The following is a 72,089-nucleotide window of genomic DNA, read 5'->3' on the forward strand; positions in this document are numbered from 1 at the left end:
TCACAAGAACCATCTGCTGACGTCGACCATACCTCACAAAAAAAGAGATCTGAGAAGGCATATGATCAAGAATTGTTACTTTGCATAAAGCTGGAAAGAGTTACACATTGATCTGGAAGAGCTTAGATATTCATCTGTCCACAGTTAGACAATTTATCTATAAATGGAGATGATTTAGTACAGAGACTACTCTACCTAGAAGTGGCTGTCCAGCCAAGATGACTCAAGGGCACACCGCAGAATGCTCAGTGAGGTAAAAAAGAACCCTAGAGTGACAGCTAAAGACTTGAAGGAATCATAGGAACTGGTTAACATCTCCGTTCATGGGTTTACTATATGGAAAACATTAAACAGGCATTGTGTCCATGGCAGGACAGCACGATGGAAGTCTCTGCTTTCCAACAAAAGCATTGCTGCGCACCTGAAGTTTGCCAAAGACCTCCTTGACACTCCACAATGCTACTGGGAAAATATTTTGTTGACTGATGAAACTAAGGTTGAATTGTTTGGGAAGAACTTGCAGCACTATGTATGGTGTAAAAAGGGCACTGCATACCAATATGAAAACATCATCTCAATGGTGAAGTATGGTGGAGGGATCATGATTTGGGGCTGCTTTGCTGCTTTGGGGCCTGGGCCCCTTGCTATCATTGAGGGAAAAATTAATTACCAAGCTTATCAAGATATCCTACAAAATAATATCAGGGTAGCCTTGTTCTAGCTGAAGCTGGGTGATGCAGCAGGGCAATGACCCTAAACATTGAAGTAAATCCACTACAAAATGGCTTCAAAAAAAGAAAATCCTCCTTTTGGAGTGCCCCAGTCAGTGCCCAGACCTTAACCCAATAGAGATGCTACGGAATGACCTCAAGAGAGCCGTTCACACCAGAAATCCTAAGAATATGGCTGAGCTGAAGCAGTTCTGTAAGGAAGAATGGTTCAAAATTCCATTTGAATGTTGTGCAAGTCTAATCCGCAGCTACCGAAATGCTTGGTTGAAGTTATTGCTGCCAAAGGAGGATCGACCTATTATATCTAAGGGTTCGTTTACTTTTTTCCACAGCACTGTGAATGTTTAATGGGATGTGTTCAATAAAGGTATGAAAGATTAGAATTGTTTGTGTTGTTAACTTAAGCATATTGTGTTTGTTTATACTTGTGAAGACGAGATCACATTTTACAACCAATTAATGCAGAAAACCAGCTAAGTCCAAATGGTTCACGTACTGTATTTTCTGTTAATTTTCTGTGAGATCTGCTATATTTTCAACCCTAAATATAGTTTAAAACTCTGATTTTTGTGAATTTAATATGTTCTAGCATTAGCATAAAATAAAATAGCCAGCAGTGTTGGGTGTAATCTGATTACAAAGTAATTAGTTATCTAATTACTTTTTTAGTCTAAAAGTAGTGTAAAACATTACATTTTAAATCCTTCTGATCAGATTACAGTTACTGATTTTCAAGATAATTCCTTTTAAGTCCAATACTTGGGTTACTCCTTTTTAAAATAGTTTTATTTATGTAGAATTTAAAACATAAATTATGTTCATATGTGGTTTAAGGCACACTTTCAGGAAAATGTGCCTTTTTGCTGGTCAAAAATGTATGAAGATTGAAAAAAACATTTTGTTTTGTTGAATATTGATGGAACAACATAATTTGTGTGAAAATAAATAATTACAGAAAGTTGTTTTGATTAAAATTCATGTATTTAAGAAAAGGTGGCGAGTGAGCCTTTTATCCCACACTTGGGATCAAAGGCCCCCACATTTAGGGAAAAAGACCCAGTGGGGTTATAGTACAGGGTATACAGTATGTTGTAAATATAGGGATCAATATAGGGCAAAATTTGTCAACTTAAGCAGATACTTTTGAGACAGCAAAATGCTTTTTTTATAGTAACAAATTGTGGTAATGGTTATTCAATATAACAAGGTGTGACGAGAAGGAGGGCGTCATCAGCTGATCAGCAGGAGGGCGAGATAAGGGGCAGCTGGAGGCGCCGGTTCGAGAGAGAGAGAGAAATCGGGTGAATGTAAAAGCGGTCTGCCACAAAGTGCATCTTTCACCTGCGTAAATGCCTGTTGATGCTGCTCCATCCACTGGAGGGTCTGGAGCTCCCTTTTTAGTGAGATCAGTCAGCGTGCTGGTGACATCCGAATAATTAGGCACAAACCTTCTATAATGGCCAGCCAGCTTCAGGAACTGTCTCACCTCCTTTTTGGTCTTGGGTCTCGGGCAGGTTGCAATCACTGCAGTTTTATCAATTTGGGGACGCACCTGCCCATGGCCCAAGTGGAACCCCAGATACCATACCTCCACCCATCCAACTGTGCACTTCTTGGCGTTTGCCGTGAGTCCCGCCCGTCGCAGCGACCTCAGAACAGCCCTCAGATGCTGCATGTGCCGCTGCCAATCATTACTGTATATAGTGATGTCATCCAGATAGGCAGCGGCATAAGCAGAGTGTGGTCTGAGGACTCGGTCCATGAGGTGCTGAAACGTAGCCGGGGCCCCAAACAAACCGAACGGAAGTGTCACAAATTGGTGTAAGCCAAACGGTGTGGAGAAGGCCATTTTTTTTCGCGGGATATTGCATTAAGGGGATCTGCCAATACCCCTTTGTCAAATCCAGTGTCGAATAAAAGCAAGCTGTGCCCAACCAATTTAGCAACTCATCAATATGAGGCACTGGGTATGCGTCAAATTTAGACACCGCATTGACTTTACTTTAATCCACACAGAACCGTACAGACCGGTTGCTCTTAGGAACTAGAACAACCGGGCTGGACCAATTGCTGTGGGATTCCTCTATTACTCCCATATTAAGCATTGCATCTAATTCTTCCCGAACTATTTTCTATTTGTGCTCGGGCAGTCGGTAGGGAAGGCTACGTACCACTACCCCAAGTGCTGTCTCAGTGTAATGCTGGATGAGGTTTGTATGACCTGGCAGAGGAGAAAACACATCTGCAAATTCTGCAACTTGGCAACCTCTGTGACTTGATACGGTGAGAGGTGGTCTCCACAAGTGACCGGGGCGACATGATTGGATTTTATGTTGACCTCCTACCATTGCCAACATCACCGCCTCCCTCCATAATTACAGAAGGTTGAGATGGTATATTTGATGTGCGTCACCTCTATCTGTTCGTTTTACCTCAAAATCGAGATCTCCCACTCGTCGTGTGACCTCAAAGAGCCCTTGCCAATTGGTGAGTAATTTAGAGCTCGATGTGGGGAGTAATACGAGCACTTTATCTCCCAGTGCAAATTCCTGTAGCCGAGTACCCCTGTTATATAGTCAGCTTTGACGTTCCTGAGCTTGGAGCAAATACTCCTGTGTTATTTGACCCAAAGTGTGGAGTTTCAAGAAGATCAAGAACATATTGAATTTCATTTTTACTGTTAGAAGGTCCCTCCAAACAAGTTTCCCATATGACGTCTAGCACGCCGCGTGGCTGCCACCCATACAGCAGCTCGAACAGGGAATACCCTGTGGAGGCTTGTGGGACCTCTCGAACTGCAAATACCAGGGGTCTGAGCCATTTATCCCGATTTCTCTCTTCCTTTCATTTTACAGACGTATACTTAAGACAGGGGGCTGGGGGCTGCCAGCTCCGGGATTGCGGCCAGGGCTTTCTCCTGGTGTAATAGGCTCCAGATCGCGTGCCGGTCCTCTGCTTGAGCTTGGAGCACCTCCTGGAATCTGCAATCTTGGTCGTGGCATAGCTCAAACAGGGCCTGATGTTGCGCATGGTGCATACTGGCGAGGGACTTGATGACTTCCGCCAACTGCGAGGACTCCATGGCGGTGTATTTCCTCCAGTTCTCCCGGGTTTCAGCACCACTGTAACAGTTCATGGATGGGCAAGGAGGAGGCGGGAACCGGCTGAACAGTAAACGTAAGGTTTAATGTAAAACTCGACTTAAAACAACATAAAACATAAGAGAGACACACAGACAACGCGCCACGTGTGTCTCTCTCTCTCTCGAACCGGCGTCTCCGGCTGCCCCTTATCTCGCTCTCCCGCTGATCAGCTGATTCAGCGCTGGCTGTGCTCCATCACGGTCCGGCCATGTCCTTGTCACACAAGGGTTAACCATTTCTTGTTAATTTCTGTCACGTTTTGCATTTCATAACATCTCAAGTATTCAATAAACAAATTGATATCCATTTTGATTGAATTAGTCATTGTGAGCCTACTTTGAAAATTATTTATAACAAATCTATTCACCCCACTTAAGAAAAGTCATTAAAACTGACTTGGACACAAAAGCAAAAAAGCTCCATAAATTTGCGACATTTTAAAAATTATTAAATATGACATCAAATTACCTCAAAATCAAACTTTAGAAATTGCACACAATAATTTCATGGATCAGATATATTTTTGCAGTGTATAGTGACAAACAGGTGTTAAGGAAAGTACGATTGTAGTTTTTGTTGCTGTTTAGTGTTTTGGGAGAAAATAAAATGACAAGTGCCTTTTACCACTTTGGTACCTTTAGCTCCATTGTTGTACCCTGTATCTGCATTTCTGTGACAGCTCAAGGGTATACCCCTCTTTTCGAGTCATTGTAAGAGAGAATCGAGTGTATGACTTGTACGCGACAAGGAACAAGGAGAAAATATAGACATCATTTCTAATTTTTTAAGCAAAAAATTAATTTTGTTTTAGAAAGTAACTTAACTAATTAGTAGTGTGATTACTTGGCTATGAAGTAACCAGTAAAGTAATCTTATCACAATTTTAGAGAAGTAATTAGTAATTTGTAGTGGATTACTTTTTTTGAGTAACTTACCCAACACTGGTTTCCAGTAACATGCTTGACACTTTATCCTGTGTAAATACATTGTTGAACTGACAAGAATTTTTAAAGGATGAGTTTTAGTCTCATCATTATGGACACTGCTGGGCAAGACATCATCATGCATTAGTTTCCTGAGATGTCTTTCCATGGACTCTTTTTATGGCTGATGAGGAACAGATACACTCAGCTCTGAGTAAACCAGAGCACATTATTATTACACGAGCTAAATGGGGAAACATTTTTCTTAGCCAGTATTTTCTCAGTGGTTCCAAAAGCTTTCTTTATTACTACAACATATTTGCTTGTGTCACAACACTTAACATTACCTATTCAGATGTTTTTAGAGAGACATTTAAATATAACATGACTTTAAGATATAAGAAATTCAGTATACACATGCCTATTTGTAAAGTGCGACAATAACTCTACTCTGAATGCACACACAGATTCACATTCTTATGTTTCTCCCAGTAGTGGCAGTCTTCAGGAAAACTCGACACAGCAAAGCTTTCCTTGTGACGACTAATAGCGTGAACCCAAAACCCAGCTAACTGTTTCTCCAGAACCCCAACTACAGCTTTGGCATCTCCCTTCTTTGCAGGACCCTCCATAATCTGTTTTATGTTCTCATTGGGCACAGGTTGAGGGTTGCTGCAGTAGGACACCACCAGGATGGTTTCAGTTCCTTGCGATACTTCAAAGTATTTCTGGCCGGCCATAGACTGAAAGTTTTCTCCAGCTCTCCAGTTACGAATTTTGCCCAAGTTAGTAATGACACGGATGGACCAGCTCACCCAGTCGTACTTCTTGACTAGGAAGTCCAGCAGTTCATTGCCCATTTCCTGGAGGTTCCTATCCTCTCTTTCCTTCATAAGCCTCTTGATGTCCAATTCAGCTTGCTCTTGAAATGAATTCACACATTTCTCAATGGTTTCCTTCATTTTCATCTCAATTTCTTGGATCTTGGTGCTCCACTCTTGCATCTTCTCCTGCTCTGCCTCTTCGCCCAGATTAAGGAAACAATATCCCAGTAGAGCGATTATTCCCAAGCAGAGAAGCTCCTTCAATCTTACACAGAAGTCTTCCAGGACCCTCCTGTTTCTGGCCTCGTACTGTTCCACAACATCTAGAATTGGCTCCCCAAATGTGCTGTTCCCAATCAAAGCATCATAAAGCACACATAGATTTTTCTCTCCTCCTGTTATAAAAAAATGCTCCAAGAACAAGCGTTTCTTGACCTCCTTGTACTCAGGTTTGGCCTCCAGAATGTCTATGTATTTTCTGAACTGGTTGCGCAGATTCTCTTCCACAGAGAAGAACTGAGAATCCAAACGTCTCCTCCTGATCTCAACATCAATGTCCTGCAGTTGAGATGAGAGGACATCTAATTTGCGCCTCACCACTAGAAACTGATCTTTGACATATATCACTTCCTTGCTTTCCACGTTATTAAGGACTAGCTTGAGGACTGGAGCAGCAGCCTCAAAAAGAGGTGATAACTCTCCAACAGTGCTGGCCAGCACCTCAGCACCCTTCTCAAACATCTCCATTACAGCTTCAATGGCCTCCTTCTTCTGGGCTACCACCCGCTCTAGTGGATTGGACATTTCTTTACTAGCAAAATTTAAAAACAGAGACATGAAAAACCACAGAAATTAGATTGATAATATTGTAAGGGACATTTTAATTTGTTCACTTGTGTTTAATCTTCATGCAATTACAGAGGCATATTGCAAAATACAACTATTGCAATGCTAATATAATGTTGAATATACACTGATGAGCCAAAACATTATGACCACTCACAGGTGAAGCGAATAATGTTGATCATCTCCTAACAAGGCCACATGTCATGGTCTTGCTAGATTAGACTGGGTCAGAGCATCTCTGAAAAGGCAAGGCTTGTGGTGTGCTCCCGATCAGCAGTGGTGAGTACCTACCGGCAGTGGTCCGAGGAGGGACAAATCACAATCCGCCGACAGAGTGTTAGGCACCCAAGTCTCATCGATAAGCAAGGGCAATGAAGGCTATCCCATCTGGTCCGAACCGACAGAAGGTCTACTGTGGCACAAGTCACAGAAAATTTTAATGATGGTTATGGGAGGAATGTGTCACAACACATAGTGCATCACACCCTGCTGCGTATGGGGCTGCATAGCCGCAGACCGGTCAGAGTGTCCATGATGACCCCTGTCCACCGTCAAAGGTGCCAACAATGGGCACACGAGCGTCGGAACTGGACCTTGGATCAGTGGAAGAAGGCTGCCTGGTCTGATGAGTCCTATTTTCTTTTACATCACGTGGATGGCCATGTACGTGTGCGCTGTTTACCTGGGGAAGTGATGGCACCTGGATGTACTGTGGGAAGACAAGGGAGTTTTTTCCTCTGGGCAATGTTCTGCTCGGATACCCTGGGTCCGGCCATTCATTTGGACGTCAATTTGACACGTGCTACATACCTAAACATTGTTGCAGACCAGGTACAGCCCTTCCTGGCAAAGGTATTCCCTGATGGCAATGGCCTCAGCAGGATAATGCATCCTGCCACACTGCACACATTGTTTGGGAATGGTTTGAGGAATATGATGAAGAGATCGAGGTGTTGCCCTGGCCTCCAAATTCCCCAGATCTCAAGCCGATTGAATATCTGTGGGATTTGCTGGACCAACATATCCAATCCATTGCAGATCCACTTCGCAACTTGAAGGATCTGCTGCTAATGTCTTGGTGCCAGATAGCACAGGACACCTTCAGGGGTCTTATAGAGTCCATGCCTCGGCGAGTCGGTGCTGTTTTGGTGGTACGCGGAAGACCAGCAGCATATTAGGCAGGTGAAAATAATGTTTTGCCTCATCGTGTATTTAGTGGATAGTTCACCCAAAAATACAATTTTGTCATCATTACTCACCCTAATGTTGTTCGAAACCCGTATTATTTTCTTTCACCCTTTGATATACAAAAGGAAGGCAGAATGTTACCCTCAGTCACCATTTACTTTATGAATCAAACATGCACTGAAAATGAATGGGGACTGGGGCGATCATTCTGATAAACATATGTTGTTTTGTTCCATAGAAGAAAAAAAAGTCATATGAGGTTGCAACAACATTTGGGTGAGTAAATGATGACAGAATTTTCATTTTTGGGTGAACTATCCCTTTAAAAATATGACCAAATCACAAAAAGTTTTTTTTGTTGTTGTTGCTTTTGGCTTATTTCTAATACAGCCTATTAGCTTATATAGTTTTCATTATGCATGCAAATTTTGCTTGTTTTGATTTAATCATTTTTACAACATAATTCATAATACATAGTTATTCATAATACATAATTTTTATCACAAGATTTGAAACGCATTCACATAAATCCATGTTGGAAAAATGAATGTGTTTTAATACAGGTGGATTTCTATACTGTTCTGCACAGCAAAAAGACAAATAACTGTTTTACTCAGTTTTCTTCTACCAGATCATGCCATCATCATACTGTAAGTAATTACGTAAGGTTCTATAAAATAATTTTCCAGTTGATATAATGACATATGACTTATAGGCTACATGCAGGGCACACCACGAAAATCTTTCTAAAGCTCTAATACAGTCTGCCTCATATGGATGTCTTAATGCGCATCCCTGACATCACAGCTGCATTATCCCTACCACAAATATTTTTAAACAGGTTTCTCACGCCTGGCAAGACGAACAGCTGTTGAAAAGACCTCCAAGACCTTCAAGGACCTCCAAATTTCCAAATTATTCCCACAGTGTCTGGTTTGACTTCGAGGAAGCTTGTCGTGATCATATGCTCACTGAGGAAAGATGTGATTAGAGAGAGAAAGAGAGAGAGAGAGAGAGAGAGAGAGAGAGAGAGAGAGAGAGAGAGAGAGAGTTGCGCGCACAGAGGACAGGTTTTGGAAAGCCCTTGGAAACTGTCAGTAAATGTCTACAAATAGAAAGCATTGGCTATCTAGAGTTTGCTTATAGACAGAACTTTGATGTGCGCTTCAGATATGAGATTCTACATGAGATTGTTAAATTACAGATTATTTTGCGTCGTGCGCAACATCTCACTGCTCTGTTGGATTGGCATGAACGTGCGCAGATTTAGGATTTGCATATTCCAGGAGGCTACCCTAAGGTATTTTACAGACTACTTATGTTTTATACCACACATTTTATCATACTACTCTATGCGGTTTTAATGTTGTACTATTACTGTTTGGACACATAACACTATACTCGAGTATTTAAAAGAGTTTGAATGTATGATTGATATTGAACAGCAAATTTCGGCCTGTCGATTTACAATGGAAATTATATTTATTTATTTACAAAGATTTTTGCGTATGCCAGTTATTCGTCACTGCTTAGATCATAGGGTACGTATGATCTAATTATGCTATCATTAAATCAATTTTTGGTCGCTGACTGAGAAACTAATTTAATGGGTCTCCAAGTCATTAAATTATGTAGGTATGCGTGACCATGTTCTAGGATTTTCAGTCAGATATTTTGCATTTGAACACATTTGTGTCTGTCTTGGAAAGATTGCACTATGATGTCACACTAAATGGGGTAAGTTGTCACAATGGGAACCTGCTGTTTATTGACATTGATTTGAGAATACTCCTTTGAATTATGGAACTGAAATATAAATACGTTTGAAATATGCAATTCTAACTAAAGTAAAATAAATAAATAAATAAAAGCCCAATACTCCACACATTTAAAATAGGGTTCCATTGTTTTCACTTTTGTAATAGTTGTTGGGTAAACAAAAAATGTCACCTTAGCACAATGTTAGAATTATTATTTAGTGCATTACAATAAACAATTATTATATTATTCATAATAATGCCATGTATTCAACTGGAAGATTCTAATATGTTAGAGATCCTCTCTCAGATATCACAATGGCCAGTTATGGATCAACATTTGGCTAATGTATTTTCCAGTGGAGAGTCATATGGGGTAAATTGAACCTTTATTAACTTATGATTGTCTTTTTTTAAAAGTCCTATCTGATTTGCATTAATATTTTAATTTATTAATTTTTTATGTTATTGATTTTTGTTCTTTGATTTTCATTGATCTAGCAATAATTCATACTGCCATACAAAGCCGAAACGCAGTAATTACGCCAACACTAAAACTGAGAAAAAATTATAAAAATTATAAAATAGTCGCATTCTGTTTTCTCTAAACCTGTGCATAGTTAAGCCAAACCTGTCGGTCACAGGACAGATTAAGTCTAAGACTCCAACAGACTTAATTTCAGTCATAACTAAATTTTGTGTTGTTAATATGTGTAGTTATTGCATTTTGCCTTTGCTAGCAAGCGGTTAATATTATTAGCTCTGCTATAATGCATCACCGCAATTTGGGTGGACAATAGGTAAAACCATCAACAATGCAAACTGTAACCAACAAACTGTAAGTGTAATTAGATCCCAATTTGTGTCAAAATGCCACAAAAATCCTCAATGTATGTTTCACCTAAACAAACTTTACACACATTTTATGAAACCTTATTGGCAAATTTGTTGCACTGAGTAGCTGGAATATTCAGCTGTTTGTTGTGTGTGCAGTCTGGGATATCTAGTGTTACTATAAGAAAATGCAAAAGAAAAAAAGAAACTATATAGATACATTAAGTTTCAACAGTACCCACACAAACATAGCTTAACCAACTTGTTTTGCCTTTTATTTTGCTTTGATTGTAATAGGAATGCACAGTAAAATGCAAAGCTCATCTCAGTGGCAGTTTCTGTCACTTTACCATAACACTATTTCTCACTACAGCTGGCTTACAAAAGAGAAAAGTGTGTGCATTTATAATATCTTTATTTATAATACTGGACAGATAGATAGATATATAGATAGATAGACAGATTCATACATACATACATGGATACATACAGTAGATAGTGTTTGAATGGGGTTAACAACTGCAAAGAAAAATATGGATATTACAGATAAATATTTTTATATTGAGAAAAGTTCAATCAGTCATAATCAGCGCCCTTCAGTACCTCTGACATTCTTTTGGCCACGTCTTTCATTTTATCTTCCCACTCGATGCGCAGAGCTTCTTCATCATCCCCGACGATAGCAGCATAACTCATCAGAGAAATGAGACCAATGCAAAACAGGTATGTGAGTCGGGTGCAGAGGTTTTCCATGACACGGCGGTCACCCTGTGAATGCTTTATGTACACCTCTAAAATGGGCTGGCAGAAGACCTTCGATTCACCCATCACTCCATCATAAAGTGTGTGCAGGTTCTGGTCACCTTGACTGATCATAAAGCTCATTTCAAAGTCCTTCTTGCGCTGTTGGTGCGCCGGCCATGCCTCAACAGTGTCCATGAATTTGTAGAATTGATTACGAATGTTTTCTTCCACGCGGCAGTACAGGCCATCCACAGTTTCTTTCCTGATCTGTAGCAACACGTTCTGGTTCTGCTGTGAAATATCATCCAGGGCTCGATTCATGCTCCCAAACTCGCGTTTGAGTTTCTGAAGATCTTCATCGTCCACATGGTGCAGCACCACACGGATGAGAGATCCAGCCACACCGAAGATGGGATTGACCACTGCTGCTGCGGATGAGATGGTGGCCACACATTCGAGAACTTTCACAAGGCCTCTCTTCAGAGTGTCTTGGTGTTCTAAGATCTCATTTTCAGCCATTTTGCCTGGAGGAAGATCTTCTTAATGATGATGCGCACCTGAAGAAGCAAGCAGATAACAGGATCACAATTATTTCTTTGCAGTAACATTTGCATTTAAAGGAATAGTTCGCCCAAACATGAAAATTCTGTGTAAATGAGATTTGGGAGTTTTGGAGGAACAGATGGATTTTAAGTTGTTATTCACTGAAAATCTACCCCTCTGCCAAAGCTTTGAAATGTCATTCGCATACGCATTCAGCATGCCGAGGTGTCACACCAGGTTTCATGTTTCCATCCATGTTGCGAATTTAATTTAAGTGCAATATCGGAATAACGCAAAAACAATTTGTGAATAAAGCAACGTTTCCATCCCATGGGTTTAAAATTACAAAATCATCACTTCTGGGGATATTGGCGCAATATAGAAACAAAATTGGAAGTTGAAGCCCAATGTGGCTCTTTTATAAAATGTAATGAATTACTTGGCTAGCGTTCAGTGGCAGATTCATTATGTCTGGGAGTGAAAGCGTGTCAGACAGTGACATGAATTATGTATTTGCATGGCTTGTTGAGGCAAAGTCACATGACTTTATTGATGCACTATCTATATTCCTATATAAATTCTACAGGACTATGTTCGGTAAGTGTGTTTCCATTATAGTTTCTGCACGTCTTCTTATATAATAAAAAAAATGTATTCACTCCAAGCGAGCTTATACATTTTTGAAACTTTATTTGCATTTTGATGATTTCATCAAGCATTTTTTATGCAGTAATATATATATATACACTGGTGGCCAAAAGTTTGGAATAATGTACAGATTTTACTTTTATGGAAAAAAAATTGGTACTTTTATTCACCAAAGTGGCATTCAACTGATCACAATGTATAGTCAAGACATTAATAACTTGAAAAATTACTATTACAATTAAAAAAAAAAAATTCAGAACTTATCATCAAAAAATCCTCCACATGCAGCAATGACAGCTTTGCAGATCCTTGACATTCTAGCTGTCAGTTTGTCCAGATACTCAGGTGACATTTCACCCCACGTTTCCTGTAGCACTTGCCATAGATGTGGCGGTCTTGTCAGGCACTTCTCAATGGGGTTAAGATCCATAACACTCTTTTCCAATTATCTGTTGTCCAATGTCTGTGTTTCTTTGCCCACTCTAACCATTTCTTTTTGATTTTCTGTTTCAAAAGTGGCTTTTTCTTTGCAATTCTTCCCATAAGGCCTGCACCCCTGAGTCTTCTCTTTACTGTTGTACGTGAAACTGGTGTTGAGCGGGTAGAATTCAATGAAGCTGTCAGCTGAGGACATGTGAGGCGTCTATTTCTCAAACTAGAGACTCTGATGTACTTATCCTCTTGTTTAGTTGTACATCTGGGCCTTCCACATCTCTTTCTGTCCTTGTTAGAGACAGTTGTCCTTTGTCTTTGAAGACTGTAGTGTACACCTTTGTATGAAATCTTCAGTTTTTTGGCAATTTCAAGCATTGTATAGCCTTCATTCCTCAAAACAATGATTGACTGATGAGTTTCTAGAGAAAGCTGTTTCTTTTTTGCCATTTTTGACCTAATATTGACCTTAAGACATGCCAGTCTATTGCATACTGTGGCAACTCAAAAACAAACACAAAGACAATGTTAAGCTTCATTTAACGAACCAAATAGCTTTCAACTGTGTTTGATATAATGGCAAGTGATTTTCTAGTACCAAATTAGCAATTTAGCATGATTACTCAAGGATAAGGTGTTGGAGTGATGGCTGCTGGAAATGGGGCCTGTCTAGATTAGATCAAAAATTACTTTTTTCAAATAGTGATGGTGCTGTTTTTTTACATCTGTAATGTCCTGACTATACTTTGTGATCATTTGAATGCCACTTTGGTGAATTAAAGTACCAATTTCCTTCTGAAACAGCACAATCTGTACATTATTCCAAACTTTTGGCCACCAGTGTATATATATATATATATATTAATAAAAAATATATGTTTATGGAAACCCAGCTATTGACAACAGACCATTGGTTCTTGCATGTATTGTAACCAAATTTGATGCGCCAGCTTGACTATGTTGTAATGGAGACTAGCATTTGAAAGTTGCAGCGGAGGGGAAGATTATTAGTGAATAATGACTTAAATTTTGGTCTGTTCCTTACACAAAGCTACTTTTATGGTGCTTTTATGCTGTTTGTTCTTTTTGGAGATTGACAGGCCCTGGTCACTATGAACTGTCAATGTATGGAAAGAGTTGCGTGAAGATTTTTCACAAATTCTCCTTTTGTGTTCCACTGAAAAAAAATAACTGGATATGAATGTGGAATGACATGAAGGTAAGTAAAAATGACAGAATGAACTGTTCCTTTAATGAACTGTTCCTTTAATGAACTGTTCCTTTAAAATTATGTTCATTTTTTAAATTGTAAAATGAACTCTTACGTTGAAGTGTCCTCTGGGATGAAAGGATTTTTCTGATATCATAAATGGATGTATTTCTTTTCAAATACCTGGCAGAACTGAGACAAAGCACAATTCAAAATAGTCATATAGTCTATTAGTCTAAATCTGAACCATCAAAAGAACACGTATGACAACATAATATGTGACATATCAAAATTGTAAGTATGCATAGAAATTATTTAGAAAATATTTAAGAAATTATTTAATACTGAGAAATTATTGTTTTAAACTTTTCATAAACTTCAAACCTCAAACTTGAACAGTAAATGTGCTACAGAACTAAAGTCTAAACACTAGCCAGGGCTAGCACTGAAGTTAATAATTGCATTTGTTTGGGTCATTGTTTCTCTAACAGATTGTTTTGGTTTGTTTTCATTTTACAGTCCACTATATCAAGCCAAAACACCACACCACCATCTGAAGTAAATCACTTTCAGCTATCTCCTCTCTAGCTCCCCCTAGCAGCTTCCTCCATATGTCCTTGTTTATGTTATGCATGATATCATCTCCCTGCCATTTTCAAGCTTTAACAAACAACACCTGAAAAAAATAAATAAAAAAATGTTCCTGTTGGCATGTTTCTCAATAACACTATCTGTATTGTTACTCTTACCTCTTCTGTTTATTACCTCCCTCTCGACTGCACCTCTTTCCAGCAATCACTGCAGAATGGGTGATTTCATAAAAGCTCAGTATGGAGGGGTGTACTGAACAGATTGGACTATACCATTAAATGAACTGAAAGATTGAACTGATGTTATTTACATATTGTTATGTGAAACCTCTGATGAGCTCCATGTGCTCTTTCAATGACCTACAAATATTTTAGATGCAATTAGTTAGTCTGTACAACCAATATAATGTCACAATTATAAAATTGTAGACATGGTATCCCTATTATTAATAAATGTTAGTATCTATCTGTTTGTCGGTCAGTCCGTCCGTCTGTCTGGAGTGGAATAATTTAAAATGTAATAATAAAATCTGAAGTATATCACAGTATCATCAAGGTGTATGTGATGTAAAGAGACTTTGGTTTGAAAATTATAGGTGCTGTCCATGGTGCTGCAAGACTCCAGATGTGCCTTGGATTCTCGGCCTGTCATGCTTCCCTGAGATCATTTACACTGTTGATACATACATTACATGTATGGTAATGTATGTACTTAAATATGTTCAAAGTAAAAGTGAGCATAATATATCTATGTAATATTAAGTAGCCAGTTCCTACATTGTACAGTTCCTGTTTCTTTATTTGTGCACTAAAGTTCAGACATTATGAGGAAGTGGGTAACAGCACTTTGGCACAGACTGCTCAGTCAATGTACTGTTCTTACCGGCCTATTCTTTTTCTGTTAGCTTAAGAGCAACAATGTGTATAAGAACAATTTGTACCGCAGTTTGTCACTGCTGCTTTGCTGTTATTGTTAGAGGATGATTCTCTTCACACATCTCAAATTAAGGTATTTTGAGGGTACTCAGAAAAAGGAAGACATCAAATGAAAATGGGCTTTGCAAAAGTGGAGACAGTTCCTGTGAACAGATGTCAGCAAAGACAGTGGAGCCAACAACACAAACACAGATTGAAGAAGTAAGTGTTTTTTTTTTTTTACACTTAGTCATGTTAGTTAATTTAAGAAGCACCTATGATGTTGAAGACAATAAATGTAATTTAATAAACCCATACCAGTGGGAAATGTCCCAGCTTTAAATATTATCCTCTGTAAGAAGGAGCATAGTATGCCATTACTACTGTATTGTCAGAATCTATGCTAGTGCACTTTGGTGTGTCTACTCTAGTTTATCACTGTGGCTATGTGGTTATACAGTATATGCTCATAGCCACAAGATGTCACTTTAGCTCATAATTAATGCTGGTATCTGTAGTGCTAGAATTAAATCTTGTAGGATTAAGCCTTAGGACGCATATACATCAGACAAACACTGCGAATAGGAATGGATAATATTAATTTTAAGGGTGTGGAAAGAGCCGGGTCTGTTTGAATTGTAATACTGCTGTGCAATTAATTGAGAGTTTTTTCCTACATAGATTAAGTGTTGTGCTATCAACTGTTTAAGTTAAACATGCCTTATATGGCACTTTAAAACAAATCAGACTGTGATTAGCCTCTTTATGTGTTGATCAAAGAGACTCAAGACTACAGTATAAGCTGCTATGTGGACCAGATTTTATGTCGACAGTCAAAAGTGTGGCTACGCAATAAAGATACGACCACTGGGACAAAAAAGAGCCAGCCATAAACATACAATTTTCTTTGTGTGTTTCTTTTTTTTTAAAGTACACCTTTAACCGATCATTTCACAAGCTGACAAATAAACACAGTGATCAAACCAGAGATCTGAGCATCATTGAGAGCTCAGATTTACCACTAAATATAAACTGGAATGGTAAGACTTTACACAGTAACAATGAACAATCTATTTTTACAGCATTTATTAGTCTTGGTAAAAGTTCATTTAGAAAAATACAAATGTTCATGGTGCATTAACTAATGTTACCATATACAACTTTTAATTTTAACATGTATTTATATATGTTATATTTATGCATTTGGCTGATGCTTTCATCCAAAGCAACTTACAGTGTCCTGATTACAGGGACAATCCCCCTGGAGCAACATGCCTTGCTCAAGGACACAATGAGAGTGGTGGCTGTGGGGATTGAACCAACAACCTTCCACTTACCAGTTCAGTGCTTTAGTCCACTGCACCACCACCACTCCAGTAATATTCATGTTGAAATTAACATTAATCAAGATTAATAAATGCTGTAAAAGTATTGTTCATTGTTCGCTCATGTTAACTAATGTAGTTAATTAATTTTAACAAATGGAACCTTATTGTAAAGAGTTACTATTGGAATAAATATGTATTATATTTTAAATATATTAGAATAAATACATAAAATATTTCTTTTATGAACACAAGTGTTCTCTTGTGCCATGGTACAGCTATTTTTTGTCCCAGTGAATGCATCCTGATTATCTAAGAGTCAAGACACGGTTTACAGGCAACACACACACACACACACACACACACACATTAAGTCTATCCTTCAGAGACAAGAGATCGATAGACGTCTAGATCACAGGAAGCAGGCAAATGTTCAGTGGCTTGTTGAAGGCTCTATATGGATCGCTGTCCATTTCACCTAAGCGTGTCTTTCGATGCTCTTAAAAACGACTGATGAAACCTCAATCCCCAAACCCTGTTCCACAAGAAGAGTCTGATTAACGAATAGAGCAAAGCTTTCCAGTTCTTAAAAACCTCAGCTTTATTTGTTCTATGAGTGTCTTTGGACTTATTGTATGATTCAGACTTTTATCCGTAATGTGTCATGCAATATATATATATATATATATATATATGGGGTATACTTGGTGCTTTTTACTTTTGTTGTGAATTCACTGGAACTACACTCAAGAATAATTTTAAGATTTACATGTTTCTATTTTATAACAAAATTCCATAAATCTTTAACAAAATAAAATAAAAACTAAATATTTTAAGTTTTATTAATTTAAACTTGTAAATGTGTAAATCCTAAAAATAGGCTTAAAATATATTTTGGAGTATGTTCATGGTCGAGATGGAACTAATCCGGGGTCTGGATCTGGATTGCAGTCCATTAATTGGTGACTTTTGCTATAGAGTAAAGGCTGTTTGTTTACAAATGACTTTTAGGATTTGTCAGAAAACAAGCAATAAACATAAACTGTATATTTGTGAATATTGGTGATTATTAGTCATTAAAACAAGGGATATGTTGAAATCATTACTTTCAAAGTAATCAATAACATTAATTCTTTCTCTGAATAGAAGAAAATACTTTTGGCCCAAGACAACAATGTGAAACATTCCACAAACTAAATGCAGAGAAAGAAATTACCTTGTAATTCTGCGTGACAAGTAAAAAAAAAAAAAATGACTGTACCTGTCAAACCAGTTTAAACCATGCACTTTTGTGGAGGGGGCCCAAGCTTCGCGTTAAAAAGACGTGTTAGCTTGTTTCTTATGTTATGTTGTTGGGCCTACACAGTTTATGGCCACATTGGAACATACTGGTTTACTTTTGAAGAATAAACAATATTGTTGCTGTGTTAGGTCGCCATTTTGTCAAGTATAAAATTAAAGTCCTAAAACAAGTTTAAAGCCACCGTTATGTAGTACAATCCAACTATTCTGGTTTTGCAAACTCTGCAGGAAAAAACAAAAAGTGAAACAACTACTATTGTCATCACAATCTTAGTGCTGCTGTCACAAGCTTTTATTATTTTCTGGTGACTTCACATACACATACTTGCAGAAGAACACACGGTTGACCTTCAGAAAGGTCAGAAGAGATAGAGAGAAATAAAGAGAAACCGAGGAAACAGCATTATGCTATGAGGCTAGAACACACTGTGTGAAACGAGAGAGAACGCTGATGGAGCCAAGATCAATATACCGATTAGAACTGTAATACGCTAATGGTTTTGTGAACAAGCAGAATGAAATAAGCCCATGAGTATAATCAGAGTGTAATTTACCTCTTGCTTACAAAGAATGACACTGAGACTTTATTTTATTTCTTTAAATAAAATCTTTGCCTGAGCTTGATCATTTTTTGAGCATCTAAACAGGCAAGTTTCCAAAAAATTGCTTTGGTTTGTGCATCTGATCTCAAAATACATGTTGGTTTAGTTCTTGACTTTTCACATCTTTCTGCTTTCTAACCTTATATATAACCAAAAACCTTGTGTATACCCACTAGATTTGGCCAGGTTAGTGAAGTCAAATATTTGAAAGATACTATTTGAGGCACTTGATAGCACGTTAATTAGATATTCACAAGCAGAACTGTTGGACAGGCAGTAATTCTAAAAGTCTATACACTGTACATTTTCCCATATTTTTTCAGTGTTTTATGTACCACTGTTCATAAAGACTGCTAACCGATTTAAATTAGCCTTCGTTTAAATGTATGATCTTTATCAGAGAAACCTGCCCTCAAACAGCACATAAAAAAATAATAATAATAAAAAACCTGTGGTTGGTTATTTTCCATGTCAATCTGACATTGGCCAGAACAAACTGTATTGCATTTAGTCCAAGGTATGGCTGCACAAGACTAGTTTGAGACTGAAATGAAGTCCAAAAAGCATCACCATTTTGTGAATAATAATAAGATGGCATTTGTTTTTGTAAGCTGAAAAATAGTTTTAGAGGCACAATCAGATACATCAGAAGGAAAGGATAAAGGCAGTGCATATGGCTGCTGAAGGTGAGCTGGTGTGTGTCACAGTACAAATGTTTTAATGCTTTTTATCAGATCAGGGCACTTAAAGCCAGCAGGCCGGTCGATGGTGTACTCTGATGAATAGGTAATGTCATTAACTCAGGCTGTGATTGGCAGATTCAGTCGGAGTGAGGCATGATCGACCACCCCTGGCACTACTATAATATTCCGTTTCATAAAATCACTCATTTGTTTATGAAATATTGATATTGACTGATGTCCTTTTCTGGAGATGGTTGTGGTTTCATTTGTCTTTATTTTAAAAAGTTTCAAACATTTCTCTTAAAAAGAACATGATTTATTGTGGTCCAGCAAAACTCAAGTTCGTCATAATGGAATCCTATACATTTGTTTTGGTTTGGTAACAGATAGGTTTAAGGTTCAGCCACATCAGAGATGGAAGCCACATGATCAATAGCTTCAACCAGGACACAAGCCTCAACCTCTAATGAATATACAAGCTGCTATTGGCTGAACCATATTTTCTGTTCAGTCTCTGACACAGGAGCATGAACATCTTGAAAACCCTTGCTTAAAAAATTCCAGGACCCTTCTATAATATGTATAGTTAAACCTTACCATAAAATGGATAGTTATGATATTTGGCATTCAAATTCAAAATGCAGATAAATGCACATCTGTGGCCACACATTCTACTATAAAGGAATTTTGCTGCTTGTTCAGTTTACTTAATTAAAATGAACTTAAGCAACAGACTTCTAGAACATTTTGTCACTACTTGCATTATATCCATTCAGTTTTGTGAAGTAAAATTTTACTTAATCCATTTGAGTTGGGACTACATGAATATTTTTTGTGGTGTTAATGAAGCATTGAACAAACTGGGCAGGGGATTTTCATTTCCCAGAATGCTTTGCATGAGACTCAAAAGGGAGAGTAAACATTGTGAAAGTGAACATTATTTTATGTTTTTGTCCAAGATGAATATAAAGGGGGACACTATTTAGTGTTTAATGTTTTGTTATGTTGAGTTTTAGAAGATCTTCTTTAATGTTGGAGTATTATGGTGAAGAGTGGAGCTTGAGCTAATGATGAGAACAAGTGGGTGTCACGCATGAAATAGATTACTCAATTTGTTAAGCAAATGCTGTGTTAACCATAGCATGGTAACTAAATTACACTTTGTAGTGTATCCAATCAGCATGTATATAGCATGCTAACATCCACTTTCACTAGTTAGTACATACATAAATAAGAGATTTATTTGAGTTACATCGACACGTCTAATTTTGTTAGGTTTACCCAATTCAACTAAGTTCTTTTTATGCAAAGGGTCTGTGTGGAGATTACATATTAATTTTAAGTTAAGAAAACTCATTTCAATCATGTAGAACCACTGTCCACGATTTAGTCAAGTTCAGCCATAGAGCTATTTTTTGGAGTGTACATTAATGCATCATTGCATTGCAAATGTAAACATCCTTCAGTTAAGCTAATCAACATTATTAATTGGTGGATGAATAGACAATTCCAAATAGTGGCAAATTTAACATTGCTTTCTTTTATTATACAGCATTGCCTTTGTTTACATTGTGTTACAGTGATTTGACCATGGTTAAGCTGGTTTTAGATGAACATTCCTTTCCTGTTGTAAAATCACTTTAACACAATGTCTCGATTATGGCTTATTGTTTTAATACGATTTCCACCTTCCACAAAAGGAAGTTCGCTAAGGATAAAATGAGTTCTGTAACAACATGGTATGTTGCTTTCTATATTAATTCCATGTCAGTAATTTTGAGTATAGTTTCAAACAATATCCTTTTTACAACAACAACAACAACAAAAAAAAGAGTATTTTTAGCATTAAAGGAATAGTTCACCAAAAAATGAAAATTCTCTCATTTACTCATCCTCATGCCATCCCAGATGTGTATGACTTTTTTATCTTCTGCAGAACACACTTCTAAAGATTCTGAATGATGAGAGAATTTAAATTTTTGGGTGAACTATCATTTTAACTTACAGTAGAAATCTGCCTGATCTCATTAAAATTATGTGGCTACGTTTATATTACGTGGTTCATTACATGTATTGCTGCAGTTCCGAAGTGAAATATCCATTGTGTGGTGCTAAGAGCGATTTGAATTTCCTCCCAAACAGATGAGGTTTTGAACGTAAATGCTTTGTTGAGTTTTAAATCATCAAATCCAAACCCATCCTAAACCTTTAACCTAATTCTAAATGATAGCGTCATAAAAGCAATTGAAAAACACAATTGCTGAAGCAACCATGTCATTTTGTGGTGAATTTTGAGAAAGACACTATGACACTTTTGGCTGTAGTTTCGACTTACGTGCTCTTCAGGACTCGAACCCTGGTCCTTTGTGTTGTGCAGTTTGATCACGCTGGAATAAGCAGGGTTGGGAGGGTTACTTTTGAAATGTATTCCACTACAGATTACAGAATACATGCTGTAAAATGTAATTTGTAACGTATTTCGTTAGATTACTCAAGGTCAGTAACGTATTCTAAATACTTTGGATTACTTCTTCAGCACTGGTTGATTTTTTCACTTGTTTTGACTATAAAAATTCTGCCAGTACAGTATGACAAAATACACATGTTAAAAATACATTCTCTGAAAAACCAAAATATCTTATGCAGTGTTGTTTCTAAAACAAGATAAATCAAACTGATCTTATTTTAAGGATTTTTAGATATTTTTACAGGAAAACAATAAAATTTTTTTATCAAGAATATGACTTTTGCCCTAATATCAAAGGTCTTACTAGAAAAAAAGAAATTATGATCCAATGTGAATTTTCTTGATAAGAAAATATGATCGTGTCTGGTAACGTGCATGTAAAATGGCTAGAAATAGCATTTTAGCTTAGCGTAAAGCTGACAATTTACACAAGGTTTATTTCTATTTCTTCTGCTCCAAACTTACTTCAAACTTACTTCTCTGTCTGCTCGTATGAATGTAACACATCATAAGAAAGTGTTTCACCGCTGTTCAAATGCACTTTGGATCACATCATTTATATGTATAAATGTTTTCCATCTGAAAGGACTAAATATTAAATGAAACAAATGACAATAAAATGCAAAGTAATCTCTTCAATAATCAAAATACTTTTTGAATGTAACTGTATTCTAATTACCAATGATTTAAATTGTAACTGTAGTGGAATATAGTTACTTATATTTTGTATTTTAAATACGTATTCCCGTTACATGTATTTCGTTACTCCCCAACCCTGCGAATAAGCTTGTATATTTAGTTGGCATATAAAATGCAAATGTTAAAATGTTTCTCCTTACAACTTACAGGTCACTTACAAGTGTTTTGATGTCGTAAGAGTGAATGTTCATGAACTGATAATCTACCGTTGTATTCGTGATGTCTGTGAATGTGAATAAAAGTCGTTGTTGTAGCGCCTCTAGTGTTTATTTCACAAGAAAACAGCTACGATGCGTACAACGAGCCACGAAAAAATTATTTAGCAAAAATGTAGGTATAGTAATGTGATTCTGTTAGACCAGGTTGCTAGAAATGCACCTCAGTAGAAGGTGCAATAGAATGAAAATGGATTCTCCCTTGTGAGTATAAAATGATGGATCGTTCCCTCATTCTGCACCTCAGTGATCTTAACAACTAGTGAGCTGATTGCAGCACTATGGAGCTTGTCAGCAGCCCCTTGACCAGAAGATGCTGACTTGCATAGAAAAGCAGTAATTAAATGTGTCTCTGAGTGGTGTATCATAGAAATGCATGTGAACTATTGACTGTAAAATATTTATTGGAAATAAATAACATTAAAAAAATTCTCGCTTAGCATTTGCAGTTTGTGCTCCTCTGAGAAAAGGCAAACAGACTTGTTTCATGGGAAGTCTTGGCCTGTTTTCATGGTTGATGGGGCACTTTTATTCTGTCAGCACTATAGTATGTAGGTCACTCTCACAAAGGCCACATTCCTAGGCTTGGCATCTTAAAAATATAGTTTTTCTGGTCCAAAAACCATTTACTATTCTTACCTCTACCATTATAACACAAATTCACTGCAACATTCAGATTGATGTGTGATATTGTTTAAAGGGAGGATTTCAGACAGACACATTTATACATTTATTGCATAACATGATACAAGTTTATGAGGAAAACATGATGGTGAGTAAATTATGACATTGTAATTTGTCAGTAAATTATGTTGTAATTTTTTGGTGCAACACAGATGGCCTTTTTACTTTAGACAAACATGATGATGGTTATTTAAGATTAGTCTGAAGAATTAGTGTGTGGTGAATTATTGTACAATAAATTAAGTAACTTCATGTTTGTTAGAGACAGTTGATTGCAAGCTGACAATGAACAATGCCATATAAGCCATAGACCATGGATAAAGTGCAAAAGTAATAGTATATTTGTGGACATCTAGCATGATTTAAAATGATTCAGTACTGCCTATCACAATAATGATCCTCTTTCAGAATCACCTTTCTATGTCTACTCTGAATGCACACACAGATTCACATTCTTATGTTTCTCCCAGTAGTGGCAATCTTCAGGAAAATTCGACACAGCAAAGCTTTCCTTGTGACGACTGACAGCATGAACCAAAAACCCAGCTAACTGCTTCTCCAGAACCTCAACTACAGCTTTGGCATCTCCCTTCTTAGCAGGACCTTCCATTGTTTCTTTTATGTTCTCATTTGGCACAGGTTGAGGGTTGCTGCAGTAGGACACCACCAGGATGGTTTCAGTTCCTTGCGATACTTCAAAGTATTTCTGGCCGGCCATAGACTGAAAGTTTTCTCCAGCTCTCCAGTTACGAATTTTGCCCAAGTTAGTAATGACACGGATGGACCAGCTCACCCAGTCGTACTTCTTGGCCAGGAAGTCCAGCAGTTCATTGGCCATTTCCTGGAGGTTCCCACTCTCTCTTTCCTTCATAAGCCTCTGGATGTCCAGTTCAGCTTGCTCTGGAAAGGAATTCACACATTTCTCGATGGATTCCTTCATTTTCATCTCAATTACTTGGATCTTGGTGCTCCACTCTTGCATCTTCTCCTGCTCTGCCTCTTCACCCAGATTAAGGAAACAATATCCCAGTAGAGCAATTATTCCCAAGCAGAGAAGCTCCTTCAACCTTACACAGAAGTCTTCCAGGACCCTCCTGTTTCTGGCACCATATTGTTCCACTACATCCAGAATTGGCTCTCCAAATGTGCTGTTCCCAATCAAAGCATCATAAAGTATGTAGAGGTTATTCTCTCCTCTCGATCGGGGAAAATGCTGCAAGAACACACGTTTTCTGACCTCTTTGTAATCATGATTGGCCTCCAGAATGTCCATAAATTTTCTAAACTGGTTGCATATATTCTCCTCCACAGAGAAGAACTGAGAATCCAAGCAACCCTTCTTTATCTCACAGTTGATGTCCTCCAGCTGAAATGAGAGAACATCCAATTTGCTCCTCACAACTAGAAACTGATCTTTGACATATGTGACCTCCTTGCTTTCCACGTTGTCCAAGACCAGCCTCAAAACTGGTGCAGCAGCTTCAAAAAGAGGACATAACTCTCCTACAGTGCTGGCCAGAACCTCAGCTCCCTTCTCAAACATCTCCATTACAGCTTCAATGGCCTCCTTCTTCTGGGCTACCACCCGCTCTAGTGGACTGGACATTTTTCTAAAAACAAACACACTTACAATGAAACTAATTTTTTAATTATGTTATATACTTTTATTGATAGATTACAAAACCTTAGTAATTTAAGTTGCATAACATAAAATAAAATGTCTGCAAAAGTTAGTTTCCTACTGTTAATACAGTACAGACCCCTGACAGACAGAAAGATGAATTGTGTTTATTCAAAATGCTTTTAAGATACCCTTTTTTTTATTTTATTTTTTTTTTATTTTATTTATTTATTTATTTTTTTATTGATGGGGCAACATACTTTGTGTGAAATAATTATGAAGGTTGTTTTGATTAGAATGTATTTTCATTGATTACCCCAAGTGGGGGTAAAAGCCCCCTAGCCACCTTTTACAAAAAAATAAAATACAAATAGTTTAATTTTATTATTTAAATGTAATTTATGTATTTTTTTTTATGTTGAATGAACTCACTTCAGCTTTTCTGTCTGGGGTTATAATGACATAGGAACAATAGTAACATAATAATTAATGCAAATACTTTGAGACAACAAAATGCTTTTTTGAGTAACAAATTAAGAAGTAATCTCCACTGTAACTGAATCAGTCAATCTGAGCCCAGTTTGAACATTCTTCATTAAAACAATCTATTCCCTCCACTTAAGAAAAACGTTGTGTTTTATGGGGGGCCTTTAGCGCCTGCTTTTACCCCATCTAATATCCTTTGACTATTGAAACAACTATTGATTTTATCACAATGAACTGAAAATGACAAATAAGTACTTTGTCTCAAAATGTGACAATTTGCAATATTTTAAAATATGTTAAATGTTAGATCAAATGACCTCAAAGTCATCCTTTAGACACTGCATGCCATGACCTCATGGAATCTGGAAGGTACTGTGGTAGATTTTTGTTGCTAGTTAATGTTTTTTCAGAAAGTAAAATAAAAAGTGCCTTTTAACCTGGGCAGGGCCTTTAGCCTTGTTTGACTTTAGCCTTGCTTAATTCATAATGTTTACATTATTTAAAAATTACTCAATTTAGTTTGATAGAAATTTGCCATACAACTGAAATGGATGACCTCATAAAAATCATGAAAACAGACTTAAATATTTTTATGTGTGTATTTTTTTTAAGTTTTATTTTTTTTATTTATTTTTTAGATTTTCTGTAAATCTTTACAATCACAGCAAATCACAACGTTTACAAGATAACAAATTAGCATTTCCATTTTATCTCCATTTTAAACCTTCATGCACGTTTATGACCAAATCACATAAAACCAAGTCTAGGCCTCATCTAAACCACTGATCACATTTAGATTTAAATAATGCGACATGCACTTTAAAATAATGTTGTTTAACAACGACAAATGGCACGACTCAATGTGTCATGTTCTTTCCCCTAAATGACACACCTAGAAATGCGTTATAAAGCTCTATAATGCAGTCCGTCTCTTAAGTGTCCTATATGCGCATCACAGCATTTACTCGACCAGAAAATGTTTAAAACAGGTTTCTCACGCCTTTCAGGATGAACAGCTGCTGGAAAGACCTCAACGTGTGTCCGAAATTCAGAAAATTCCCCCAGGTTTTGGCTCGAGGAAGGTAGTTGTGATGATCTGAGTGAGTGTGGAATGAAGAGAGAGAGTGAGAGAGATAGATAGATATATGAGAGAGAGAGAGAGAGAGAGAGAGAGAGAGAGAGAGAGAGAGAGAGAGAGAGAGAGAGAGACGTGCGCGCATTGAGGATGCGTTAGGTTTTGGAAAGCCATTGGCAACCGTTGGATAAATGGCTCATATTTGACGGTATTGATCCAGCCTTGTGTTTTATTCATAATTTGATAACATATAGAATTGTTTCGTGATGTTTGTAGAGAAAACCGCAGCGTAATGATTGTTTATCAAGAGGAATATTGCGCGCAGTGCGCAACATGGAGCAGCTCCACAAGAAACATGCGCAGATATTTTCCACACAGGGATGGCAGGTATTTTACACATTACTCATGTTTTAAAGTGTTTAACTAGTTTTATTTTGGATTACACAGTATGCAATGTTTTAATATAGCAAAATTGCACATTATGAGCTATTTGCATTCATGCAATTTTTTTTATTAAGGCAGAGCTGTTTATTAATAGCTACTCTGAGCTTTATTGTTTACTTAACTGCCCGTGTGCTGATAAGGAGGATTCGATACATAAATCATAAAATCGTACGAGGGTACTGAGTTTGATTTCTTTCAGTTTGGTTGCGTCCAATATAGTCTACTTCGTCGCGCACATTCAGGCTAATTAATGTAGGCTATATGTATTATATTTGTTTCGTGGTCGTTCTGAAATCACCTGTACATAGCCTATACATGAACATAAAGTGGTCGACACATTTATTTCCAAAGAGTCTACAAACAAACGTTTGGAAATGAGATGCAGAACATAATGAGGTATATCCTCTTGGGACCCACATAAAATGCTTTTGTATGTAGATTTGTATTTATTTATTTACAGAGCAGTCTATTGTTTGATACCAAATATTTTATTCATATAGACCCATTGCATTATATTCTGATCCTTATAATATTATAAGAGAGACTGGGTTGTCACATGGAGAAAAGAGATATATCTCAGTCACTATAAGATTTTCAAAAAAATTTTCAGTAAGTCCAATTGCAAAATTGCTTGTTTTCCCTAGAATGAAATTATAATTGTGAATGTAACTGTTTCCCAAACCAGAAATAGGGCAGGGCAAATGTTAAAACAAGGGTAAACCACATGGATTTTACTGTAAACTAAAGGTTGGACTGAACTGGCCAAAACAATTGATTGATATTTTTGTATATTACCTTTTCCCATTTTTATATATATATATTTTTTATTTAATTTTTTAAATGAACTGTAGAGTGTTTCATATTTTTTTACTGTTTCAATTTAGCTGAAAAGCCACGAAGAAGCCTGTAATTCTTTTCAAACACAGCTCTGTTGTGGGAGATGGCATTTTCACTTTTTTACTTTTACTTACTTTTTACATATCCGCCTGAGACCTGTGCATGACTGCTGTGTGCATTTTCCATTTCACTTTTTGATTTGCAAAGTAGCAGCTGATAAACATGCAAAATAAATAAATAAATTCTAGAGCAAATACTTTTCCTAAAAACCGTTGTCCACATACAGTATGTGGACAGTGGGACTAAGCTGTGCAATGAAATGATAAATAATACCAATTTATTTTTTATCATATTGTTTATTATGTTTCCAGGAGTGTTGGTTATTTTTGTTTTTGAGATGCTACAGACATTACAGCTGAGTTTCTGTAAAGCTGCATTGGAACAATGTGTATTGGGAAAAGCACAAATAAAAAACTATAGCTACAAATCAAAATAATTTGACTTGATTTGCCTTATATTTTACAATGTTTTTTTTTTTCTACTTTTGCCACAAAATCTCAATGTTCTCTCTTTGCACTGTCAAACAAACAAATGACAGCAGGTGCTGAAGCATTTTACCAATCAGAAATGAGCATAATTAATTCTGATACAGGTAATGGCCAGCATCGTCCAATCACTGCCAACCATGTTAAAATAAAATTATACATGATAAATTCAAAATTACCTGATTACCATTCTCCCATGTCTGCCAACCATGTTGAGTGGTTCAAACATCATCTGCAGCCTGAAATGCACTTGGCTGCATAGGAAAGCTCCCTTGCTCCATTGCTCCCTATTTAGTGAATGACTTAACCTTCAGTGTGCTGTCTGTTTGCACTGGTCTCAGAACAGTTCGAAATGCACTGTATTTTTATCCTAAATCCACAGAAAGCCTCTGAAATATTTATTTTTTTTTTTTCTCAAATGTGAAAGTGCACAGTAAATATAGGATTTCTAATGAAAACCTTGTGCTATTGTACACATTAGTGTACATTGTGTTTAGTAGCGTGCTATTTCGTGATAAATCGCTCACATTTTTAAAATAGTATATTGGATGAAAATAGAGACTCTAATCTTTTGACTCAAACAGGTTTCAATGTAAAAACTTAATTAGGTTTCTTACCAGATGTAGTTTTGTTGGAGTCTCTCCCAAAGACAAACTCTGCTATGATTGGCGCCATGTTGTTTGGTCACATGAATCCGTACAACGAAAGTTTAACCCTTTACTGACAGCCCAGATTCTCCTGAACTGAGATCAGTAGGTTTAAATGAAATGAAATTATGCGTTGCATATAGTGAAGCCAAAATACAACGTCTACGCATGTGTATGCTTCTTCTCAAATCAGTGTCAATAAATAGCAAGTTCCCATTGTGACAGTTTACCCAGGGAATGTTATAAAATATCCATGTTGCATTAACAGTGCAAATGTTCAACATCTTTTTTGTGGTCGAGACTTTCAGTTATGTGCGTAAATATAAATTGATTTTCAAAAATAAACCTTCCTTGACAAATATTCCCTGGAGTAAAGTCTTCCCATAATATTAGTTTTAATATCATACTAGATTTGTACATTTTCTGAGGAAAATGAGAGTGGGGCTTGCCCGTGCAGAAGTTGCCACTACAAAGCAAGGGTATTGTGGGTGTTTGCCGGGGCGTTGCTAGGTAGTTGCTGAGGTGTTCTGAGTGTTTTTAGCATGTTGCTGTGAGGTTTCTAGGATATTCTGGATGGTTGCTAGGGTGTTTCTGGGTTGCTTACTCAACTTAATTAAAAGAGCCCACTCACAAGTGTCTATATAATTGTGGTCCCTATGTGGCTCGGGTCCCTGGCAACACTCAGAGCTCCTCAGCAGCACTACAACACCCTTGCTTCATGGTGAAAACTTTTGCACAGGCAAGCACCGCTCTCATTTTACTCAGAAAACGTACAAATCTAGTATGATGTTATAACTAATATAATGAGAATACTGCGAGTAGTTATCAAAATTTTTACTCCAGGGACTATTTCTCAAGGTAGGTTTATTTTTGAAAGTCAATTTCTATATAGGAACATACCTGAAAGTCTTTCGTTGAATATTTGCACCATTATAACCCAATATAGGTCCCTCCTTCAATGTTAGTCTACTGCAGTCAAAGGGTCTTCAAGAAAGTTTTACCATAAGAGAAAAGACTCTTTGTCAAAACTGAATAATATTAGTCTTATATTAATCTCTAAAGCATGCATTGTTTTACTCTGAGTGTGATGTAAAACACATATGCAAATTAGCAAACATATTTAAACATCTTTAAATATTTTTTTCAGATTCCATATAGCCATATGTTCATATGTCCATTTGAATGCCTCTCCGACTTGATGCAAGAATCTTCTGTCAGATGACGTGTAATGGTGCTGAACAAGACTAAAGAGCTTCTGTCTTCCGTGGTGTCACAACTGGTAATGTAACACTCTTATTATCGTTTTTGTACTTTTAAGTTTCCATTTCTGACCAACTTGTGTTTTTCTCTGACAAATCTACTCAGGCTTTAATACTGAACAGCAGAAATATTTTGTAAGGGAAATCTATAAGAATTGTTTAAATGATCATTAGACTACACAATATTAGCTCCTGCTGGTAAATGTTGCAGTTACACACTATGAGCAAAATAGTGTCCCCACTATTTTTTGCAATGGTTAATTTTGTCTCCATATGTCTTACATATGGGATGTGTCTAATTCAAAGGAAACATCTCCATCTTTAGTAGGAGTTTTCATTTCATTCATGTGTGTTATAACAAATGGCAATGCTGCATTAGGTTTTATTTTTAATGTTATGTTGACTGTTTGTTGGAAATAGGGTTGCCACTTTTAAAGTTTTAAAATAAGGGACACTTAAACGGGGGAATCATGGCCCCTAACCACATCCTCCACAGTTTTAGCAATAAATGTGTTGAGTTAATATGCGTTATTAATAAAAATTGTATATCCTTTCTTATATGCTAAAATGAGAACTTTCCTGACCCATGACTTATAAAAAAAAAAAAAAAAAATTTACATTTTTTTTTTTTTAAAAATACATCATTCATATGTTAAAAATATATCTTATTCTTTATCTTATTTGTGTATACATTTTGGATGGTTTATACATATTTTGTAATTTTTTAATCATTTTATTTATTTTATTTTATTTTTTTCCTTCACCTGCACTTGTCTTTATGATTGTACTAATACATTGTTTGATCTTATTGAACATTTATATAGAAAAAACTCCAGTTTTACCACCATTTGTAGACTTTTCAGACGGTCCCTTACCACACCCTCCACAGTATTAGCACGTTTTAGCACAATGTGTGGACTTTTCAGACGGTCCCTTACCCACAGTAGGCAAATTTTCCGACTTACATTAATGTTAAATTCGCGATCTGGAACGATTTCACCGTAAAGCCATCTGACCAGCTTAAATACGGGACAAATCGCGTCCCGTATTGATTCAATACTGTACGCATCATTTTATCTTTAAATATGCGACGATCCCGTATTTTACGGGACGGGTGTCAACCCCAGTTGAAAAATGATAAAATACTCTTCTACAGACCGTATCTCTGGATCGGTACATCAAATAGACTATTTATCGAAACTGGAAACAATTAGAAATTATTTGAGAATCATTATTATTCATGAGCTTCATCATTTTGTTACGTCACAGGTCAATTTTCTTTTCTTTTTTTTTTTTTTTTTTTTTTTTTTTTTGCAAGCAATTTATAGATAAGAAATATTTCATTATGTTATGTATTTATTTTTTTATTTATTTATTTTTTTTTTTGGCTGATGGGCCATTCCTAAGCAGCTAAATCTGACTGGGAATTCTAACAGACAGAACTAGCAGAACACTGAGCTCAGCCTGTGGTCTTTTACTGGCATGTAGTGGCAGATGACAGCACACACAAGTTGGCTAATAGCATCAAGCAGTGGTTCCTAGCTGCCAGGAAGTCTATTCAGTATTTTTAATTATTTATTTTTATTTTATTTTTTGGAATAATATATATATATATATATATATATATATATATATATATATATATATATATATATATACAGGTGCATCTCAATAAATTAGAATGTCATGGAAAAGTTTATTTATTTCAGTAATTCAACTCAAATTGTGAAACTCGTGTATTAAATAAATTCAATGCACACAGACTGAAGTAGTTTAAGTCTTTGGTTCTTTTTATTGTGATGATTTTGGCTCACATTTAACAAAAACCCACCAATTCACTATCTCAACAAATTAGAATATGGTGACATGCCAATCAGCTAATCAACTCAAAACACCTGCAAAGGTTTCCTGAGCCTTCAAAATGGTCTCTCAGTTTGGTTCACTAGGCTACACAATCATGGGGAAGACTGCTGATCTGACAGTTGTCCAGATGACAATCATTGACACCCTTTACAAGGAGGGTAAGCCACAAACATTCATTGCCAAAGAAGCTGGCTGTTCACAGAGTGCTGTATCCAAGCATGTTAACAGAAAGTTGAGTGGAAGGACAAAGTGTGGAAGAAAAAGATGCACAACCAACCGAGAGAACCGCAGCCTTATGATTGTCAAGCAAAATTGATTCAAGAATTTGGCTGAACTTCACAAGGAATGGACTGAGGCTGGGGTCAAGGCATCAAGAGCCACCACACACAGACATGTCAAGGAATTTGGCTACAGTTGTCGTATTCCTCTTGTTAAGCCACTCCTGAACCACAGACAACGTCAGAGGCGTCTTACCTGGGCTAAGGAGAAGAAGTGGACTGTTGCCCAGTGGTCCAAAGTCCTCTTTTTCAGATGAGAGCAAGTTTTGTATTTCATTTGAAAACCAAGGTCCTAGAGTCTGGAGGAAGGGTGGAGAAGCTCATAGCCCAAGTTGCTTGAAGTCCAGTGTTAAGTTTCCACAGTCTGTGATGATTTGGGGTGCAATGTCATCTGCTGGTGTTGGTCCATTGTGTTTTTTGAAAAGCAAAGTCACTGCACCCGTTTACCAAGACATTTTGGAGCACTTCATGCTTCCTTCTGCTGACCAGCTTTTTAAAGATGCTGATTTCATTTTCCAGCAGGATTTGGCACCTGCCCACACTGCCAAAAGCACCAAAAGTTGGTTAAATGACCATGGTGTTGGTGTGCTTGACTGGCCAGCAAACTCACCAGACAATCTATGGGGTATTGTCAAGAGGAAAATGAGAACCAAGAGACCAAAAAATGCAGATGAGCTGAAGGCCACTGTCAAAGAAACCTGGGCTTCCATACCACCTCGGCAGTGCCACAAACTGATCACCTCCATGCCACGCCGAATTGAGGCAGTAATTAAAGCAAAAGGAGCCCCTACCAAGTATTGAGTACATATACAGTAAATGAACATACTTTCCAGAAGGCCAACAATTCACTAAAAATGTTTTTTTTATTGGTCTTATGGTGTATTCTAATATGTTGAGAGTGAATTGGTGGGTTTTTGTTAAATGTGAGCCAAAATCATCACAATAAAAAGAACCAAAGACTTAAACTACTTCAGTCTGTGTGCACTGAATTTATTTAATACACGAGTTTCACAATTTGAGTTGAATTACTGAAATAAATGAACTTTTCCACGACATTCTAATTTATTGAGATGCACCTGTATATAATAACATGAATATTTAAGCCACACTTTGCCTAGATTACAGCTCTGAACACTCAACCAATTTAATAAGGTGCCACCTGGGATGCTTTTCCTTCACTTGCCACTCCAAAGCATCCATTAAATTAATAATAATAATAATACAATTTCACAGCATTTAAGCATGAATATATATGATCAAAATGTCATTAAGATCATAAGACACTTAAATTCAGCCAAGTGTGTCAACATTTGACTAAATATCTATTAAATATATTTGTTATGGATTACTGTATTCAGGTATCTGCTCTTGCTTTAAATGGTGGCTATTTTCTAAGATAGAAAATGACTTTGAAGGTAGTAATTTATTACTGACAGTTACATCAGAATCGCTTCATGAATCCAAAATAAGATCAAAATAATGCTAAAAGAAACCTTACATTGAGATGTCAAATACAAAAATAACAATAAACATGACAACTTCCTTGAAAGAAATTTTGATTTTAATATGCACAGACAGATGGACGTCCAGATAGACAGCTAGATACATTTCAGTCTTTACATTCTCTCTTTATTTTCTAAATATTTATTCAGGATTTCTATTCATGTTCATCATGTAGTGTTAAAGGTGATTATGATCATTTTTATCTGTGACTTTGCTAATGAATGCCTTATATATATATTCACAATTTATGCACTTTTGAGCTGTTTGCATGTATCTTTTTATAAAGTACAGTTTAGCATTTAAAGTGTAACATTTGTTTGTCATGTAGTGTTAAACTAAAGCAAGCCCTAAAGATTTGTGATCCTGTGAGAATATAAAAAAAACCAAAAAAAAAACCTAAATTATAGAACAGGAAGCCATTTTGATTTTTGTGTGTGACTACTTTTGAATGCCTTATATATTCACAATTAGTGCACATTTTTTTTTATATATATAGAGTTTAGCATTTAAACTGTAAAATATGTTTGTCATGTAAAGCAAGCCATAAAAATGTGTGATCCTGGTATGAAAAAAAAAAAAAAAAAAAAACATTACAGGGAGCCATATCATCATATATACATGTCAGCATAACCTGCCGTCATCGGGACGGTAATGCTGCATTAGATAGCTGCAGGTCGATAATGAAACCTAAAGGAAAGCAAAAGCACAAACTTAAGAAGGCAACAAAGAGTATTTTCATGAAGGTTTTGATTGTGCAGAACGCTGAGATAAATCATTTGCACTTCATCAGCATCTCCTGCATCTTCTCCTGCACATTCTTCATATTCTCCTCCCACTCCTCATTCCGAGATTCCAAGTCATCCCCTATGATGCCGTAATAGCCCATAAGAGCGATGAAACCAATGCAGAACAGGTAGGCGAGTCGAGTGCAGAGGTTTTCCATGACGTAGCGGTCACCATGTGAATGCTTCCAGTACACCTCCAGAATGGGCTGACTGAAGAGCTTCCTCTTCCCGATTACACCTTCATAAAGCGTGTACATGTTCTGGTCATCTTTGTCGTTCATGAAACTCTCCACGAAATCATCTTTCTTGCGCTGCAGGGCATCTGGATTCGCCTCCACAATCTCCATGAATTTGCGGAACTGATTCTTAATGTTTTCTTCAACCTCGTGGTACTGTTTGTCTAATGTTTCCTTCCTGATCTGCAGCAGGGCTTGATGGTTCTTCCTCGAAATGTCATCCAGGGCTCGATTGACGCTCCCGAATTCCCGTTTGAGTTTCTGAAGATCTTCATCATCCACATGGTGCAGCACCACCCGGATGAGAGAGCCAGCAACGCCAAAAATGGGATTGACCACCGCTGCTGCGGAGGAGATGGTGGCCACACATTCAAGAACTTTAATAAGGCCTCTCTTCAGCTTTTCGGGGTCTTCAAATATTTCATGATCGGCCATTGCGACTGGAGAAAGTTCTTCTTAATGATGATGTTCACCTGAAGAAGGAATCAGATGACAAGTTCAAAGTAATTCTGCTTTCTTCTAAAAGCACGATATATTTATTTCCCAGATAGGCTTAAGAGTAGACTGACCAACCATGGCAATCCAGTCTCTGAAAACGTCGGGCGAGTTTGCATTTAATGCAAATCAGTGCAATTTCTATATTCACCTGGATCCGTGAGTAAATCACAGCCCTTTGTGCGCTCATGTCATGAAATGACTAGACATAAATCATATTTTATAAGATTGACTAACTGCCACAATTCGAGAGAAAAATATCTACATTTATTGCGCAAAGAAGTCCACAAAACATAATAAAGCAAACAATAATTGTATGTCACGTCAAAGATTCAGATGTTACATACACATTCACATAATAATGACCTGCAACATGCTTAAAAGGAATGGAAAGCAGAACAAAAAGGCTTTGGCTAAGACATGTCTAGAACATTGCACTACAGGGACACTCTAGTATTGCATTTAAAAATGACCCACTTTACGCCCCGTTACCCACAATTTACGCTTCCTGATTCAAACTTTCAGAAATCTAAAATGGATTTGTCAATGCAATCTTTCAGTGCAACATTCCGCCTTCACTTCTCCTCTGTACATTGGTCCAGAGCTTCTTGCATCTTTGCTTGAATATCAATGACCCTTTGGGCCCATTTGTCTCTCACTTCATCCTCGTCATCTTCGGTGACAGAGGTGTAGGCCATTAGTGCCATAAGACCAATGTAGAACAGGTGAGCCAGGTGAGAGCACCTAGCCTCCATCACCTTTCTGTTCTTGTCGCAGTGTTCCAGGTACACCTTCAGCATAGGCCTCCCAAAAAGAGCCCCAGAGCCCATCACACCACGATAAAACACATCTAAGCTCATGTCACTTTTGTCCCTCTCATAGATCTTCACAAACTCCTCCATGTGATGATCCGAGTTGTCAGGATCCTGCTTTACTCTTTCCACCATGGTGTTGAAAGCTCCATACTGGTGCTTGATGAACTCCTCATATTTACCAAACGTCTCGTTGATTTCGTCAATGTGGATCTGTTGAAGTGTCTGCTTGTTCTTCTCCGAGATTTTTTCCAGCTTTTCATGGATCTGCTTGAAGTCCTTGTCCAGTTCTTGATCCTCCTCATCAACTAGGCCTTTCCTAACCACCCCAACTACAGAGGTCACGATCCCAAAGAGAGGATCTATGGAGGCGGCAAAGGACGAGATCTTCTCCACATAGCCCAGCACTTTGACTGCAGTCACTTTGATCTGCTGTTTGTCTGCCATAGATGGGTTTGATCCTTGAGCTTTGGTCCCAAAGTCTTTCAGTCTTGTTTGATTCTGAAATGAGAGGAAAAAATACATTCTTAATGAACCTTTTAAAAAACAGCAAAACCATAATGATACAACTTGGTGTCTGTCCTTAGCGTTCAAGTTTGAACTTGGCATGCTTAGCCTGATCTCATGAAAATTCTGTGAATTTGGCGACATTTTTCCAAAATGCTATTACGTGGTTTCTTACACATATCGTGGCAGTTCTGAGGTGAAATGTCCACTGAGTGTCGCTGAAAGGAAGTACAATTCTCTCCCAAACAGATGAGGTTTGTAAAGTTAACCGTTTTAAATCAACAAAACCTGCCTCCCAACCCTAAACCTAACAAATAGTGCAAAAAGAAGCAAATGCAAGATGGAAAAAAATCAATTGCTGAAGCAAAAATGTCATTTTGTGGTGCTACTATGACATTTTTGGCTCATGTGTCGACTTGCGTGGTCCCCAGGTCCCGGTCCTTTGCAAGCGCAATGCTTTATCAGTTGATCTATCTTGTAATTTGATGACTCAAGAACAAACTTATAAATGCAGTTGGTTATGTGATGCAAATATTAAAATGTGTTTGGATGTCATAAGATAGCATTGTGTGAGTAACAGGGCAAAACATTTGTTTCTGAACTGATAAAATGCCGTTTTATTTGTGATTTGTGTTAAGGGAATAAAAGTAATTGATGTTATAGCACCTCTAGTGTTTATTTCACCCAAAAAAGCCGCGATACGTACAATGAGACACATAAAAATCATTTAGCAAAAATGTAGGTACTGTCACGTGATTCTACGAGACCAGGTTGATTTGTTCTCTTTCTACGAGTGCAATAGGTTGCTGTCCAGTTCTGAAACTACAGTGTCATGGTATTCCATTTATACCCTTTAAAAATATATATATTTTTTAAAATTCACATTAAAGGCAATGCTATATAAAATATATAAACTTTAAACCTAAGATTAAATGGGTAATAATTGACATCCTTTCATTTGGTTTACAGGACTTTGTGCTTTGAGAAAGGAAGTTTTCAGGAATATTATAATTACATAAAAAAGGGATTAATTTATCAGTTCACTAATCAAAACCAATTTGCACAGAAAAACAAAGAAAACTGGTAATTCTACAACAAAAACAGTTCATAAGTACTTCGAGTTTTACATATCTAGTAAACCACATGGAATAATGAATGATGTCATGCTTGTGGTTTTACTCATGTTTTCTTACTTTAACCTAAAGGATTTTTTCCAAATGCAGCAGATTTTTTTCTATAACATGCAGCTGTCTCTGTCGGTACACTGAATGAGGTTTCTCGACTGACTGAATGATGAAAAAGGGCATGGCCCATAAGCAGGCTAACAGAATTAGCTCAAGACAAGGTAGATAAACAAACAGCAAAAGTATTCAATTACACCACAAATTTAGCAGCAAAATTATTAAAAATTCATGTCATAGGATGCACATTTAGTAAATCTGAGAACAAGAAAGAGGGTTAAGCTACCAATCTTACCTGTAATGCGTCTGTAGCTGCTCAGTTCCTAATGGTGCTGCTGCTGTGTTTGTACAAGCAGCCACCATTTCACTGTCCTGACTGAGAAACAGCCCCTCCCTTTTTGCCCTATAAGGGCAGGGTGTTGTAGTGACTCATACCAAAGCGATGCTGATTGGCTTAGGAAGAGGGAAAACCAGTGTGCAGCTTCCAGCAATCTGTCAGTACTGAACACACATGCATTACACACCCCTCTGCATGGAAAATGGCTGCAATGCATTCAGCCAAATTCAGAAATCGATCTTTCGCTTAATGAAGAACTAGGGAGCCGATGAGTAAATAACAGCACGTTTAGTTTGTCTGAGTAAAAATAGATAAGGAAATTCTGATGTTCAGTCCACTAATACTACTGTCTGAGTCTAAAAATACAGTTTATCTGTGGAAAAATTGTTTATGGGCCTCATTCTAGAAACACGTGTAAAATGAATGTGTAAACTGTTTGTAAAACCGTTCTGTCATTTAATACAATGCAACAGTTTTTACACTACAATACTTCCTGTCGTGTTTCATGAATGAGGCCATACAGTGCTGTGGAAAAGTATTTGCCCCCATCCTGCAAATTTTTATGTATTTTCACACTAATTTGTTTTAGATCTTCAAATGAGATAACATAAATCAAAGGCAACCACAAAATACACTTTTAAAATATATACATTTTGTATTGAACCGAAAACATTATCCAACGCCTATATCACCCATGTGAAAAACCAACTGCCCCCTTAAACTTAATAGCTGGCTGTGCCACCTTTAGCAGCAACAATTGCAACCAAATGCTTCTGATAACTGGAGATCAGTCTTTCACAACGCTGTAGTGGAATTTTGGCCCACTCTTCTTTGCAGAACTGCTTTATTCCAGCCACACTGGAGGGTTTTCGAGCATGAACTGCCCATTTAAGGTCATGCCACAGCATCTCATTCGAGTTTAAGTCAGGACTTTGACTAGGCCACTCCAAAACTTTAATTTAGCTTCTTTTGAGTCATTCAGAGGTGGACTTACTCCTATGCTTTGGATCATTGTCTTGCTGCATAATCCAGATGCGCTTGAGCTTCAACTCACAGACTGATGACTGAACGTTCTTCTTTAGGATTTTCTGGAGGACAGCAGAATTCATGTTCCCCTCAATTATTGCAAGTCGCCCTCCATGCTTGACCGTAGGTATAATGTTCTTTTTGTAGAATTCTGTGTTTGATTTACACCAGATGTAACGGGACCCCTGTCTTCCAAACAATCCCACTTTCGACTCATCAGTCCACAGAACATTCTCCCAAAAGATTTGAGGATCATCAAGGTGTGTTTTGGCAAAATTCAGACAAGATTTAATGTTCTTCTGTGTTAGCACTGGTTTTCGCCTCGCCACTCTTCCATGGATGGCATTTTTGCCCAGTGTCTTTCTGATAGTGGAGTCATGAACAGTGACCTTTATTGATACAAGAGAGGCCTGCAGTTCCTTGGATGCTGTCCTTGGCTTTTTTGTGACTTCCTGGATGAGTCCTTGGATGCTGTCCTTGGCTTTTTTGTGACTTCCTGGTTGTGCTCTTGGAGGAATTTTGGAAGGTCGGCCACTTCTGGGAAGGTTCACTGCTGTGTCAAGTGTTCCCCATTCGGAGATAACGGCTCTCACTGTGGTTCTTTGGAGTCCCAGAGCCTTTGAAAAAGCTTTGTAACCCTTCCCAGACTGATGTATTTCAATCACCTTTTTCCTCATTATTTCTGGAATTTCTTTCAACCTTGGCAGTGTGCTAATATGTGAGACCTTTTAGCCAACTTCATGCTGCTGAATTTTTTTTTATTTAGGTGTTGATTTGATTGAACAGGGCTTGCAGTAATCAGGCCTTGGTGTGTCCAGTCCACACCATTATGAATGCAGTTTCATAGATTTGGGGATTTAGTAACAAGTGCAAATACTTTTTCAACTTTTTTGCTTCAATAAATAACATTATCATTTAAAAACTGTATTTTGTGTTTACTCATATTGCCTTTGTTTTTTAATTTTTTAAACAATTTAGTATGAGACAAAAAAACAGAAGAAATCAGAATGGGGGTAAATACTTTTCCACAGCACTGTTTGTGTAAAAATGTAGGAAGCAGGTACAGTATTTCCTGTTGTGGCTTATCTGGTTAAGTGAGAAAATACCACTGACCATAAAACAAAGGATGAACAGATGTATAAGCTGATAGGCTGTCTGGCAACTGTGTGTCAACTGCCATAAAAACAGCTGCAAGGGAGTCAAGTCAAGTTCATGACAGATGAGGCTACATAGCGTGATCCGGGCTTTGTGTGGTTTCATTTTGCAAACACACAAAGTAAATGGTTACATTTTTTGCTTTGTTTAACAGAGAATGGATGCCACCTCTTACCAGTTAAGACAGAAAAATGAACTCTTACGTTGCAGTGGCAAGGAATGGATATCCCAAATGGAGATCTTGGCTTTTCTTTCCAAGTAGTACCTGATAGAACAGAAGTCAAAATACTATCAGTAGCCTGTTGATAATTTGTTTTGTTTTTTGTCCATTTACAAAAATACTCTTTACTCTTCACAGTGCATAATTGTACCCTCAGGACATTTATATTTTTTGTTCCTCTGTTAACATTAAAGGTAAGAATATGTACCCAAAACAAGGGTACAACCCCAGTGACGGCTTTGTACTTTAAACGGTACTTTTCTTTCTGAGTGTACATTTAAATTCAGTCATTTAGCAGATGCTTTTATCCAAAGTGACATACAAATGAGTAACGTAGCAAGCAATTTGTCAACAAAAAGTCAACAATCTCTGCAGTATCGCACTGCCAAGTTCTCAGAGTAGCTGGAGTAGTATAGAAGCTAGTGCAGAAGAAACATATAGACCATTTTTTTTTAAATTATTATTATTATTAAATAGTTAGTGTGGATTGGTTAAGTGCTCATTGAATAGATGTGTTTTCAACTGGCTCTTGAACGTTGAGATAGTTTCAGCAGATCGTAAGGAGGTAAAAACTCATTCCATCAAAGAGGAACAGACAAAGTGAATGATCGTAGACTGCAGAGAGCAAGTGGGGACATTGACATTGAGTGTAGGGGCAAGGCTATATAAAAGATATCAACTTTATGAATTACAGCTTAACTTTGGCTTAATTTAAATTAAGCCAATGTTGCAGTGACTGATGGCTTACTTATAATTGTTCTTGCATATTTAGCTGGGATTGGAGAACTCAATATAACAAAACTTCCATATGTAACAGGAATAGTATGGCATAAAAACCCTGCAAAACTATAAACAGTATGACTCAAAGCTCATTTCAGCTATCTGAAAGTCTACAAACCTAAACTGTAAAGACTTTAGTAGAGTTTTGCCTTGAGATATGATAGTAACTTTAGAATTTCAAATTTCTCTGCCAAGAGACATCTATGAAGCATATGCAAGTTGTATACAGCTGTCTTTAGGGGTCCAAATTAATTTAGTGTCAAATTGTTGACTGTGATTGACAGAATTGAGAGCTTGAGGACCAATACATTATGGATCAAAAGAATGAATGAAAGACAAAATGCATAGGACCATGCTCATCCTTTTCCCATCTACCCACTACTGGAGATACTGCCCTTTTTCTTGATCCATCCACAGGGGGCAGTAATTTACATTTTTGGTTTCTGTCAAAAACACCAGACAGTAGCTCAAAGTAAAAGGGTGCCATTTACTGTAATGCCCCTAAGAGGGCGAAAATTTAACCCTTTAAATGCTGAATGGTTTTAGGCTTTGAACATCAAAGTTGCAACAACTGTTCATCTTCAATCCTACTATTTGTTCTTCATTTAACCTTTTCAATTTATCTTTATCCATTTGATGTTAATTTAAAAAGATTAAAGAATGATTAGGTTTATTTATATTAACTGAATAGCTCACTTATGTACAGTAGGTATAATATATAAACTTTCCTCCATTTCCAAGAAGAAACTGACATAAAATCGAATTATGGATCACTATTGGTTGATATTATCATCACTAAAAGGGTTGATAGGTCAAAATGTGTTTGCAGCACCACCAGTTCAACATCATTTTAGAAAGTTAGTGTCTGTGGACATTGAAAACATAAATGATCAAAAGCGGTGCTGTGCTTTAAACTAGCACTAGTCCATGTCAAACCTTAGAGGGGGGCTCAGAAAAGACTAATCATATACAAATCAATACTTTACACTTAACTAATCCCAAAACAGTTCCCAAATCCCAGAGAGTTAGACTTCTTGACTTAGTAATCACTTAGTTTAGGCCAGAGTCTTGCATCCTAAAGGTTTCTACAAATCAATCATGCTTACTAGTCATAACTTTGATCATTAATTACATAATTGTTGAAGATGATTACTTTTTTCTCGCAGTTTTATTTGAAAAAAGTTTGATATGCTTGAGCAATGATAAACAATGCAGAGTTTTGGCTGATACAGGAAGTAAACTGTCCAAGAGCTTTCACTGCTCTGAGGAGCGGCCATCTTTAAATCTCTAAATAAATTCTCAGAGAAGCTAATCTGTCATACTTTTCTTGTAAAATCACACAAATACACAATAAAGCATATGATTTATATGGTTATATCATGTTTAAATGCCTTTTTCATTATTCAAGTACCATAATTAACAGTTTCCTCTCTTTCTTTTATAGACCATTGCCTGTTTGTCAGTTTGGGCAATTCTCTAGGAAAAGCAGCCAAGGGACCAAGACAGAACAATTGCAAAGCAACGTTATCCAGACAAAACACAACAACACAACACCCTCCTGTGTTTTCTCAAGCAATGTGAGTATTTAAAGAGTCTACATCCCATCTGGAGTGGATCTTTTTCAGTTAGCTGCTGTTTGCCCAGTTATAGCTCCCCCTAGCAGCTCCCTTCATATTTCCTTGCTCAAGCTAAGCATTTTCAGCATTGTACATCATGTTAGACCAGTAAAAATCCATATACAGGCCTACATGGATCCAATGTGCATCTCAATTAGCCCATCCATCCATTAATAGCCTGGCCATTGGGGAACACAGCCACACTCACCTCTTCAGACTGCTCTCTTTCCAAAGTCCCAATCCGACTGCAGTTCTTCTTCCCAGCAAACACTGCAAAAGAGGCTCTTCCATTTAAGCTCAGTATGGAGGGGTGTCCAGATTGGACTATACCATTTTACTGGTGTCTAGAAGGCCCTGGGGACCCAAAAAGGGCCCTTTAGCCACCATATTAATGCAAGTCTCCACTTGCACCATTGCAGAGGCATCTATGAACCCCTATTGACCAGCCCCCTCCTCAAGCTACAGATGGCCTCCCCCAATGACATTCAAATATTCCAGCCTTCCAACAGTCAGATAGTCAGTACAGAGAACCAACTGTGTCTCTGTAGACAGCTGAGGGCGCACAGAGTCTCCAAAGAGGCCAGATGCCAAGCACTGCCATTGGTTATAATGGCTGAATGCTGTTGGTGGGGGGCTTTTTGTTGGAATACATCTTTAAATAAGAAATTTAGGGTTGGAATGAACCAAACTTATGAAAATAGCTTACTGAAATATAAGCCATCCATTGGATATGCAAGAGCAGAGTTAGAAAGTATGGCTCTCCAAAGGTCTGGGTGTGAGCCCAAACAGGACACCTGTTACTAGGATGATAGAAGGGAGCTGTATAAATTAGGGGGATACTGACTAAGAGGGATAGAATCACTCATATGAATCTGACCAGTGCTTTATGAAAAACCTCTTTAACATTAGATGCCTCTTTTTACAGATTGTTTCATGGCACAGAGGTCTCCAAGCTACTGTTCCTCCGGAGACAACAAGCATTCTCCAAAATGGTTCATTTTTTTGATACAGGAGCAGCAAACAATGAAAATAGCTTGATAACAATCAATTAGGAATTTAATTTGGAGAATATCTGGAGAAGTTAGAGTAGTCAAGAAGATGAGATCCTCTTAAATGTGGCCTGAGCAAAGAAGTGTGTGAGAGCTGGATTATATGAAACATAAATGAAACATAAGTGGTTTAGGCTAGTATTTAAATACATGTGATACAATGTATGCATGTTGTCCAACAAAAAGTATGACATTTTAAATAACCCAATGAGTTCATGTGTGATCAATTGTATGATGTCATAATGCAATGTACAGAAAGTGGCCAACATTGCATGCGTTCTAGACATAAAAACAGCATGTTTATCTGCAATGGTGCAAACAGAACGTGTGGTTAAAAAGTGATCACTAGAATGTTTGCATCTCTTAAAATATAACTTCAGCTAAAACCAGCATTAAACATGCTTGGGTAAATATTAAAATAAAAACGCTTACCAGCGTTGCGCAAAAACTGCAAAAAGAATGTCAAGAGCAATAGCTTGCTGGTGGGTTGATATTTAGTGGATACTCGGTTCCATTGTTGCTCTGAGTAAAAGATAAAATTACAATAAATAAAAGTCAAGTCCCAGGGCGAACAAAGTGTCAGTGTCCTTCAACCATGGCGCGCAATATGCTACATACAGAACTCAAAACTATTTTCAGATAGGCATCGGTTAACTGCCCGACGCCATGTGTAATTATTCCAAACAAAAGTGGTAACCGTTTTTCAGCCTGTTAAACATCTGAAACTAAGTCATCTCTAACATGAAATCATGCCAAATTTCTCATGACGGATTGCTGATTATGACATGACACCATGAGAACAAGGTAAGCTACACAACGAAAACACTCTAAATGTTAACCTGACACTTACGGCAGTTCGGCGAGATGGCTTACAGCAAACCTTTCCGCTAATTTAGTAATTAGGATATTTTACATTGGTCCCTTTTTCGAAGTGAACTTGAAATTATTAGATATATATATATATATATATATATATATATATATATATATATATATATATATATATATATATGCTAAGTCGCCTTTAAATTAGTCCAGCTTTATTAAGTTTTTATAAAAAGGCACGTTTTGCACAGCATGTTCCACAACAGATATTTATGATCACAGAGGTAAAATGTTTCTTTATGTAGGCCTACTGTGTTGCATGGTCAAATGTGTTTTTTGAGATCATGTGTGCTTTTTAAAAAAAAACAAAAACAAAAAAAAAAACTAATGTATAGAAATATGATCGAGCAACAAGTATTTCATCATAAATTTACAATAAACTCAAATGCAAAATAAGGCAATTTCCACAATATGTGCAATTTCCTGATAGCACATCCATAACCCAGACGTCTATTTGATGTGTGTTTACATCTGGAAGTATCAAGTCAATTGATTATGATTAAATGTTGACACATGTATGACTCATAAGCATAAAAATGGCATATGTTATTTAAGGCCCTGTGGGGTAAAAGGCTCCTTTAATTTTATTTTCTCCCAAAACACTAAATAGCACTAAAAACTACAACAGCATACACCTGTTTGTCACTACGCACTGCAAAATGTTCCTGATCCATGAGACCTTTGCATGCTGTGTCTAAAGTTTTTTTTAATTTAATTGTTTATTTAAAGGCAATTTGATCTAATTTTTAAAAGTTGCAAATTTGTGTAGCTAATGGAAATACCTGAAATTAACACATTTAGCTTGAGACAAAATGCTTATTTATCATTTTCAGTTTTGTTCAAAGTTATTAAATCAAAAGTTGTTTTAATAACTGTCCAATAAGTGAAAGGATGGTATTTGGGGTAAAAAAGGCCCCTATAAAACACATTGTTTTAGTTTTTAAGTGGGGGAATAGATTTGTTCTGAAAAATGTGGGCTCATATTGACTGATTCAATTACAATGGCAATCAATTTGTTTATAGAATACTAGAGATGTTATAAAATGTCAAATGTGATTGAAATTAACAGGAAATCGTGCACCCTTTAACGCAGTAGTTATTTTGAATAAGCATTATCTTAATTTGTTACTCAAAAGAGCATCTTGCTGTTCTCTGGGGATCAAACCAACAACCTTCTGATTGCCAGTTATGTGCTTTAGCCCACTACACCACCACCACTACAATCACAGCACTATTCTGTTCACTGTTCCCCTCATATCTCATACTGACAAGCCTGCTAAATCTATGCGTTGGACTCTGATATTTACATCTACTACCAGTGGTGATTTTTCAGCAGCGTTTAAGGGGGATTCTCAATTCTATGTTCTCTCTACCCACGACCTGAGTGCCGATGAGCACCTCAGCTGGTTTAACTCGGTGTGTGCTACTATACTAGATGCAGTGGCTCCTCTAAAGCCCAAACATCACAAACCTAAGTCTGAGCCCTGGCTGAATGACACAACCTGTGGTCTTAGACAGGCCTTAAGAAGAGCTGAGAGAAAGTGGAAGAAAGACAAGCTCCAGGTCTCCTATGAAATTCTGAGGGATCCTCTTTCTCAATTCCAGAAAGCTGTGAGATCAGCTAAAGCAAAGTACTTTTCTGACCTCATTGAAAAGAACTGTCACAGTCCTAGAAACCTCTTCACTATTATAAACGCTGTTGTAAATCCTTCTGTCAGTATATATCCAGCTGAGTCTTCAGCTATGTGTGAACACTGCTGTTCTTAACACATTTGAAACTATTTAACTTCCTCTTTTACAAGAAATTGTCAAGAAACCCACTGGTTCCTCTTTCAATGTTATTCCCCAACATCTTTTTAAACAAGTGTTTGATGTGACTGGGCCCAATCTTTAAATTTTGTTAAAACCTTGAAACGGGAATTGTACCCGATTACTTGAAGCGTGCCTCTGTTAACCCCTTCTTAAAAAGCCAAATTCAGATCCTAGTTTTATCTAATTTTAGACCAGTTTCTAATCTCTCCTTCATTTAAAAATGTTGATAGAAAACAGTTCTTCAGTTTCTACATGGTTTCTTAGAAGAAAATAAAATCTTTGAAGTTTTCCAGTCAGGTTTTAGAAAATACTACTCTACTGAGACAGCACTAGTAAAAATTAAATTATGTTTTTTTTTATCTACTGATTCTGGTAATTCTGTAGTGCTTGTGTGTTTAGATTTAAGTGCTGCCTTACAGTTGACCATGCTGTCCTGATCTCCCATTTAGAGCAATGTGTAGATATTCAAGGAAAGGCTCTGAAGTGGTTTCGATCCTATTTTAATAATAGGAGTTTCTCAGTTAATATCGGTGACTTTTCCTCTGGTTCGGCTCCACTTATCTGTGGTGTCCCCCAAGCCTCTATTCTTGCTCCTATTATATTTTCTCTCTATATGCTTCCTTTAGGTTTTATTTTTAAGAAATACAATATCTCTTTTCACTGCTATGCAGATGACACCCAAATCTATCTGCCTTTGAAACATAAGAATTGTACTGAATCACTTCTGGCCTGCCTCTCTGACTTAAAGGCTTTGATGTCTTTAAATGTTTTAAACTTAAATGGAAGCAAGACTGAGATCATTGTGTTTGGGCCCAGTGAAGCCCTTAGAACCTCTGATCTTAATTTCGTCTCTCATAATACATGAAAAATATGGGTGTGTTCTTTGATAATACTCTTAAATTTGACAAACAAGTCAACTCTATAGCTTTTTCCATTTATGAGCATTGGCCAAGGTGATGACTTTTCTTTCTATTAAGAATTTTGAAAGGGCGATTCATGCTTTTATTACTTCACGGCTTGACTATTGCAATGCACTTTATATGGGTATTAGTCAATCATCTCTTTCCCAGATGCAAACTGTACAGCTGCTAGGCTTCTGACTGGTGTCAGGAAACGTGAACATATCACCCCTGTTTTAGTCTCATTACACTGGCTTCCAGTTCACTACAGAATTGATTTCAAAGTCCTACTCCTCATTTATAAATCCTTAAATGGTCTAGCACCATCTTACCTCACTGATCTCCTGTCTGAGCATCACTCAGTGAGATCTCTGTGGTCCTCAAACCAGGGGTTATTAACAGTCCCAAGATATTATTCTACATGTATGGGACATGATTTACTAATGAATACACAGATATATCGCTTGATTCGCTCAACATAAACAGAATCTACAAGACTGCACTGATGTGAATATTCTAGCATGGTGTGGGGTCCATCCTTCTCCAGTTTCTTCCTCATTTTTTATTGCCTTGATGACATCTATTTTGTTTGGTGGACACATACAGTACATTCATTTGTACATGACATTAAACTTTGTTTAATGCTTGTCATCTCATGTTGCTCCTATTAGAAGTCCAATTACTCTCCATACCGAAGTCAGTTTGTCTCAATAATTCCAATTTTCACTGACACCAAAAACAGCCCCTGCAAGGAAGGAAAATGAAAGACATACATTAAAAATCACTGATGTACTACATAGACGCATATAAAAGCATATATACATTTCTGCACTTGTTATTTTTAAATCATGCTGTATTATCAGGACCTGCTAAAAATAAGATAAGCAACTGAACAATAAAGCACTGTAAATTATAGCAGATTACATCACTGGAGATGTGAGATAAAGTTACTTATGGTCAGTGTTGGGTGCAACAGACTACATCTGAATTATACAATCGATTACTGTTTCTTTATTATTACATACTGATTACATTATCATGCACTGCAATAAATTAGTAGCTAATTAATTTGTTTGGTAGGCCTTGTGTGATAGCGTTAAAACATTGAAAGTGGTCTCGTTCCTCATTTACTTAGACTACAGAAATAACAACTTAAAGAAGATACAAGGATAATGTCACAGTGCAATGCAGCGTTATCATAGGAACATTGCTTATCTCGCAGCACTCATGGAAGAAAAGAGGCACACAGAGTAGACACATATGCCTGTGTGGTTTTGATTCACATTCAGCGGGAACAGCAGTTTAAACTTGAACACCCAACGGCCAACGGTCTGGATGTAGAAAAGAAAGTCCCACCTTAAAGGTAAGAGATCCAATCACATTTTAGATTCAGACATCACCTGTCAGTCAACTCGTGTACGCGCATGCGTTGTAGCTGAACCAGTAAATATATATATATATATATATATATATATATATATATATATATATATATATATATATATATATATATATATATATATTATGTTATTTGAGCTAAAGAAGCACAATTTATAACTTTGTAGTCAGATATTATTGCTGAATTAAAATGTGTTCTTTGAATGTAATCTTGACCAACCTTGACCTATTTTTTATAAATATCAAACATTTTCAATATTTAACAAATTTGATGGAAAAAAATATATATATACAAACATGGGTCATGCAGGTGGCTAACAAAAGACTTATAACAATAAACAATGTCTTGATTTTTTGATTATCAATTATTCTAACATTTATTCAAATTATTATTTCTAAGAAGAAGAATAAAATCTAGGGATCCATTTAAAAAATATATAAAATCAATTTAACTTTTCAGATGTGGCCCATGATTCATAAGCCTGATCTGGGCCACACACCTCCCACCAACAATCGGCCCTCATGTTGTTTGCCGTCACGTATGCAGAGTCGCCATTGCCAGACATGGCCCATCTTTGCCCGACAGGACGCATGCCTTTGCCGACATGAGGCCATCAGTGCCAGATTGAGGCCACACTCGGGCCAAGTCCGGCTGCTATGTGGGGGGCTGCCTGGTTGACACTTGCTTTTACTGCAGGCTGGTTCTTTTTATTTGATTTGATTTTATCAATGTTGAAGCACAAACATCAGTAAATGAGAAACTGATCAAACTTTAACCTAAACTTTAGGTAATCAAAAGGAAAAACAAGAAATCCCCAAGATTTCAATCTCCAGAATCCTACAGCACCATGGACAGTACCCACAGGCAGCACTTCCAAAGTCCTTCAGTCTGTCACATGGTCTGTAATGTATTTTAATGCATAAGTGAGTGCATAAGAAGTCTTAAAAAGACTTCCACTCTTTATGAATTATGTTCGTTAAATTCACATTAATAATAATATTAATAAAAATGTCCTTGATGTTTTGCAATAAAACCTTCAGTGATGTAATTAGGAAGTAGGATAGATCCTTTTATTTGCAAACAAAGAAAAAGAAGATATGATTATCCATATACATAGGGTACAATGGGGCTAAAGGCACACCATAAGGAAAATTATTTGCATTAGTTGACAAATTTTGCACTGTAATTATTGCCCCTATATCTACACAATATCAATATACCCCCAACCCCACCCCAAATGTGGGAGCCTTTTACCCCAGGTGTGGGATAAAAGGCTCCCACACCACCGTTTAAAAAAAATATATATTGTTTTTAATCAAAACCACCTTCCGTTATTATTTATTTTAACAAAAATTATGTTGCTACATCAGTATTCAACAAAAAGAACATTTTGTGACCAGAAAAGGGCAAATTTTCCTGCCTGTGGGTACTGTCCATGGTGCTGTAGGATTCTGGAGATTGAAATCTTGGGGATTTCTTGTTTTTCCTTTTGATTACCTAAAGTTTAGGTTAAAGTTTGATTAGTTTCTCATTTACTGATGTTTGTGCTTCAACATTGATAAAATCAAATCAAATAAAAAGAACCAGCCTGCAGTAAAAGCAAGTGTCAACCAGGCAGCCCCCCACATAGCAGCCGGACTTGGCCCGAGTGTGGCCTCAATCTGGCACTGATGGCCTCATGTCGGCAAAGGCATGCGTCCTGTCAGGCAAAGATGGGCCATGTCTGGCAATGGCGACTCTGCACACGTGACGGCAAACAACATGAGGGCCGATTGTTGGTGGGAGGTGTGTGGCCCAGATCAGGCTTATGAATCATGGGCCACATCTGAAAAGTTAAATTGATTTTATATATTTTTTAAATGGATCCTTAGATTTTATTCTTCTTCTTAGAAATAATAATTTGAATAAATGTTAGAATAATTGATAATCAAAAAATCAAGACATTGTTTATTGTTATAAGTCTTTTGTTAGCCACCTGCATGACCCATGTTTGTATATATATATTTTTTTCCATCAAATTTGTTAAATATTGAAAATGTTTGATATTTATAAAAAATAGGTCAAGGTTGGTCAAGATTACATTCAAAGAACACATTTTAATTCAGCAATAATATCTGACTACAAAGTTATAAATTGTGCTTCTTTAGCTCAAATAACATAATATATATATATGTATATATATATATATATATATATATATATATATATATATATATATATATATATATATATATATATATATATATATATATATATATATATATATATACAACGCATGCGCGTACACGAGTTGACTGACAGGTGATGTCTGAATCTAAAATGTGATTGGATCTCTTACCTTTAAGGTGGGACTTTCTTTTCTACATCCAGACCGTTGGCCGTTGGGTGTTCAAGTTTAAACTGCTGTTCCCGCCGAATGAGAATCAAAACCACACAGGCATATGTGTCTACTCTGTGTGCCTCTTTTCTTCCATGAGTGCTGCGAGATAAGCAATGTTCCTATGATAACGCTGCATTGCACTGTGACATTATCCTTGTATCTTCTTTAAGTTGTTATTTCTGTAGTCTAAGTAAATGAGGTCAGAAAAGTACTTTGCTTTAGCTGATCTCACAGCTCTCTGGAATTGAGAAAGAGGATCCCTCAGAATTTCATAGGAGACCTGGAGCTTATCTTTCTTCCACTTTCTCTCAGCTCTTCTTAAGGCCTGTCTAAGACCACAGGTTGTGTCATTCAGCCAGGGCTCAGACTTAGGTTTGTGATGTTTGGGCTTTAGAGGAGCCACTGCATCTAGTATAGTAGCACAGACCGAGTTAAACCAGCTGAGGTGCTCATCGGCACTCAGGTCGTGGGTAGAGAGAACATAGAATTGAGAATCCCCCTTAAATGCTGCTGAAAAATCACCACTGGTAGTAGATGTAAATATCAGAGTCCAACGCATAGATTTAGCAGGCTTGTCAGTATGAGATATGAGGGGAACAGTGAACAGAATAGGGCTGTGATTGTAGTGGTGGTGGCGTAGTGGGCTAAAGCACATAACTGGCAATCAGAAGGTTGTCGGTTTGATCCCCACAGCCACCACCATTGTGTCCTTGAGCAAGGCACTTAACTCCAGGTTGCTCCAGGGGTATTGTCCCTGTAATAAGTGCACTGTAAGTAGCTTTGGATAAAAGCATCTGCCAAATGCATAAATATAAATGATTGTAAATAACATAATCACATAAATCAATGTTACCAATAGATAAGTCATGCGATAATACAAGATCAAGTGTATGGCCATGTGTATGAGTTGGGCCTTTCACCAATTGTGTTAAATCAAAAGAATCAATGAGGCTGATAAACATATTTGACAGTGAGTTTGACGGACAATACACATGAACATTAAAATCCCTGAGAATTAACAGTCTGTCAAAATTTGGAGTGATACCCCCAAGAAAGTCTGCAAACTCACTGATAAAATCTTTGTGAGTTTTTGGTGGTCAATATATCACTGCGATCACCAGCAATTTCGAGTACCAACAGTTGGATTTCCAGTACCAACAGTTGGAGTTCAAAGCTACTACATACCTCAGTCATTAGAGTCTTACATCTAAAATTGTCTTTAAAAATAGAAGCCAGCCCTCCTCCCCGACCCGGAGTACAAGGAGAGTTAAAAAAAAAAAGTACACTCAGGAGGTAAAAGTTCAGAGTAGGGGCTCAAATCCCCAGGCGTAAGCCATGTTTCGGTGACAAATAAAAAATCCAAGCCACGTGAGGCAAAAAAGTAATTTAGGATAAAAGTCTTCTTTACCATCGATCTGGCATTAATCAAGGCAATCCTCAGCCTCACCAAATCCTCAGTCGGCTGTGATACCCGGCACAGCGAGCGGAGATGGTGCACATCCACACCACCGTGGCGAAAGCGAGGCTGGCGATACAGAGGGAGCTGAGGTGTTGAGTCTGGAACAACCGGAATGTTCCAGAAGTGCAATGGTTCCAGAGAACACCACCAAACAAAGCGGCTGCCATAAATTTCCTGAGCAGAAGAGCCCAAGTTGCTGCAACTCCAGTCAGGCCACCAGAAGAGACCTGAGCTTGACAGCAGCACTTCCACATCTTTTCCGGCGCTTCCTCCGGGGTAGAGAGCATGGCAGGTGGCGCAGACATGCAGGTAAGGACGCCAGGAGAGGAGGCGGAGCGTGTTGCGAGCCTCGCTGAGCTCGATTTAAGAATTCCTCAGTGGTGAACTTAATGTTCAAAAGTGATTGCCGGTCATACACTAGAAGCGGTGAAACACTTTGGCTTAAAATAAACATAAAACACAATAAAACAAACAAACTAAGGACCAAGCCAGGTAGCTGACGGCATGCTACACACAACAGCGCCATCTTGAAACCAGATCAATCACTTGCATTGTATAGACCTACAGAGATGAAATATTCTTCCAAAAACCTTCATTTGTGTTCTGCAGAAGAAAGAAAATCATGCACAACTGGGATGGCATGAGGGTGAGTAAATTATGTTTTCATTTTTCTAACCAATTATCCATTTAAACCATTGACAACGTACTGAGTTGTTCATGACCGAAACAAGTGTAATTATACTTTATTAATATTTGCGTAGTTTTTCCCACAAATCAAAACAAAGCATATCTTTCATTTTGTGAACAGCTGTGCATGACTATACAAAAAAGACAACAATATGGCCCAAAAATGATTCAAAGTTCAATTACGTCCTGATGTCATTGTAATGTCATAAGTTACTTTTACTCATTATTTATCCAGCCCCTATCTCTTGTTAAACAAGATTGCCGAACTAAAAGAATGACAAGTCGTCTCCTCTTGTTCAGTCGGTCCCTCGACCCTGCTGAAGCACCCCTAAATAGTTTCTAGCAACGCCTGTGTTTTAATGATTTGTATTTATTTATTTGTTAATTTTGTGTCCTTAGCTGCTGTGAGGGAATAAAAATCACCTGGCATGCAACCCCACCGACCAGGAGACTGAAGTTAATGTAAAGAGATGGCTTCAGTTTGCCCCTGAAAGAGATTGAGGAAGGAGGAAGTGGTTGAGGAGAAAAGAAGAGCAGGACACTTTTAATTGTTTAGGACAATTCTGACTAGACTCTCTCCCTCTCTCTCTCACACACACACACACACACACACAGAAACAAATGCAGCTATTAGGGTGGGCAATAAAATAACTACTGTGATCATAAAAATGTATTGTTTTTTATGTTGTTTGATCCATTTAATTTGTTTAGAAAGTGCATGTATATTGCATTAATGCAAGGCTTTCCTTTTGTCACCTCTGCAAAATGTATAACTGATAATTGAAAACATTGAATTAACTGCATTTTACCTGTTGCAGGTGTTAATTTTATTTATTTTAGTTCAATTTAGTTGGTTTATTTTACTTTTAGTTAAGATCACTGTTAATGTTTTGTGTATGTGCACTGAACAAAAAACACACAAAATTATCAATTGTCTATGAACCTGATTTTTTTTATATACAAAAATAAAACCTTTTCATGCAATAGTTGCTTTGTGGTTTATTCTACATGTATATGATTTGGCTATGGCTGAGAAGTGATTCTGTGCAGAAACTGGTTTAGATGAGGCTTGGGTGTGGCTGCTGGTGTTGATTATGGTATACATAAGGCTGAGATTTGGTACTGATATTATACATGTTTTGGCCCAGTGCAGGGCTGGTTATGGGCTACTGATCGGCTGAGATTTGGGCCAGATATGGCCCATCCGTGGCCCTTGTCTGAAAATCCGGATCTGGGCCACTAGAAGGCCATAATTCATTGCTGTTTGTGGGCCGAGGGAAAGCAAATTATGTGGACTGGAGCTGGGCCAGACAAAAATTTCTATGTGGGCCGTAGTGGTACCAGAGTGTGACACAAATTATTGTTTGATCCACCACGCGAGCGATAGCGAACCACGCTCCTGCATGCCAAATCTTCATCTTGCAGTAATCCTCCCTCATATCTGTGCATCCTGTTTTATTTAGTTATGAACTACATGGAAAGTCAATCTTTGTTAAAGTGTGACAAAACTGCACTAGTCAACAGCGGACAAACCTTTCGTGTGATCACCGCTGAAAGCGTGACGCAGATCAGTTTGAGCAGTGCTGCAGTAGAGAGTCTTGCATATAAACGCGTCTGCTTTGCGTTGGTCGCGCTGTGCGGTTGAGCGGATGACAGCTTACAGTTTCTTGTATTCAGGGATGTAGATTCCAGAGGGGATGGGGGGGGAGGTAACAATAAAAACAAGCAAGTACAACCACCCTCCCCCAACAGTAGCGGTATATCATGACACAGGATCGACTCTGGTCTTGAGAAAATAAATATCAACCATGTGATTGCTGGGCAGATTTGACAAAGTCATTGATGATTTTGCATCAATGAAAACTAGGAGGGGAGGGTTTATGTGTGAGGTATTGTGTGTAATAGCACAAGCAGCACTCTGTAAGTATTCTGCCATTTTCTTTATTTATTGGCTCTATAATTTAATTGTGCACTTTAAATTCTGTATATATAATGTATGTTAATATGTATATATATACTGTATATAGTTACTTCCAGGGTTGCCTCATCAGGCTGATTGGGGTCTGGACATGCATCATTCCGGCCTGACCCCACCCTCCTCCGCGCTACAAATATATTTTTTGTTAAAGCATAATTCTGTAAAAAAAAGTTGTGGATTTTTTGCCACGTCGGACCTTGCCTAGGGCACCAAGTAAGCCAGAACCGCCACTGGTTACACGTTCCTTAATGTTCCACACACACACAAACACGCACACACACACACACACACAAACACACACAAAATCAACAGAATTAAATGTGCACTCATTTATTCCTAAAAAATGAACAGTAATTTTTAAACATATGTATAAAATTGACCACTCACACGAGACGAACACTCCTGTAATATCAGTAACCTTCTCAAAATAAAAAATATATATAATTTTTTTTCTGCATGGAAAATTAAAAATGTCACTTCATGTCAAAAAGTTTTCAGACACCTGCTGTACACGACTTAATGATTATTTTAATGGATTTGCAATGTAAATATTATAAAGTATGTACACGCATTAATATGGCACCATACTCATGTTACTATAGGCATAAAATGAAACACTCAATTTTAATACAACATGGGGTCCCTGCTCTGTCTCCGGGGGTGTAGCCATCATTTCAAAAGTGAGGGGGATGGCCTGGGTAGCTCAGTGGTAAAGATGCTGGCTATCACCACTGGAGTTTGCTAGTTTGAATCCCAGGGCGTGCTGAGTGACTCCAGCCAGGTCTCCTAAGCAACCAAATTGGCCCGGTTGCTAGGGAGGGTAGAGTCACATGGGGTAACCTCCTCGTGGTCGCTATAATGTGGTTCGTTCTCAGTGGGGCGTGTGGTGAGTTGAGCGTGGTTGCCACGGTGGATGGTGTGAAGCCTCCACACGTGCTATGTCTCCGTGGCAACACTCACGTTAATAGGATGCGTGGGTTGACGGTCTCAGACGCAGAGGCAACTGGGATTCGTCCTCCGCCACCTGGACTGAGGCACATCACTATGCGACCATGAGGACTTAAAAGCACATTGGGAATTGGGCATTCCAAATTGGGAGAAAAAGTACATTTTTACCTAACACAAGCTACCAGTATTTTTACATATGCAGTATACAGTATATCAAAGGCAAAACACAATAACACATTTTGTCCAAACTGAGTCTTGGCTCTCTTAAAAATGTGCTTCATGTCCTAATATCATAATTACTGGTAATTGGTTTGAAGTTAAAATTATTATTTAACTTAACTGGATTAACTTAACTACATTAAGATACAACACAAAAAGCTAGCTTTGGGGTTTAGATCATGTAGAAATACTGTAGCTCCTTAAGGTAACAATTGCAGGTTACCTTTTTTTTTTACCATGATCTGTCCTGTGACAGACGAGTTTGGCACAACTAACCAAAGATTCAGAGAAAACGAAGTGTGAAAATTTGACACTGAAAATTTTGTAACCAGTAACTGAGATCCAGCTCGAGGGATTGACATTGCCACCGTGGAAACGACACTACATGATGAGCTTATGTAGGACGTGGTTGAGCAGCTATCGTCTCTTATTCGATTGGCCCAGGGCTGGCCCAGGCTCTTCTGGCACCCTAGGCGAGATTTTAGATTGGCACCACTCAACCACAACAAGGAAATCTACATGCCAATTTACAGTATGAGTCTTACATATTCAATTGAGCAGAGGAGTGCAATTGTTTTGGTACAGGGGCCACATCAGCCATTAAGTCTCTGGAAGAGAGAAGATAAAATGTTTTGCATAGTTGTATCTTTTAAGCCCAGAAGTAGTAGTGCACTCACGCACTCAATGAATGATGCACAATTTTGTGAAGTGCGTACAGACTGATGGGACCATTCTGTGATTAACTGAAGTTTTGCTGCTACTTTTCTATCATGTGTTAGTAAAACTAAATAAAGACTGAATAACATTTTTAATTGTTTATTTTACCATACTTCAATGCAGTTATTATATAGTATTCAATTTAACACTCTACATCAGGAGTCTGGTTTAATAGTAAAATAAAATATTCAGAAATTATAGATTCTAAAAGCTTATTTTAATGTTGTTTTATTCTGAAAACGTTATCAACCTGTTTGCACGCTCATGGGTCATGATGTGGGTCTCGTCAATGGTTTGTTTGGCATTCCATTCAGCACACAACTGAATAAAACAGGCTTCATGACACTGATAAATGATTACTGCCAGAGTAACATTCGCATTCAGGTGTCAGGGACTTCAGCATTTCACAAATAACACAAAGAACAAACATTTTCCTCTCTTGCTTGGTTTTGCTTGTGTGTCCCCTCCATGTGTGAATGATGCGAAGATCTATTGGGGATTTTACTAAAGTTTGTCACTGAAAAGGTTTGCTCGCAGACTTGGCACTAAACAGCACATGCAGCCTCACGAATGGACACAGAGTGGCTACATAACTCTTTTCTTTGAGCACAATATTGCACTATTGAGCGCTAAGTATTTTATTTTAGTTTTTTTTCGAAGAGGAGAGAGAACGCGCGCCCTCGCATTCATGGTTATCAGATTGCATAAATGAAGTATGACATAAGGTGAAATATTTCCCATTTTTGCAAGTATGAACCTCTGATTGGGGTGTTGTATCTATTATCTGGCAACGCTGAGCATAATAAAAGCTTGTGGATGCGCGATAGGCCCCAAAGCCAGATAAATGATAGATCTAATCAAAAACGTTCATGATAAATCGACCTACAGGCAGTAGTTTGGCCTGGTCTGCAATTGAGGGTGCTTAGCATGAACGCTTTAGACTACAGTCCTAATCATGGTCTCTTTTAAATTAAGACACTTAGGAGTTTTTTGGTGAAGTGAAAGCAAGCAGCAATATAACTGTAATTAAAACAACATTATAGAAGCTTAAGTTTATTTTAAAGAAAATACACTACACTTAACTTGCACTAAACTTAAATAAAACAAGCAAAAACGACCCACAGTGTCCATGCCAGTTAAGAGGTTCTAAATAAGCTATTTCAAAATAGTAAATAAACATCAATGGCTCACATGAACAGTCATTAACTTGTGATTCTTACCTTTATATTGATCTTTTTTTCTGCTCGTCTTCTTTGTGCCACTTCCTGCCTTGTGCACCTGATAATTTGGTTCTTTTTTCACTCATTTTGTCCACATATGATATGATAAGTATCCGATTATAATATAATCACCTAGTGCTAGTGCTCAATATATGGGTAGAGCAGTGTACAGTCGTCACGAGAGTGTGCACTTCTGACCAAAAAAATAACAAAACAATTGTGCAGCGCCTCTCTGTCATTTTGCGCCCTAGGCAACAGCCTATGTTGCCTAAGCCACGGGCTGGCCCTGGATTGACCAGTGAATTTAAACATTTGCATTTACACATATACACATTTGCTATATGACACAATGTAAACAAATTTGCTCCAGGAAAAAGTGCGGAGGATGAAGTTTGGTTTTATTAAAAGTGAGGGGGAAACGTCTCCCATGTCCCCATGTATTCTACGCCCTTGTCCGTCTCTGTACCCATCAAGGCGTCCTTGGCTCAAAAAAGTTTGAAGACCCCTGGTAGTCTTCGTCAAACACCATACAACATTCACAAGTGCAGAGACTATTTGTTTAATTACTATATACAGTGTGTACTTTTAGTTTTCTAACATTCACATAGCTCGAGTCTTAAGAGACCCGGGACCTCATTTCACCCCCTGTACAGTACCTCATCCATTTTCTGGAGTTGTGCCCACACCTCTTTAGTACTCCTTAATCTATCTATCTCTTATAAATAGTGTAACACACACACAAACTATAAGGGTTGAAGTATCAAAAGTGTTTAGGGTCATTAGAGACCCAAGGTATGTAATAGTGTCAGGTTTTTGTTTTGTTTGTTTGTTTTTTTTTTTTTGCACATTCATAAATTATATTTTTTATGATTATTTCATATCTATATAAATTTACTATCACAGGATATCTATTTCTTTGTTTATATCAAGAGAAATTAGTACTATATTTGTACAAATAAATACTACTTTTTTTACAAACAAATGCACCGCTCCACCACTTATGTTTTTTTCTTTTTTGGCAGCCCAGAAAAGAGCTGCATTCAATGGCCGCTTCGCACAAATTGAGTTGAAAATGCCCCCAAAATTTTGTTTGTGTGGTTGAAACAACTTATTTTCTACAAATTATTGGAGATTTGGACTTCTTTAAATTTCCACCAGGATCAGCGGATAAGGACAAACTCCAGATTTGACATAAAATATGATATTTCATGCATCACAGTCATTGTTATGGCATCTGTTCTAATAAAACCCACTTTACACTGCAGCTGCTGTGGACTTGAACCTTTTAAGAAGGAATCGCACAAACTCTGAATGCAAACAGTGGTTTTGAATTTCTAAAGTGCAATCACTGTGACGAATATGAGGCCAAATGTGATCTAACGATGATCTTATATAAACAAAACCCATGGAAGGTCTTACAAGAAGAATGGGACCCCATCTCCACCATCGCAGCCCATTGGCTATGGTTAATGTAGTATCGCCCTGAAGAAGCTATTTGACATAACAGGCATTTTGTAGATCTTTTTTTTTTTTTATAGATATATGTGCTGGGTGAAATTATCATGCATTTAACTGTTAATGGCATAGCACAATCATAGGGTTAGGCACACAAAACTTTTTTTTTTTTTTTTTTTGCCATTTCAGCAATACCTATATGAAAAATGACTTTGAACTTGACGTTTGTCAAGAGTTAAGTGTTGGCAGACACTATTTAGGTAATAATTCCATTAAAAGTCACAAGGTTTTTTTAGATATGGTTTCAGATCAGCAGTAGGCAGTTATAAGGAAATGTTTGTGAGAGGACTAAGCTGTCCTCTTTTTACAAAGCTGTCTGGGTAGCCTATATCTTTTTGTTTGTGGGGTTGAAACACCCCGTTTTCCAACAGATTACTTTTTTTTTTACAAACAAATGAACTCACACACACACACACACAATATATATATATAATGGTTGAATACCAAAAGTGTTTAGGGTCATTAGAGACACTAGGTATGTAATAGTGTCAGTTCTTTTTTTTTTTTTTTTGCACGTCCATAAATTTATTTTTTTATGATTATTTCATATCTATATAAATATACTATTACAGGATATCTATTTCTTTATTACAAGATAAATTAGTACTATATTAATACATATAAATATTACACCGATCAGCCTTAACATTAAAACCACCTGCATAATAATGTGTAGGTCCCCCTCGTGCCACCAAAACAGCGCCAACCCGCATCTCAGAATAGTATTCTGAGATGCTATTCTTCTCACCACAATTATACAGAGCGGTTATCTGAGTTGCTGTAGACTTCATCAACAAGGCATTTCTGTCCGCAGAACTGTTGCTCACTGGATGTTTTTTGTTTTTGGCACCATTCGGAGTAAATTCTAGAGACTGTTGTGTGTGAAAATCCCAGGAGATCATTAGTTACAGAAATACTCAAACCAGCCCATCTGGCACCAAAAATCATGCCACGGTCGAAATCACTGAGATCAAATTTTTCCCCCATTCTGATGGTTGATGTGAACATTAACTGAAGCTCCTGACCTGTATCTGCATGATTTTATGCATTGCATTGCTGCCACATGATTGGCTGATTAGATAATCCCATGGATGATTGTTGGTGCCAGACGGGATTGTTTAAGTATTTCTGTAACTGCTGATCTCCTGGGATTTTCACACACAACAGTTTCAAGAATTTACTCCGAATGGTGCCAGAAACAAAAAACATCAGTGAGCGGCAGTTCTGCGGATGGAAATGCCTTGTTGATGAGAGAGGTCAGAGAATGGTCAGACTGGTTCGAACTGACAAAGTCTACAGTAACTCAGATAACCGCTCTGTACAATTGTAGTGAGAAGAATATCATCTCAGAATGCTATTCTGAGATGTGGGTTGGTGCTATTTGGCGGCACAAGGGGGACCTACATGATATTAGGCAGGTGGTTTTAATGTTGTGGCTGATCGGTGTATATCACATTGATTTTCTGTGCAACAATGAATTATAAACAATGGTAAATTATCAGTATTACATATTCGTGTACACATACATATTACACGTTATTTCTTACTCAAGGTGGCGCTGTTTTTTTCAGTAATTTACTTGATTTACATTTGACATTGCTATTTGATTAAGAAACAACCTGGAAGTAAACTATAGCAAGTGTAACACATGAACAGTATGATATGACTTTTGTCATTTGGGTGTACTATTGAAATTATGTAAATGTTAATGTTAAGTTGTGCATCTGTTTAGAATTAATAAGTGCCTGATAAAATACTTATGTGTAGCTTATGTGTTATGTGTAGTTCAGTATGTTTTTGACAACCAGTTGCGTCTTATGACTTTTAGAAAGTAATGAATCCTGTTTTAGATTGGTCCTGATTTGTTGCGTTATCTCTTTGATATACGAAAAATAAAATATCAAATAAATATTTTTTAATTGTCTTGAATATTTTATAAAATTGTACACTTTTTGGGCATTTTGTAGATAATTTTTTTTTAGACCCGAATATGTAAGAGAGTTTGGTGAAATTATCATGCATTTAAAGGGTTAATGGCATAGCACAATCATGGGGTTAGGCACACACAACATTTTATTGCCATTTCAGCAAGTTGGCAGACACTATTTAGGTAATAAATCCATTAAAAGTAACAAGGTTCTTTTAGATATGGTTTCAGATCAGCAGTAGGCAGTTATAAGGAAATGTTTGTGAGAGGACTAAGCTGTCCTCTTTTCACAAAGCTCTCGAAGCCTTCCTCTTTCATATCTTTATTGGCTTTGATAAATCTTGGAATTTCTTCTTGAAGTTTCTTCCTCTCTTATTCAGGTACCTGGAGAAGAAGCAATTTTAAAAGAAAATTAAATGGAATTCAGATCTCTCCAATCTATAACTAAACAGATGGTAACTGTGTCCTGTGGTGTCTGACTGCATGACAGTACTAATTGATTAAAACTATCCAACAGTTTCCCGGTACCACATATTTCTACTCTCTACTAAGTAGTATGTTCTAAGAGTGTTTTCCAGGTGACTTCTGACTCCCAGTATGGTTTGGGGTAGGTGTAGGGGTGGGCTTTAGGGATAGGGACCAGACAGGTGGCAGGGAGCAAGAATCTGGTGGGAAATCAGAAAATCTGTTTCCTCGTCTTCTGCTGCCAATTTTAAGTACAAAAACATACCCTTCTCCTCTTAATGAACCTGGTTTTATTCCAGTCAGCTCTTCGTTCATACGGTAGTCAACAGCCCTGTTTGTTTCCATCTGTAGTTTATTTAACAGATGAATTAAAACCAAATGAATTAAGCATTTTTATATTTCTATGAATGAAACATTTTCTGTGATCTAGAATGCATGTCTCCTTTCATGGATCAGAGTCATAGATGAAGTTACTTTTTTACAAACAAAAGAACTCTCTTATAAATAGTGTAACACACACACACACACACACACACACACACAAATGCTGGTGCGACTATCCTTATGAGGACTCTCCTTAGACATAATGCTTTTTATATTGTAAGAACTATAGCTTGTATCCCCTAAACCTTCTGAATTTTTAAATTTTCAAACAAACATAGTTTAATATGCTTTATAAGCAATTTCAGTTATGGGACACTAGAAATGTCCTCATAAACCACATTTATAGCATAATACCCTTGTAATTACCAGTTTATAACCTAAAAAATGTCCTTGTAAACCACCCAAACCCACCCACACACACGCACACACAATGTATATATATATATATATATATATATATATATATATATATATATATATATATATATATATAATGGCTGAAGTACCAAAAGTGTTTATCGTAATTAGAGAGCCTAGGTATGTAATAGTGTCAGTTTTTTTTTTTTTTTTTGCACATCCATAAATCCACACATTTTTTATGATTATTTCATATCTTTATAAATTTACTATCACATGATATCTATTTCTTTGTTTATTACTAAATAAATTAGTATTATATTTATACAAATAAATACTATATCACGTTGATTTTCTGTGCTATAGTGGCGAATTATCAGTATCCCATATGCGTGTACACATACGTATTACATGTTATTTCTTACTCAAGGTGGCGCTGTTGTTTCAGTAAATGGCTTGATTTACATTTGTCATTGTTATTTGATTAAGGAACAACCTGGAAGTAAACTATATACAGGGTTGGGAGGGTTACTTTTGAAATGTATTCCACTACAGATTACAGAATACATGCTGTAAAATGTAATTTGTAACGTATTCTGTTAGATTACTCGAGGTCAGTAACGTATTCTAAATACTTTGGATTACTTCTTCAGCACTGGTTGATTTTTTCACTTGTTTTGACTATAAAAACTCTGCCAGTACAGTAAGACAAAGTACACGTTAAAAATACATTCTCTGAAAAACCTAAATATCTTATGCAGTGTTGTTTCTAAAACAAGATCAATCAAACTGATCTTGTTTAAGGAATTTTAGATATTTTTTACAGGAAAACAATTTAAAAATTATTATCAAGAATACGATTTTTATCCTAACATCAAAGGTCTTACTAGAAAAAAATGAAATTATGATCCAACGTGAATTTTCTTGATAAAAAAATATGATCGTGCCTGGTAAATGGCTAGAAATAGCATTTTAGCTTAGCATAAAGCTGACAATTTACACAAGGTTTATTTCTATTTCTTCTGCTCCAAACTTACTTCAAACTTACTTCTCTGTCTGCTCGTATGAATGTAACACATCATAAGAAAGTGTTTCACCGCTGTTCAAATGCACTTTGGATCGCATCATTTATATGTATAAATGTTTTCCATCTGAAAGGACTAAATATTCAATGAAACAAATGACAATAAAATGCAAAGTAATCTCTTCAGTAATCAAAATACTTTTTGAATGTAACTGTATTCTAATTACCAATGATTTAAATTGTAACTGTAGTGGAATACAGTTACTTATATTTTGTATTTTAAGTACGTATTCCCGTTACATGTATTCCGTTACTCCCCAACCCTGACTATAGCAAGTGTAACACATGAACAGTATGATATGACTTTTGTCATTTGGGTGTACTATTGAAATTATGTAAGTTGTGCATCTATTTAGACTTAATAAGTGCCTGAGGAAATACTTGTGTGTAGCTTATGTGTAACTTATGTGTTATGTGTAGCTCAATATGTGTTTGAGAGCCAGTTGTGTCTCATGACTTTTCAGAAATTAATGAATCCTGTTCTACATTTGTCCTGATTTGTTGCATTATCTCTTTGAATCACAAACAATAAAACATCAAAATATAGCAAAATATATTTTATTTAAATATTTTTTAATTGTCTTGAATATTTTATAAAATTTTACACTTTTGGGGCATTTTGTAGATAATTTTTCTTTATAGATGTACATGCCGGGTCTTTAAAGACCCGAATATGTAAGAGAGTTTGGTGAAATTATCATGCATTTAAGGGTTAATGGCATAGCACAATCATGGGGTTAGGCACACACAACATTTTATTGCCATTTCAGCAAGTTGGCAGACACTATTTAGGTAATAAATCCATTAAAAGTAACAAGGTTCTTTTAGATATGGTTCCAGATCAGCAGTAGGCAGTGATAAGGAAATGTTTGTGAGAGGACTAAGCTGTCCTCTTTTTACAAAGCTCTCGAAGCCTTCCTCTTTCATATCTTTATTGGCTTTGATAAATCTTGGAATTTCTTCTTGAAGTTTCTTCCTCTCTTATTCAGGTACCTGGAGAAGAAGCAATTTTAAAAGAAAATTAAATGGAATTCAGATCTCTCCAATCTATAACTAAACAGATGGTAACTGTGTCCTGTGGTGTCTGACTGCAAGACAGTACTAATTGATTAAAACTATCCAACAGTTTCCCGGTACCACATATTTCTACTCTCTGCTAAGTAGTATGTTCTAAGAGTGTTTTCCAGGTGACTTCTGACTCCCAGTATGGTTTGGGGTAGGTGTAGGGGTGGGCTTTAGGGATAGGGACCAGACAGGTAGTAGGGAGCAAGAATCTGGTGGGGAATCAGAAAATCTGTTTCCTCGTCTTCTGCTGCCAACTTTAAGTACAAAAACATACCCTTCTCCTCTTAATGAACCTGGTTTTATTCCAGTCAGCTCTTCGTTCATACGGTAGTCAACAGCCCTGTTTGTTTCCATCTGTAGTTTATTTAACAGATGAATTAAAACCAAATGAATTAATCATTTTTATATTTCTATGAATGAAATATTTTCTGTGATCTAGAATGCATGTCTCCTTTCATGGATCAGAGTCATAGATGAAGTTACTTTTTTACAAACAAAAGAACTCTCTTATAAATAGTGTAACACACACACACACACACACACACAAATGCTGGTGCGACTATCCTTATGAGGACTCTCCTTAGACATAATGCTTTTTATATTGTATGAACTATAGCATGTATCCCCTAAACCTTCTGAATTTTTAAATTTTCAAACAAACATAGTTTAATATGCTTTATAAGCAATTTCAGTTATGGGGACACTAGAAATGTCCTCATAAACCACATTTATAGCATAATACCCTTGTAATTACCAGTTTATAACCTAAAAAATGTCCTTGTAAACCACCCAAACCCACCCACACACACGCACACACAATATATATATATATATATATATATATATATATAATGGTTGAAGTACCAAAAGTGTTTATCGTAATTAGAGAGCCTAGGTATGTAATAGTGTCAGTTTTTTTTTTTTTTTTTTGCACATCCATAAATCCACACATTTTTTATGATTATTTCATATCTTTATAAATTTACTATCACATGATATCTATTTCTTTGTTTATTACTAAATAAATTAGTATTATATTTATACAAATAATACTATATCACGTTGATTTTCTGTGCTATAGTGGCGAATTATCAGTATCCCATATGCGTGTACACATACGTATTACATGTTATTTCTTACTCAAGGTGGCGCTGTTGTTTCAGTAAATGGCTTGATTTACATTTGTCATTGTTATTTGATTAAGGAACAACCTGGAAGTAAACTATATACAGGGTTGGGAGGGTTACTTTTGAAATGTATTCCACTACAGATTACAGAATACATGCTGTAAAATGTAATTTGTAATGTATTCCGTTAGATTACTTGAGGTCAGTAATGTATTCAAAATACTTTGGATTACTTCTTCAGCACTGGTTGATTTTTTCACTTGTTTTGACTATAAAAACTCTGCCAGTACAGTAAGACAAAATACACATGTTAAAAATACATTCTCTGAAAAACCTAAATATCTTATGCAGTGTTGTTTCTAAAACAAGATCAATCAAACTGATCTTGTTTAAGGAATTTTAGATATTTTTTACAGGAAAACAATACAAAAATTATTATCAAGAATACGATTTTTATCCTAATATCAAAGGTCTTACTAGAAAAAAATGAAATTATGATCCAACGTGAATTTTCTTGATAAAAAAATATGATCGTGTCTGGTAACGTGCATGTAAAATGGCTAGAAATAGCATTTTAGCTTAGCATAAAGCTGACAATTTACACAAGGTTTATTTCTATTTCTTCTGCTCCAAACTTACTTCAAACTTACTTCTCTGTCTGCTCGTATGAATGTAACACATCATAAGAAAATGTTTCACCGCTGTTCAAATGCACTTTGGATCACATCATTTATATGTATAAATGTTTTCCATCTGAAAGGACTAAATATTAAATGAAACAAATGACAATAAAATGCAAAGTAATCTCTTCAGTAATCAAAATACTTTTTGAATGTAACTGTATTCTAATTACCAATGATTTAAATTGTAACTGTAGTGGAATACAGTTACTTATATTTTGTATTTTAAGTACGTAATCCCGATACATGTATTCCGTTACTCCCCAACCCTGACTATAGCAAGTGTAACACATGAACAGTATGATATGACTTTTGTCATTTGGGTGTACTATTGAAATTATGTAAGTTGTGCATCTGTTTAGACTTAATAAGTGCCTGAGGAAATACTTGTGTGTAGCTTATGTGTAACTTATGTGTTATGTGTAGCTCAATATGTGTTTGAGAGCCAGTTGCGTCTCATGACTTTTCAGAAATTAATGAATCCTGTTCTACATTTGTCCTGATTTGTTGCATTATCTCTTTGAATCACAAACAATAAAACATCAAAATATAGCAAAATATATTTTATTTAAATATTTTTTAATTGTCTTGAATATTTTATAAAATTTTACACTTTTGGGGCATTTTGTAGATAATTTTTCTTTATAGATGTACATGCCGGGTCTTTAAAGACCCGAATATGTAAGAGAGTTTGGTGAAATTATCATGCATTTAAGGGTTAATGGCATAGCACAATCATGGGGTTAGGCACACACAACATTTTATTGCCATTTCAGCAATTTGGCAGACACTATTTATGTAATAAATCCATTAAAAGTCACAAGGTTTTTTTAGATATGGTTTCAGATCAGCAGTAGGCAGTTATAAGGAAATGTTTGTGAGAGGACTAAGCTGTCCTCTTTTTACAAAGCTCTCGAAGCCTTCCACTTTCATATCTTTATTGGCTTTGATAAATCTTGGAATTTCTTCTTGAAGTTTCTTCCTCTCTTAATAAGGTACCTGGAGAAGAAGCAATTTTAAAAGAAAATTAAATGGAATTCAGATCTCTCCAATCTATAACTAAACAGATGGTAACTGTGTCCTGTGGTGTCTGACTGCATGACAGTACTAATTGATTAAAACTATCCAACAGTTTCCTGGTACCACATATTTCTATTCTCTACTAATTTGTATGTTCTAAGAGTGTTTTCCAGGTGACTTCTGACTCCCATTATGGTTTGGGGTAGGTGTAGGGGTGGGCTTTAGGGATAGGGACCAATCAGGTAGCAGGGAGTAGGTATGTAGTTCTGCCCTAAAGAAGCTATTGGTCATAACAGATACTCACATATATTCAACAAGACATTATTTATGTATAATTTTATCATAAACTTAATATGATGGATGTGTTGCTTTCTCGATGATCAGTAACTGTTTGTGTAATAATTGTTCAAAAGCCCTGAAGCTGTCTACTTTTCTAAAGAAAAATCCCCCAACTACTGTATATTCTTTAGTTTCCCATCATCTTCTGCACATTTGAGTTCTTCAGTGGCTATATGATGTTGAAATCCAGCTTTTGGCAATCGAGGGACTCATACACAACTATTACAAAAGGTGCAAACTTTCATTGATGCTCAAGAAGGCAACACAAGAAGAACCAAGGTGGTGCAAACTTTTGAAAAGGATGATTTGTGTAAATTAGAGTAAATGTTGTGCTGTGTAGCTTCTGAAAAGTGGTGATATACTATGATCTTTTATCTCTTATATTTGTATACATTCTGAAAGGGTATACAAATATGTGTTTCACTTAACTGTATATATAGTTTGTGAAAATTTATATTTTATTTTATATTTAGTTTTTCAAGATTTAACCACATTAGCTTTTTTTTTTTTTAATGTACAAATTCCATGTAGCCTATTCTATCTGTATGATGTCATATTGCATGTGTAATTACGAAAAGACTTGTTAGGTCAGGTCAGGTACATATTTTAACACAAAGTTCACAACACTGGAGCCTAAAATTCAAAACACAATCCTCACATCTCGCACCTTGTTTACATTTTCACGAAGAAATGGATCGGCTTCTTTCAGCTCGTTGTTGATAACTCATTTTTTTTTGGTGCATTTCTACTTGCGCTGACTGACAGGACGACAAAGAGCGCGAGTTCCAAAACACATGACGTCATCGCCATGGTAACCAGATAACTTTTAGCTGATTTGCTGAAAGACTAGAATAAAAGTATGGTCAAATCACTCTGGACCCCGCTCACCCAGCCCACTACCTTTTTAGCCTGCTCAGTGCATCCACGTGAGAGCTAACGAACTCATTGACTATTTATACACAGACACTAATTGCAATTTAAAAAGCCACAGGTGTGGGAAATTAACCTTTAATTGCCATTTAAACCTGTGTGTGTCACCTTGTGTGTCTGTAACAAGACCAAACATTCAAGGGTATGTGAACTTTTGATCAGGGCCATTTGGGTGATTTCTGTTATCATTATGATTTAAAAAGGAGCCAAACAACTATGTGATAATAAATGGCTTCATATGATCACTATCCTTAAATAAAAGACAGTTTTTTTGCATGATCAGTCATATTTTCAAAATCAATGCCAAAATGTCACAATTTCTGCCAGGGAATGCAAACTTTTGAGCACAACTGTAGATACAGTATATATATATATATATATATATATATATATATATATATATATATATATATATATATATATATATTGTGTTATTGTGTATTTCTATATATACTTATATTTTCTATTCACTTTTTATTTTATTTTATTATATCTTTTTGCTGTATTGTTTGTGCACTGAAAGCTTCTGTCACCAAAACAAATTCCTTGTGTGTGTAAGCATACTTGGCAATAAAGCTCATTCTGATTATTTTCCACAGCATCTCAAAAAAGTCTGAAAGAGTTAATAACAAAAAATACATATTCTCTCATGGGAAGTGATAGTTACCTTGATATTTTATATTCTCATATTTGGCATTCAGTGAAACCATACTGTAGATGTGGGAGCCAAGCAAAGTCGGTTTGTCATAACAAAAATTCTCATTCATATCACTCATTATTGTTCAGGACAAAGTGATGTCATATATAACTAATTATTTTCTTTCCAGTACATTTTATTCAGCCATTTACTATTAATAAAAAGACAAAAACACAAATAGTTGTTCTACTGTCGGAATGGCAAAGTGTCAGAAGTTAGAATCACCCTAATGCCTTATCTTGAAGGTGGATAAGATAACTATCCAAATGTTATTTCTAGATTTTTATAAGGCATTTGATATGGTAGAACACAACTTTATAGGCTTTTTTTATAGGCTATCAGGCTTTAAAGTGTTTTGATTTTGGCCCAGGATTTATAAATATGGTACAAACATTTTATAATAACATTTCTAGTAATGTATCCTTGTCTAATGATACTTCTCCTCGGTTTATTCTTCGGAGAGGTATTAGACAAGGCTGCCCTATATTCCCTTTTTTATTTTTATTAGTAGCTGGAACATTAAATCTCTATACTATACATTGCTCTAAAATTAAAGGCATTGAGACAGATCACAATTTAATTATTACTCAACTTGCAGATGATACCTGTTTATTTTTAAAGAACAAAAACCAAAAACCACAAAAATCCCATTATTCTGGAGGCAATAAAATTGTTCTCTGATGCCTCAGGTCTATCGGTGAATAAGTCTAAAAGTGAGATTATGGCAGTGCATCAATTGGACGACTTAAATATATCCGGAATAGAGGTCAAACAGGCAGTTCGATACTTAGGAATTTTGATTAGCAAATGAGGAAAACTGACACTGAAAGAGTCAAAGATAACTTTTTACAAAAATTACAAAAAAACTATAAATATTTTAACTGTTGGCTCCAACGAGACTTATATATTCAGGGTCATGTATAGGTTTCCAAGGCTGAAGGGATTTCAAGACTGGTATATCTTGCATTGTCCCTCATTGTAGATTGTAAGATGTGCGGCAATTGATACTATTTTATACAGATTTATCTGGAGAAATAAGACAGAGTATGTTAAAAGGAAAACAATTATTAGAAGTTTCTCAGTGGGAGGGATGAATGTCTTAGACTTTAGTACTACTAACAGTATCTTTAAAATTCATTGGATCAAACATTGTCTCGATGGGAATAATAGAGCATGGTTTTTATCCCCAACTTAATCTTTAATAGATGTGGTGGACTTAAGTTTCTACTTTCTTATAATTTCAAATGTACCAAACTCCCCTTTAAACTAGCCAGCTTCCATAAACAAGCTTTGGATGCGTGGAAATTACTCTACAAACACAATTTTTCTCCACACTCATGCATAATTTGGAACAATCAACATATATTATTTAAAAACAAGACTTTTTTCAAGATAGACTGGTTTAACAAAGGATTAATTTTTGTTGCAGATTTATTAAACCATTCTGGTGAAATGTATAGTTACAATGAATTCATTAATACTTTTGGAATAAATGTACCTCAAAAAGAATACTTAAAATGTGTTTGTTGTATTTCCCCAAAACTACTTCATCTCATAAAAAATGAAAAGATGTATATTTCTATAACTGGTTCACTTCCAGGTCAAACGGTTGGGGGCATTGACATCAGGAAAATAAAATAAAAATAAAAAAAAAATTATAATGTATTTATTAGAAAGATATTAACCAAAAATAAAAGTCTCCTTCCTATCGCTGTTATGAAATGGAAATGTGATTATCCGTCTCTTTTCGTTCAGAAAATGTGGTTAGATGTAAATAAATATGTAATTCCAAACAAAATGAAAGAAAACCAATTTAAAATAATAAATCAATATT

General features: G+C 36.6%; 4 protein-coding genes and 1 long non-coding RNA gene across 11 annotated transcripts; 1 reads left to right on the forward strand and 4 right to left on the reverse strand.

Annotated features, from left to right (window-relative positions):
- Nucleotides 1-4,985: 4,985 nt before the first annotated feature.
- On the reverse strand, nt 4,986-8,611 carry LOC127454653 (protein rapunzel-like). 2 transcript variants are annotated; one of them, XM_051722003.1, is made up of 2 exons: nt 8,506-8,611; nt 4,986-6,432 (listed from the first exon to the last, which is right to left on the reverse strand). In XM_051722003.1, exon 2 carries the CDS (start codon nt 6,423-6,425, stop codon nt 5,244-5,246), a length of 1,182 nt encoding a protein of 393 aa, XP_051577963.1. In that variant the 5' UTR covers nt 6,426-6,432; nt 8,506-8,611; the 3' UTR covers nt 4,986-5,243. The 2 variants fall into 2 exon arrangements, with proteins under 2 accessions (XP_051577963.1, XP_051577965.1); XM_051722005.1 differs by having other exon boundaries at nt 4,986-6,427; nt 8,478-8,602.
- Nucleotides 8,612-10,642: 2,031 nt separating this feature from the next.
- Nucleotides 10,643-14,901, reverse strand: LOC127454660 (protein rapunzel). 2 transcript variants are annotated; one of them, XM_051722025.1, is made up of 3 exons: nt 14,573-14,901; nt 13,939-14,015; nt 10,643-11,547 (listed from the first exon to the last, which is right to left on the reverse strand). In XM_051722025.1, exon 3 carries the CDS (start codon nt 11,507-11,509, stop codon nt 10,823-10,825), a length of 687 nt encoding a protein of 228 aa, XP_051577985.1. In that variant the 5' UTR covers nt 11,510-11,547; nt 13,939-14,015; nt 14,573-14,901; the 3' UTR covers nt 10,643-10,822. The 2 variants fall into 2 exon arrangements, with proteins under 2 accessions (XP_051577985.1, XP_051577986.1); XM_051722026.1 differs by lacking the exons at nt 13,939-14,015; nt 14,573-14,901 and adding an exon at nt 13,659-13,783.
- LOC127454668 (uncharacterized) lies at nt 13,674-44,265 on the forward strand. 2 transcript variants are annotated; one of them, XR_007899586.1, is made up of 7 exons: nt 13,674-13,832; nt 14,343-14,381; nt 15,010-15,112; nt 15,423-15,550; nt 30,108-30,239; nt 42,842-42,974; nt 43,939-44,265. It is a non-coding gene; the product is annotated as an uncharacterized LOC127454668 (long non-coding RNA). The 2 variants fall into 2 exon arrangements; XR_007899585.1 differs by lacking the exons at nt 13,674-13,832; nt 14,343-14,381; nt 15,010-15,112 and having other exon boundaries at nt 15,124-15,550.
- On the reverse strand, nt 19,257-26,529 carry LOC127454655 (protein rapunzel-like). The gene is made up of 2 exons (XM_051722015.1): nt 26,411-26,529; nt 19,257-24,915 (listed from the first exon to the last, which is right to left on the reverse strand). The coding sequence occupies exon 2, from the start codon at nt 24,909-24,911 to the stop codon at nt 23,730-23,732; it is 1,182 nt and encodes a 393-aa protein (XP_051577975.1). The 5' UTR covers nt 24,912-24,915; nt 26,411-26,529; the 3' UTR covers nt 19,257-23,729.
- On the reverse strand, nt 33,904-43,289 carry LOC127454661 (protein rapunzel). 4 transcript variants are annotated; one of them, XM_051722029.1, is made up of 4 exons: nt 43,222-43,240; nt 40,601-40,662; nt 38,175-38,380; nt 35,677-36,692 (listed from the first exon to the last, which is right to left on the reverse strand). In XM_051722029.1, exon 4 carries the CDS (start codon nt 36,636-36,638, stop codon nt 35,955-35,957), a length of 684 nt encoding a protein of 227 aa, XP_051577989.1. In that variant the 5' UTR covers nt 36,639-36,692; nt 38,175-38,380; nt 40,601-40,662; nt 43,222-43,240; the 3' UTR covers nt 35,677-35,954. The 4 variants fall into 4 exon arrangements, with proteins under 4 accessions (XP_051577987.1, XP_051577990.1, XP_051577991.1 ...); XM_051722027.1 differs by lacking the exons at nt 35,677-36,692; nt 38,175-38,380 and adding an exon at nt 33,904-35,357 and having other exon boundaries at nt 43,222-43,289; XM_051722030.1 differs by lacking the exons at nt 35,677-36,692; nt 38,175-38,380; nt 40,601-40,662; nt 43,222-43,240 and adding exons at nt 33,904-35,357; nt 40,573-40,591.
- Nucleotides 44,266-72,089: the final 27,824 nt, after the last annotated feature.

Source organism: Myxocyprinus asiaticus, chromosome 16, assembly GCF_019703515.2.
Source record: "Myxocyprinus asiaticus isolate MX2 ecotype Aquarium Trade chromosome 16, UBuf_Myxa_2, whole genome shotgun sequence".
In the NCBI taxonomy this organism is placed as follows: Eukaryota; Metazoa; Chordata; class Actinopteri; order Cypriniformes; family Catostomidae; genus Myxocyprinus; species Myxocyprinus asiaticus.

Bases quoted from the DNA above. Each gene is read 5' to 3' on its own strand.
- LOC127454661 (XM_051722027.1), bottom strand. From the start codon at position 35,319: ATGGCCGATCATGAAATATTTGAAGACCCCGAAAAGCTGAAGAGAGGC.
- LOC127454653 (XM_051722003.1), bottom strand. From the start codon at position 6,425: ATGTCCAATCCACTAGAGCGGGTGGTAGCCCAGAAGAAGGAGGCCATT.
- LOC127454660 (XM_051722025.1), bottom strand. From the start codon at position 11,509: ATGGCTGAAAATGAGATCTTAGAACACCAAGACACTCTGAAGAGAGGC.
- LOC127454655 (XM_051722015.1), bottom strand. From the start codon at position 24,911: ATGTCCAGTCCACTAGAGCGGGTGGTAGCCCAGAAGAAGGAGGCCATT.